A 72,089-nucleotide genomic window follows, 5' to 3' on the forward strand; every position below is an offset into this window, starting at 1 on the left:
TAACATGCCGATACCATTAATTCCAACGCTAATATAGGATTTTGGATGCACCATCTTGTGGCTTGCTCGTGCACAACATTCACTTATATATGTTCACTGCATGCCGATCTAAGATATCCTATTGGCCCTTCAATGCTCTGAACCAATGGCAGGACAGCTTTTTCATGTTGAAGAAAAACAATCGTAAGTATCGGTATGGTATCGGTATCGGCCGATACTGCAAAGCTGGGTATCGGTATCAAAAAAACGGTATCGGAACAACACTAGTTATCATGCCCCATATAATCAGCTAGTTGGTCCATCTGAGCGTCAGACAAGTTGAGAACGGTGGCTTGTATTACTGCACGCATCCGTAGCAACATGGATGTGAGCCTACCAGGATATTCAGCATGGCATAGATTAGCATGCTCACACAGTATTGGAGCCACGGATGTGCCTCAGTGACCCTTGCCTTGCAAAAAGGTACGTGTTTTGCGATAGTACGCCACAGGCTGTTCTTTGCTCAACCAGGAGCCGAAGAGAGTGCATCATATTCGGCTTTTTGAGCACCAGCACGGGACGCCCAAATTTCCCGCCGATAACAAATCTCTGCATGCGCTGTCATAAGTCTCTCTTGCCCTGGTTCAACGCCCACTCAAGGTTATCGTGGTAGTCCGTGGGGGCAAGGCTGGTGATCTTGGAGAGCGGCATTGAGGTGACCTCGCCCGTTGTTAAAAGCGATGCAGTCACTGAGGCATACAGTACCTTGAAGAGTTTGTATCAAACTATGGATGTTGCGCGGCATGCCAGTGACTCATATAAGACGTCATGGGTTTCTGCCAGGAAGTAGTGAAGCTTTTTGATGTCGTTGTCGTGCGGTAGCGCAGTGACCTTCTTCCACCGGGTTTCTCTTAAATTCCTGCGGACGGTAGAAGTGAGTCACTTGTGCGACAACGCACTATGTGCCTCAGTTGAATACCTTCGCCCGCCGGCCGACTGCTTTGTCATGGCCCATGAGTGCCCACGTGCCTGACTTGCTTTGGACAAAATGTGCCCGAGCTTGGACACCAGCGCCGGGGACGAGAACGGGATTTAAGCGGCTGGTAGCCACAGGTAACCTGGAAATTGCCAGATTGATAATTGTGATTCACTCAAGGGAGTTCTCCACAATGTCAGTCTGGGACCACTCCAATGTGATCTTCTTCAACAAAGCAGGACATTCAATATAATCTCAGCATGACGTTACGCCACTGACATGAAGTTCTATTTTGAGAGACAGGCACCAATTCGCTTGATGTAAAAACCCTTATAGCGACTGAGAAACATAAATATATAAGAGCTTTACCAGATCTCTTGTCAACCTCAAAAGGAGACTAAATTGAAATTAAGTGCATATTAGCAGTACCAGGAGCAATACACCTTTGTCTCAGTTTGGTATCACACAAATCTCAGTTACCTAAGAGAAGTAAATTAGATGTTTAAGGTCTCCTTTTCACATTTCCTTTCCTCTGGGACGTGGTGTTGTCCCTGCGGATGGCGACGATGCACCAGACTAAAGAATCTCTTCATCCGTGGCAAATTGAAACAAACTAAGCTGTTGTATTCAGCAGAGGTCAGACACAAAGGCACACAGCAACGTTCAGTGGTTGTGGTCATCGTTCGCTTAATGTTCAGCTTTGTCATTTTTCTTCTGGAGCGTGCCATATAGCGTTGACTATCTGATAAAGAGAAAGATTTAACCTGAATGCAATGGGGACTGTGTGGACTGAAAGTACTTGGACTGGATGAAAAGTCCCAACTCTTCTGTGGCATAAGCCTCATTGTGCATGATGAGGTTTTTGAGTGATTTAAAGCATATTTCTACCGATAACTAAAATGGAATTCCAGATATTATGGTCTTTCTTGGCTAGTGGTTGTTTGCAAACTTAACATCTTACATATCGATTGGAGGCAATTCTTTTGAATCTTTTTTTTTTTCTCCACAGTATTTCGCACAAAAATAATTTGAGAAAAATGAGGAAACATTTTGTAAATCACAACTTCTGGTGATTGTTCAGCATCGAGATCCCAAGGTCAACAATGATTGAATTGATGAGCGAGCTTCACTTTGAACACCACAAAAACAAAATCACAAATCCTCTGCAATCATGCACTTTTCCAGTAATGAAAACATTTTACATGCGTGGCTGCGTGCGTATGTGCAATGTTTGTATGCTGGGTTGGTGGTGGTCTATGAAGCCTGCTGTAACACAACAAAGACACATAGCTTGAGCTCGACGAGCCTATTATGCTGTAGGCTCAATAGAATGTGACTGTGTGTCTGGTTTGAACTGGATTATATTGATCTAAGAATGGTTCCTGTGGAACATAGACGGTGGATGGCTCTATTGACGTTCACTGGGGTTCTCATTTCAAGCTCATTTCACCATGCTTCTTTGTTTGTGTGTGTATGCGCAATTGTGTGTGTCAGGCAGTAGTAGAGCCAGAGGCGACTCAAGTGTGAAATTGTGTGATGGTTTGTCCATTGCGCTTCATTTAGCCACACATCACCCATCTCTCATTCCTGACAAGTTTCTTAACTGCTCCAAAACACGCCTCGGGGTGGGGTGGCAATGAACCCCTGACAGTATACAATGAGGAGCGTGTGTTTGGGAGGGCTAAAAGTGAGAGTAATAAAGCCAGCTGCTGCCATGGAAACCAGGGCAGAGGCTACCTCCTCACACTATGTGTCTATAGGGAGCCATCAGGATTTCAACCATGGTACAAACATGTGTATACACAAGCAAACCCACAATTACAGTCCAGAAGCATGGCAAGCGACTCTTATAGTGGAAGGTCTCCAGCACACACTATCAACATGCATGCAAACAGAAAATGAAGTTCAATGAAATACGCTATGGTACCATGAAAAACATACGTCCGTTAAAGAAAGCCATACACGGTATCTTAAAACACACAAGAACGCATGCTCGCGCACACGCAGTTTGACAGTTTGGTTGACTGTGTGAAATTTGAAACTCAACTTCAGCCAATTACTAAATTAATTAACAAATTACTTTTGGCCAGTTTTATCATTTTACTGTACATCTGTTCCTCATACATTCCTGTAGCCAAGTTTGGATGTACACGTACCTTCTAATAAAGGTTAGTGATGACATGTAACCATTGAAGTTTGACTTTTTGCACCATTAGAATACTTTCAGCAACTACCAGCAGTGATCATATCAATATCATCCATGAAACAGACGTTAATGCTCAGTTGCACACATGGCTCATTGATGTATTTGTGTTGTAGGCCTATTTTAACATTTTCACTGGGCATATGCAGCTGAAATCGATAGCCGTCAACGTAAAATTTGAATATCACATTTTAATCTCAATCCTTTAATTCTTTTTTCCCTTTAATTCTATTTTTCTCTTTCTTTTTTCACAATAGGCTCCTGTGATGTGCCCCAAGCTTTTGGCCTTATACTGTACTTACGTCAAAACATGTTAAGAACCCAAAAAGGGTTCCCCTATGAGGACAAGCTGGGGAACCTAAAAAGGTTCTAACAAACACTTTTACTTCTAAGAGTGTAAGTAAATCCTTATGTTGCCATCAAAAACACATTTTGATTGTTTTTGTTCATGTTTTATGGAAGGCAAGGACTGTTGAGATATTTGAGATGTCAGTAAACCGAAACAATATTAGTGTCAAAGTCACTGTTGTGCAGAAAATGCATCATTTCACAAAAAGCTTCATTTCTTCTTATTTTGCCTGATATTGTTGCTTTATGTCCAACCGAGCCATTTTCAAATGATTACTACAGAATAAGGTAGAAACATACTTTCCATCCATCCATCCATCCATCCATCCATCCATCCATCCATCCATCCATCCATCCATCCATTTTCTTGACCGCTTATTTCTCACATGGGTCGCGGGGGTGCTGGAGCCTATCTCAGACGGCTTTGCGCAGTAGGCGGGGGACACCCTGGACCGGTTGAGAATCATACGTTTTTTTTTTTCTAATGAAAGAGCAGAACCCTATCTTTCAAATGGTACCCAAAATGTTATTTGAGTCATAACACACAATGTTCTAGTCAGCCTTGAAAATGAGTGAAAATGTTCGAAATCGATGGGATTCTAGGGGTTATGTTTTTAGAAAATGTGTGGTATTTAAAGAGTTAAGAAGAACATGTTTGGCTTGACTTCCCACTTCAATTATTATTATTACTATTATTATTATTGTTATTATTATTGTGATTATTAATTTCATTTAAAGTTGCATTACTTTTAGTTTTATAATTTATACATTAAGTATTTTTTTTAAATCATACTTAAGTAAAAATCTTGAGTTGATACTTCAACTTCTACTTTTGATTTTTAAAATTCCCAATACTGTACTTCTTCTTGCATAATGAATTTAAATGCTTTTGACACCTCTGTGAATGGCAAAGCAGGTTTGGACATTCCTGTACTAAATAATACACGCTAGTGCCAACGCATCAATAATCCATTTCTTATTAAAACCCCTTGCTCACCCTCTCTCTCCATTAAGCATTTGTATTCTCATCCGAAAGAGAAGAATGGAGGGTTAAAGCACAGAGGATGAAAGAATCAGGGATGCAAGGACGCATGGCAGAGAGAATACTAAATACCAATGGGTGTTAAAAACAATAAAGACACTATAAAGCTGTGCTCGCACAGGCACCAATGGACACACATGCACACTTCACGCGCAAACACCGTGTTGTGGTTTAGTGGACCCTTTGGAACAGTTTGAATAGAATATATTTGTACCCTAGGCCTAAACAGTGAACATTATGGGGCTACGAGGGGAATGTTAAAGCCTGGAGGGAGGCCATTAACCTTGGAGAAAGACTTTAAGAGTTGGTACATCATTCAAAAGTTTTGTTGTACCCGTAGAATGCAGCAGTTGATGCTTTTAGCATTTGGTTTACATAAGTAGTACCAGTAGCATGTCAAAAATTACGATTAACATATCGCCTTAAAATGTCTGGCATGCTCTGGGATACATTTTAATATGTTATTAAACAATACTACCCCTAGCAAAAGGTTTGAAATCACCAGTCTTGGACGAGCACTCACTCAGACGTTATTCTATAGATCAAACTCAGATAAAAAGCATGAAACAGTTGTAAGGTCATTCCAAAGTGCAACGTCTTGGCTTTCAGAAACACTAAAAGAAATAAAGAAAAACCTTGTACTGGTCAGTAAATGTTACTTTTATAGATCAAGTGCAGGGAAATAAATATGGAATCACTCCATTCTGAGGAAACAAATATGGAATCACTCCATTTTGAGCAGAATATAAGGATATACCCAGTCAATTTCCTTTCCTTACATTCTTAGAAGTAAGGGTTCCAAAAGGGTTCTTCATGAAGGGCAGAGGTTCTATCCAGAACTATGGGCTTCCAGGGAACCCGTTTTTGGAAAATAAATAAAGCTTCAAGGGTTCTTTTGAGGCTCTGGGTTCCTGTAAGAACTGTTTCAAGAGTTACCCCGGGTTTTCACCGGTTGCGGTTGCGGTGCGGTTGCGGTGCGGTCCGGCGACGCAAGCAATTAGATTCCATTCATTCGAATGGTGCAGTTTACACCGCTTGCGGGTGCGTTGCGTGTCGACTGCGGAAGGCCTGCGGCGTGCCGCAAGCCTTCCGCAAGGATAGACCTATTTTCTATTTTTGCCGGACGCCGCAGCGGTAGGCCTCCGGCAAATGGCAAGCTAGCACAAAACACATCGAGCGGGACAGGAAGACCGAGGCAGTTTCAAAATAAATTTCCGGTTACCTTTCAGAATAAAACACTCGCCAGCTCCTATTTCGCAAGTTTTTCAGCAAAACGTGACGTGGGCGTCGCCGGGCCATGTGCTCATTCACGGTTTAGACACCAGCGAACATGGACGAGGAGAGGTTTATATTGGAGGTGGAAAACCACAAAATAATATATGACACGGCACATCCTTTTTATAAGGACTGTAATGTATTGTGAGTTTGATGTTCACGATTGCTTGTTGTGCCCGTCTCGCTTGCCGTACTGAGCGGCAGCCGGACGGGGAAGACAGAAATAAAGAGTGGACCCGCACTGACCCGACTCTCGTTATTAATATACTTTACAAGGACAACCAAAAAAAGGATGCTGCATGGAATCTCATAGCAGAAGAAGAAGAAAAAGTTAAATCAAAAGAAGTCCACCTCTCGTTGTGAAATTCCACATGATTTTTTTTTGTCAGTGCACTATGCGACTGAGCCTGGGATTTAAGAGGCATTTGTCTACAGAACAACTTTTTTGTATGAAAATGTCCAATTTGTGATGTACAACACTTAACCTAAGAATACAATACAAATATATAATATTTGTATATTTTGTTCCTGCGGGTTTATTCACTTTTGAAAATTGGTGGGTTTACCTTTCTGGTTATTTGTGAATGGTGGCTGTTGCTCAGGGGGTAGAGATGTTTGAGCAGTAACCAGAAGGTCAGCTGTTCAAATCCCACTCTCTCCAATTTGTGCCATTGAGTCCTTGGGCAAGGCAATTTACACACATTGCCTCCAGTTCCGCTCACACTGGTGTATGGATGGTGGTGGTCATGTTACTCAGGGATAAAGCTGGATTTTAGTGTATGTGTCCTGGAAGCTGGCTGACATGATGGTTGGGCTGGGTGATGAACGACGATTTTGCTACAGATTACAGGCTCCGCCCTCTTCAAAACAGGTGTGACATATCAGTGGTGATTACTATTTAATCGCGTGATCACATTTGTATGAATTTGTATGACAAGCTTGATTGAAGTGAAACATCACGCAATCGGAAACCTCAAATAATCAAGGTAAGTTAAATCTACTATATTATTTCAGCAAGTGTGACTCTAGGACCCTTATGGAGAATGGTAGACTTTTTTTTTTTTTTCCCACAAATTTGTTTCTCTTTTGTAGACATGAGAGAGTTTGGACCAAAAAAAAAAAAGTGTGCCACTGCCTTCAACAAGTGGATTAAGGGTGACTATTGAACCTCCTTTTCCAGTAATTTATTTTACTGAAAAGTATTTGAACTTCATTAAAAGTAATTAATATGAAAACCTTGTGGGGTTCCTTCCACTTTCACCTGATTTTGTGCCAGTGGAGGCTCATGTTAGAGGAGCCAGGCTTTTCCAGTCTGTCCCACTGTCACCATTATGATGTGCTGATAAATGAATTAAATAAATGACTGCATATTCGGACTGCTCTCATTTGACCATGCATGGTTTTACTTTACTTTTTATGAATGGCTTCATCTGGTGCAGTATTTATACTGTATTGGTGCTACTAACTGTCTTTTTTTTTTTTTTTGTCCTCCCTGTCCATGTCACGATTGCTGGAGATGATATGAATCCACCTGCTGGGGACAGCCATGGTGTGCATGGCTTGCGTGCATCTCGCTGTCATGTTGCTTATTCCATTGGACCTGTGTTCGCTTCTGTCCTGCCCTCCCTCCAGGAGCTACATAATAGAGAGTCTGCTTGTTCTTATCCATCATTGTTTGAAGATTTTTCAATAATAAAAACAAAATCCTCATTTAAAAATGGTTTGAATGTTTTTCGGTATCAACAATAATGACCATAAACAATATTTTTGATCTGTTGAGTAGTGTGGTTCTTAATAAAAAACCCATATTAAAAAAAAAAAGAAGTCCTTGTGCAGGTTCTAGATAAAACCCTTGAAATATAAAAGGGTTCTCAGTATAACTTACTGTGTTAGTTCTAGATGAAACCCTTGTAATATAAAAGGGTACTCAGTGGAACGTTTTATGAAGGTTCAGGATGAAACCTTGCAATATAAAAGAGTTCTCAGTGGAACTTTCTTTGAAGGTTCTAGATGAAACCCTTGAAATACAAAATGGTTATCAGTGGAACTCGCTGTTCAGGTTCTGGATGAAACTCTTGAAACAACACAGGGTTCTCAGTAGAACTCCCAGAACTTACCTTTTTTGGGGGGGGCACACTTCATCAACCTAAATCTAATGTTCATCAGGTTGAACAGCGGCATTGTGACAACTGCAAAAGTGCTCAGAAATATTTTCTGTCACTTAAAAGCGGAAATTTGACATCTAAAAGACAAACTGAAAAAAATGTGTAGTTAATTTGGCATTTATTCAACTCAAAAGTTCATTTGAAACAAATCCACTCTTCACTTCAATAAACAACTATGTCCGAATGAATGACTGCAACCCAGCCCCTTCTATCTGGAATTGGATGGAAAGTTGCCTTCATTTGCATGTTGGAATAGGGCTGTACGATATGGATATCATTTTTGCCAGACATCTCTATTCTTTGATCTTTGACTCAGCATGAGACTTCACATCATTTTATTTTTTTTATGGTGCCTTCTGTATTTTGTGTTATTTTATTTCTATACTTATACAGATTTCTTTTTTAGTATTAATTTTATTTGCGTGTATACTTATCTACTTATATTTACTCTAATTAATTTTATTTTGTGTTATTTTATTTCACTTGTGTCTACTAAAAGACTAATTTCTATTCCATGCACAGCACTTTGTATGCAGCAATTGATGTTTTAAAGTGATTTAGAAATTAGTTGAGTTATGTCGATGATATACAGAAGCAACATATGGGTTCAGTAAAAAAACTATATCAATATCAATCCAAAAGGATGTGTAAAGTGCTGTTTTTTTTTAAATTAGAACTTAGTGACAGTCATCAACATGAACAAACTTGGCAATAAAAAAAGAGAATTCAACTCACATTGTACTGCAACTGCTTTAGTGATAAATAATTTTATGCTCCTTAGTTGTTGTTGTGTATGTGTGACTGCTTGGGTCTGTTAACCGCATACTGTGTATTGCTACAATTCATCCGTGCTGTGTGGCTTGACTAATTCAAATAAAAGTTTGACACTCACTTGTAAACGTAACCAGTGGACTCAGGATTCCCAATGATGTCAACTGTGTCATCATGGATCAAGGTTTGGCGTTTGGTGGCTCCCATTAAAGCCGAACGACGTGCTCACTGCTCAGTCTTTATGCCAGCGCCAGCCGGCAAATGCACACTATCTACCCGGAAGTAGATTTGGCTAAGGCACGTCTGCAGAGCGCGCGTCATCGCCTCCCCCACCCCACCCCAGCCCTCGTGATCCGGATTGTAATTGGCTAGCCTTAGTTGTCAATCAAAGCCAAACTTGAAAGGAGGTATGTGGTTGGCTGGCACGCCATGCTTTACTTGAACCAGAAGGCGCAAGTTTACGTGACTGATAGGACGAATAGTTGGTGAGTCATCTTGCTAGGGCGGGCACGGCTGACTGACAGGGCGGGCACGGACCCCCAAGGCCCGCCCATGGCGACGGGACCGCCTAGCCCCTTGCCCTAAAGCTCCTATGCCACTGAGTTGCAAAGGTTGCCGACTGTTGAGAACGTTAGATTTCGCCAGAGTTTGGAATTGGTCGGAATATGTCTTATTTGTGTGTGTAATTATTCGCAGTTGTGCAAATCCATTGTTTTGCCAACATGCGCATTTGCTTGTAGTCCCTTCGTAATTCATCGTAATTTGTCGATGGGAGAATCTGCCCAGCCAAGAGTCAGAGCGAAGGCGACTCCTTGGCGTTATATGTCACGCACCCACAGAGTAAAAAAGGGAGTGTGCCAGTGAGCTGTCATGGCTTGTCAAAGCCACAAAAATATAAAAAAAAAATTACGAGGTCGTTTCATCATGTTTTCACCAAAGCAACTGAATCATAATTATTTGTACTTGTACGCTTTCTTAAAAATGCTTTTAGGGTGATTTTGAATCATGTCCTTTTCACTTTAAAATGATGTGGTCGTGAATAATTAAATGGGCCCTGTTGTCATCTTGGCATGAGTATTAAGGCTTTGTTTTCACAATGTCTGCAACTTTTAAATAGGTGCTTTGGTAATATGGTGCAGTCTGACACGTCCTTTTTAAAAATCTCTGTTTAAATGTGCAGGCGTGCTAGCCAGAGAGAGAGAGAGAGAGAGAGAGAGAGAGAGAGAGAGAGAGAGAGAGAGAGAGAGAGAGAGAGAGAGAGAGAGAGAGAGAGAGAGAATGCTTGAGACAGAATGTTGGCACATCTAGGTAATAACCTGAGATTAGAAGTGTCAGGTCATTTCTACAAGTGTTAAAGAAACCTGCTAGAAGAGGGAGAGACAATTTGATGTGAGTGGTTTTGTCCCAGGAGAAAAAGTGGGGATGGTGAGGTAGGACATAGTGATTGCACATGGACAAAGATAATTATATAAATAGATAAAACAGAATTGTCAAAAATAGATCAAGAAAGTAAAACAATGATATAATAATAATAATAATAATAATAATAATAATAATAATAATAATAGTATGTTTAAAAAAAAAAAAAAAAAGACGTGATTTTTCTTTCGAGGATAAGAAGTTTGGAAGAACAGTACGCACATGCCCAATCTGGAAGTAGTTGTTCTTTAAATGTTCTTTAAATAAATAATTTTACCTGGTCTTCAATCAATCAATCAATCAATCAATCAATCAATCAATCAATCAATCAATCAATTTGTACATACTATTTTATGGGTCTCGATTATACAAGGATTTTTGCTATTTGCAGGCTGCCCCTAGTCGCTATCTCCTGCAAATAGCGGGCATCCACTGTATAGCAATACAGTGGAACCTCTACTTACGAACGTGTCTTCATACGAAATTTTCGAGTTACGAAACGCCTCAACGGGAAAATATTGCCTCTTGTTACGAAAGAAATTTCTAGATACGAAAGGTAATTACCGAACACAACATACTTTCGGCTATGGCTATTTCTTACCATAGGTACCTACGAGCGTAAATACTAGATCGGTGTTTGTGCATCGTTCTGGCATCCCATTGGCTAAGAGGAACCTCTACCATAGGTATGAGCGTATACTAGATCGGTGTTTGTGCATGTTTCTGGCATCCCATTGGCTAAGAGGAACCTCTACCATAGGTATGAGCGTATACTAGATCGGTGTCTATACAGCGTCCTCATCATTCATCCCGCGGCCCATGAGGTGTTCCGATAAATGTATGAACTAACGGCCAACGAATTTGTGCAAAAATTCAAACAATTGGTGATTGATGAAGGCACAGTAAGTTTTTAATTGCGACGAGACGGGCCATTTTTTGAAAAAGATGCCTCGCCATACCGGAAGTTTCCATGAAGTTTCAGAATTTCTTTAAAAGAATCACCCAGAAAAAGTGTTCACCAGTCGGGCGTTTGCTCACTAAGATGATGTTTGCCTTGGACATTTCCGAAGGATTGTTTAAAAAAAAATAAAAAATAAAAAATCCATGGATCAGTTCTTTACAAAACACCAGGCAAAAAAAAAAAAAAAAAAAAACTTCTGAGAGAGGAGAACATGAACCAAATGGCAAAAAACGATGAGGACAGCAGTTAAAAAGGTAAATGACAATCATTTTCATTCTTTACTCTATTCTTTGTTATTTACATTATGCACAACTCTCATTTATTGTGCAATAATCTAATTGTAACATGTATTTGTTACATGTTTTGATGCATTTTTATGCTTTATAAAACATTTATGTCTGAAATTTGGGAGGCTTGGAACGGATTAGGGCATTTACATGGAAAATGCGTCTCTACTTACAAAATTTTCTACTTAAGAACTTTCTTCCAGAACCAATTAATTTCGTAAGTAGAGGTACCACTGTATATATTGTAGTGATATTTTAAAATGATACGATTCGATTTTCGATTCAGTGGGATTACGATTCTATTGGGTTCGATTAGGTGTAGTGGTGCAACGTTTATTTGATTACTCAACAATTAGTCAATTGTCAAAATTAATTGGCAATTAATGTGTTACTGTCATGATTCTGCACTCAGTCTGTTTTTTTTTCCTTTCAGTGGCATGAGTGTTCCCTTTCTTAAATCCTTGTGTAATAAATTGGTGTTCTTACTTTTATCTCGGCCTGCATTTTTGGGATCCACCCCTCATCTGTGACAGTTACTCCATTCATGGTTTGAATATTTCCTTTAAAGCCCCAGTGTGTAGCTCACGACCGCCATCTATCGGTCAAACAAGATAATGCAATGATTTTAAGCACACGAACTACGGCGTCCCAGAGAGACCCTACTTCAACAGCCTACCACCAATTTCACCGGAACAGAACGCAAACAACTTCTGGTATCCCTCGAGTGATGACGTAAGTGAATTGCATTTGTTAGACATACTGTACAGATCCCTAATAATTGTGATTTAGTCATTTAATTTCAGAATTAATATTTTTGTCGGCATTGTTAGGAAATACTGTACGTCAGCTAATGATAATGGCTATCTATGTTCATATTTGTTAGTGCAACTAAACTATGCAACAGAGAACACACAGTTATGTTATATGTTTTATAGACATGTGGACCATCTCAAAGAGGGCGAGGAGGGGGCGAGAGAGACGACGAGGAAGAGAACGCGGAAGTGAACGCGGTGTCTCGTAACGTACAATTATGTCATCATGGAAAAATAATTCCATTCGAGCATGCATGTGAATGGCTCAAAACATACCTTTGCTTGGAATATGTGGTATTTAGATTACATCGTTTGCTGATATGTTTAGTATATCGTGCAAAAATAATGGTGTTAACTGAACTACACATCTGCAACTCAGACTCGTAATTCCCCCCGTGTCTTGTTGCTACTAACCACTCAGAAAAGTGCTGCTTACAAAAACATTTGAAACCCTTTACTCAGATATCGATTTGTCACCAGGTTGAACAATTTTACCTAATAAATATCACTAAGCAACTTAATTAGTTTTGATTGAAGATACAACAGCTTCCTTGTACTTCGATGTGCAGGAATTTACATGGCTTTCACAAATAGTCTTGCTCATATAATAATGTACTTCATTGGCTCAGTGACTTTCAGTTCATTGTTTGGTACCTCATCTGACATACAATTGTTACCTTCTTGCAGAGACTCGTACAGGAAATGGCCATGGAGGAACATGAAGATATCCAAGTCCAGCTGATAGACTGACACCAAGAAATACTTTTTGACACATTGCTGACACATCAGCACCACCATGATTTCCTGTACCTGGATCCCAGACTGCAGCACCTTGGTGGGCTTGTGGCAAATAAGTGACACTTTCCCAGATCCTCGAGGACAATACAAAGGTTTTTTACCTGGCATATAATTAGTCCATGTCTGACACTTGTTGTAGTTTGTATAACTTGTATATTGTTGTTGTGTGTTAATTTGTACATTTTGAATAACTAAAAAATACTATTTCCTTTGGCGTCAACATGCAGTGTTCATTCGACACCTAACCTAACACTATTTTACATGACTAGAAATGTAAAACATCAAAAGCCTGGAGAATTATTATAAATGCTTGCAATGACAAGGAATTCTTCATTGGCCAATGAATGTAAGGTACTGTACATGAAAATGAATAAATAAAATAAAGTAAAATAAAAGTCTACATGAAATGAACATATTAACTAAAAAAATAAAAATAAAAATGCTGTTAGAATATAATGAGCTACATGAATTGCAGTTGTTCCAGAAATTTACCAATACGCTGTGCATTTCAAAATATGGAAAATAGACATACAGGTTTGGGCCAAAGGTAGTGTTACAGAGCAAGTATGTGTTGTACACAGCTAAAATATCTGATTACCTCAATACCATGATGTTTTTTTTTTTTTTTTTTTGTGTGTGTGTGTGCTGACATTGTCCCCCATTAACATTGCAACATTCCTCAAACTCTCCCGAACACAGTATGATCTGTAACACTACTTTTCGCCTACTCTATGATGTTATTGGGGCAAAATTAAGGAAGGCTTGTCCATTGATTGTGTGAACAGACTGCAGTAAAAATGAAGTCACATCAATGTTTGCTGGTTTTATTAAGTTTGACATGCTCCTTGACTGCAAAAGTACATGTTATGGAGTGAGGGCACGTTCCCACCAACGATGATATGCTTGCTGAGGAAAGTGAGGGAGGAGTCACTCCATGGCTTCAGACACCTGGTCAGCAGGTCCTGTGTAAAACAAGTGGTGCTTGTACATGTGACCATTCCGTATTGCTTCACACAAAAAGTTCATGTAGTGTGTAATACCGTCCATATGTAAATGACATACCAAGACGTCGGCTGACTTCAGTTTGTTGCAGCTCAGATATGGTAGGTGGAGATACTGGTGGTACAACACCGAAGCCTTCTGGGGTCCTCCATTCAAGTGTCCTCATTCGGGGCATTCCAATATGGCTGCTGACTCTCCCCTTGATATTTTTTTTTCTTGCAGGTCGGTGATGTATTTAAACGGTGCATGAATGCTTGTATACATCAGAATATGGTTCTGGAAGCCGTCAAGTTTGGCTGTTGATCTAGTGTGACACAAACAAAAACAAAATTATAAAATAAAATAAAATAATTGATGATACTACTATATGTCACCAACTTTCCAACAAAGCCCCCAAAATAGAGGTAAGATCTTTAGTTTTTGGGCCCAAAACATTGTATTAGCTAGATAAAAGTAACTTGACTGCATAGAATATGCAAAGGCTGCTTGCTTGTCGAGTTTCCGTGGAAAACGTAGCAGCCTGTAAATTCTTGTGCACCCAATTACACAATGGACCAGTACACACTTGAGTGAGAGAGTTCAGACTCTAGCAGTGCTTACGGTACAGCCAGCATTTAAGTCCAGAAAGTTATTCCCTGCCGAAAATTAATTTCGAGAACACTATTTTCACCAACCACAACGAAAATAATTTTCAACTCCTCCACTAATACAGTATGCTTTAGATTCTCCATTGAAGTTATGGGCAAATATACCTCCGAAATCACAGTTACATTACATTACACAATAACTTGCGCATTTACTCTAAATATAACGTGCCAGCGGGAATCTTTTTTTTTTTTTTTCAAAGCAAGTAGCTTCATAACGAAATCGTTCGAGCGGAGTTGCTAATCAACAGATACAGTGATCGTAAAACAAAGGTACGAACATCGTATTAATTAGTACGATGTATACTTTTTCTCTCGCTCTCAAAACGTAAACACAAATGTACTCTTACTTACCGGTCAAGTAGAAAGCAGTCGAAGGCACCGGCACGTCCCAAACCTAGTCTGTTCCTCATTTCTCTCCATCTGGCAAATGCGGCTACAATATAAACTCTTGTTTTGTCGCGCTGAAATAAAATAAATTCCCAAAGCAATTGATAGCTTGATAATGCTCTCTTCGGGGACCGGAAACTCTTCTTCTTTGTGTACATGCGGTCGCCATACAAACCGGAAGTGCGTCTGCAAAGGCGTTCCAAAAACGCGTTAAGAAATGGAGCGCTGAAATTTGTCGTTGACGGCACCCGTAGCAGAAAGATGGCGGCGAAACATGGCGGACACTAGAAGCCGCGGCCCGGACATGTAAGATAATTTGCGATTTCTAGACTAACCGTTATATTTTAAAAAAAGTACGTTTATGCGATACAACATATCTTTTTACATACTACTAACACAAACAATTGTTTTTTTTTCCCGAATGATTTATTGTTTCACCACTAGATGCCACTGTATAATACTGAGTGTACCTTTAATTTAAAAAGAAAATCTTGTAATTTGCACATTTTCAAAAATCTGCTTTTATTTTGTAAATGCAATTTTTGCATCTGTAATGTTCCGACGTTACAGACTAAATTAGTAACTATCGGTCTTTTAAAATGCTTTTTCATGCATTTGTCTAAAAATACGACACAAGTTGTAAGTAGTAATGAATATTTTTTTCCACAGTGCCATCTTACTAAATGTAAACTAATTAACTTTAAACGATTACATCTCTATTATGTTTACTCTTGTGACAGTTCCTGTATAGGACCCATACATGCAGTCAATAAATTGATGTATGCTTAATGTTTATCAAGGTTCTTCTAGTGAAAAATTAGTTGAACTTGATCATCACGATCATGTCGCCTGTCACATTCAATTATCAGTAACAGAGGCTGGCACTCTATTGCTGTGTTCCGTTCAACACACGCTTATGTTTTTGCCTGTGTGCGACTCATTCAATACCCTGATTTTTAAAACAATTCACTGCGGCATGACAGGTGTCTAACATTTGTATCGGGGCCGCTAATGTTTGGATCATGTCACAACGCAGTTAAATCTTGAACAATAAACCGGGTTATTAAGGTTGTTATTATCTTTCCTATGGTCGAGTTGCGGATGTTTAAATTGAAAGAAGTCCTGTCCTGTCTGTCCGTGCACCGCGGATCCACCGCTCATCAAGCGTGTACGTGTCATAAGGTGTATATATATATATATATATATATATATATATATATGCGTGTGTGTGTGTGTGTGTCAGGTGACCAACCACAAAGCGCACACGTTTAACAAATGCTTCTATGCATGCATGTATCATTGTGTGTTCTCATTTGCTTGCAGTGACAGTCTTGTCTCCCGTCACTATTAGGAACTGGTTGCTGCTTAGCTTCCTAATTAAGATGTATGAGTCACAGTGGCCGTGGATGTGTGACTTGTCATCAAATTCCACCGCACATGAACACTTTTGTCTGCATGGTGTTTGGCTGGACAAAATTCTTTCAAAGGCAAATGGCCAATTTTAGATGTCACACATGCTTGGCAGCTAATGTAGGCTGCAGAAGTTTCTCAAATACTCAGTTGAGGCACTGGGGGGGGGGGGGGGGCTGAAGAAAATAGCAGGAATTAAAATATTGCTAATTTGATGCAAGCATATCCAACGCTATTTATTCACAATATGATTTTATCACAAAAACTCTAAATGTTTTGGAATCAAATTAACGCTATTTATTTGTATTGTGTTCATTTAAAACACCTTTCCCCCCAAGCAGGGGCCAAATGATCTCATTACCTAACAAACCCATCGTTCACGTATTAGCATCCACCTATCATTTGCGAATGCATACCAAGGAGGGTGCGGTTGGCCCTTCCCTCTTCGAATGCCAGATGAGGCCATTTGTCCCTGCACTTTTGAGCGAGTTGTTGTCCGATCACTTAGCCACCTATCATATGCAGCCACTACACAGCCATTATGCTGGAATGTGCCCCATTTGTCCCACACACCAATATTCAACTGAATCTGAGGCTAAATGGACCACCAATATTCAACTGAAAATATTCAACTGAATCTGAGGCCAAATGGACCACCAATATTCAACTGAAAATATTCAACTGAATCTGAGGCCAAATGGACCACCAATATTCAACTGAATCTATTCAACTGAATCTGAGGCCAAATGGACCCAGATGTCCCTGTGTTTCTTGTTGAGAACAGGCAAAGTTGAAAATTTGGTTGAGTAACTAGAATTAACCAGTTGTATTCTCGCAGTCAAACTGCAAGAAATATAAAATTTTATTGTCTGGAAAATTTGATGCTTGTCATTAATTCCTGCTAACTTGTTTGTTGAAAATAAGACATTCTCCTTCCTTTGTATGCAAACATTTGCTATAACATAAAATGAATGTATGTGTGACTTGTAGAAAATGTAGGACTGAATCTGTATCAAAAAAAAAAAAAAAAAAAAGGCATTGCAACTTGTCCATCCACACCCTTATCAGATCCTCAGGATCATCCCCTGAATAAAGGTGCAAATTAGGCAGGCCAAATGGACCCAGATGTCCCAGATTGTTCTTGTGGTACATTGAAAACAACAGTGCAACACCTCCTCTCATCTCCCCCAAACTGGGACTGACAAATTTGCCCTAATCTCCAATGTTTGGAGGTCCTTTCTGGTTCATTCTAGTTACTCAACCAAATTTTCAACTTTGCCTGTTCTCAACAAGAAACATCTGGGTCCATTTGGCCTCAGATTCAGTTGAATATTGGTGGTCCATTTGGCCTCAGATTCAGTTGAATAGATTCAGTTGAATTAGAGATAGACCGATATGCTTTTTTCAGGGCCGATACCGATTCCGATTATCGGTAGTCAAGGAGGCAGATAACCGATATTTGAAGCCGATATTCATTTGCAGTAAAAGTTAAAATGTTGGCACCAAATTTTTGAATAATGCAAACCCTAACCGTTCTTTACAATGGATTCTCACACTACACTTTTCATTTTACATCCTTCTATCTGCAATAAGACGTTGGTGGCGGGGGGAGTTAAATGTGGGGGCGAATGTGACATTACCTTTTATAGCATTTGGGATACTTGTAGTTTTATTCTATAAATGTTATATTTTTATATTTTGAAGTAATAGGAGGAACCCTGTCATTCAAAATGTGCATCAGCTGTGGCATTACTTATTACTACAGCAAAAAAAAATATAAAAAAAATTCCATGAGAAAAACTATTCATCCCTGAACACCATACAGTTCTTGTAGACCTTATTATAATTATTGTTATTGTTACCATATAGACAGTTTTGATAAGCTGAGGATCTTAAATCGAGAACAGCAATATCATGCTACTCCTCTCTACAAGAGAACTGTCAAAAGACACTTCATCATGTAGTTTACTGCCCCTTAGGATGCCCCAATCAACGCAGAAAAAGGTAGAGTAAAATAACTTGGTTATAATAATAGTAAGAATAACTTGGTTAAACAGACATTGTTGCGGTGGACCGCTGCCACTTTCTGCTGTTTAATGTGTTTTACACTTATAGACACGTGTGTGTATATGGGCACACTATTCTCTCACTACTGTACTGTACTGTATCACTTAATGGCACAGATGTACTTGTCTAAATAATAACTAGGCTGCAACATTGCTAATTCACATTAACAAGCACTATCTTAGCTGTCCACATGAATAGTTACTAACACACGAGAAAGTTATACAACACACCAAACATGAGCTCATTATTCAAAGTATGATGCACGTAACGAAATTACATCACTGAACATTAATTGCAGCCGACTACGGCCGTAGATGTTGCATATTAGTGGCATCGATTGAGAGGATAATGTCCCAACTGACGGCAGACATGACGTGAAAAGAGAGACAAAACGAGCAAATAAGCACACTATACTTTAGTGCACTTCTCTACTAATGCCAAACATACGGAAGAGAACACGTTCGTGTAGTTAAACGGTGTTTGAGACACTTAATTTGTTACGGAGCGGACTTTAACGAGGTGCACAACGAGCTGTCAATCAAATCGACGTCGAAGCTTAAGGCACACAATGGCAAACCAGTGCGACAAATAAACACAATATAAAGTAACTAAACGCTATTTAGTGTCACTGTGGCATCTCACTGCATAATAACCGCTATGCAACAAGTAGTGGACGTGACCCAGAATGCAATGTGTGCGTCACGAGAGGTAAATATAATGACATTACTCTACTCTTAACATGGAACTAGACAATATAATAATGACAACTGTTAATATTTGGAACCTTTCTAACAAACATTATTTACTTAATTAAGTGAAAATGTGTGTGATTCCCTCCCCGAGTAGTTCAAGTAGCGAATTAGCTACTGGGTGTTAGCCTACATGCTAAGCTGAACACACCACTGTTAGCTAGCGGGGATTCAATGCAAGGCAATGCAGCTCCATTCATATAGTGCATTTAATACACAACATAATTCATTGTGTTTAGCTTATCATGGTGAAACGATCGGCGGAGTCTCTTCTCTTTTAACTTACCTTCGAAGCATGTGTCTCTCGCGTTGTGTCCGTGGGTGCGTGTGTGACCGGCTACTGTGATACAGGCATACACTACTGATTGGTTCTGGCTCTTGCACGGCTAACCAATCAAATGCTGCTATGGGCGTTACATTGATGGAGTTGGACTCCATAACAGACAGAGACGCTCTGGGCTGCATTCGAAGCGAAAAGACGGAGTTTTAAATGGATCACTCATATCGTCCGTCAGATTAATAAAACAGACCGATACCGATATGTACCAATATGTCAAATATCGGCCCCGATTATCGGCCCGACCGATTATCGGTCTATCTCTAACTGTTGAATATTGGTGGTCCATTAGGCCTCAGATTCAGTTGAATATTTTCAGTTGAATATTGGTGGTCCATTTGGCCTCAGATTCAGTTGAATATTGGTGTGTGGGACAAATGGGGCACATTCCAGCATAATGGCTGTGTAGTGGCTGCATTTACATATGATAGGTGGCTAACTGATCGGACAACTCGTTCAAAAGTGCAGGGACAAATGGCCTCATCTGGTATTCAAAGAGGGAAGGGTCAACCACACCCTCCTTGGTCTGCATTCGCAAATGATAGGTGGATGCTAATACGTGAACGATTAAATTAATACAAATGTGCAGGGCCAAATGGCCCCAGTCCGGTACATGAAAGGGGGGGGAACATAATGGCATATTAAGTGTTAAAACACTGTAATTGGGATATTAAGTACTGTAATTGACCTTTCACAAAAGCCCCGCCCCCCTCAGTTGACTCTCCCCGGTCCAACATCTTTCTGGACACTTACTATGTAAATGAACATGCCAGAGCATGTCAGTGAGTGTTTTTGGAGCAACACACGCACAAAATCTTTCATAGGCAAAAGAGTCTACAATATATATATACAGAGGAAGGACAATAAATTGTGCAGAAAACCGGACTTTATCACTTGTGAGCCAACAGCGTCTTACTGTAGTGTCTGTAACAGAAAGATTGTTTCCTCGGAGGTTGCCACGGGCAACACAAAATGCTACGTGAACGATGAACACAAAATAAGTTCAAACTACCTGTTACAATGCTATGTTCACTTTGTGTAATTCAATAAAATATCTCAGAGTTCCCATTATTTTTTATTCACCCACTCAGACAAACACACACACACAAACAAACGTGGTCTCTCAGGCGGGGAAGCAAACCCACGGCAACCGGCACCGAAGGCAAGTGACGGTTCTACTCCTCCTCCCAGAACCCCAGAGTTCCCAGTATGTGACCCCAGCGCAAGCTATCTATAGGCGCTTTTCCACCAACAAGCCCAGGAACTTTGAGTTCTGGGTAAACGAGTTCTTGGTTGTAAAAGTTCAGCAGGGAATTTAGAATTGTGTTTCCACAGCTTCACAGCTGTCTTAGAGTTCTCTGTAATTCATTCAAATGAGTTTGATTGAACCCATCCGATGTAAAAACAACGCCCCCAAATTTGACCAATCAGCCGTGGCCATTGCAACCCACCCCTCAAAGTTCCTGCCTGGCTCAGCAAGACCCTGCTATTGAGACAGTACTAGGATGTACCCTGGGGAATTTAATTACCTTGGTAATTGTTGTTGGTGGAAAAACGCGAGAACTGAATTTTACCAAGGAAAACTGAAAAGTTTTCCAAAAGTTCCAGCGGTGGAAAAACGACTTATGACATCAAATTATCCAGCTCACATTAACTCATTTACTCCCAATAACGTATAAATATGTTTTTTTTAATGTTCTAAGTGTCCCAAAGACGTATTTATACGTTTTTTTTTTTGTTTTTATGTTTTATGCTAGAGGATACAGAAGGCTTTGATGCAGCCTCTCAACTGCAAAGAACGGTTGCAGAAATGGTAGTTATTACAAAAAAAGCCAGCAGGTGGCAGCAGAACAAAGGCGATCAACCAGGGCCATCTAGAAAAAAAAGCTAAATTACTTTGATTTTTAAATAGATTTGTGAAAACTGATGAAACTTAGCTCTCTTCTAATGCTAATTGCTGCAAAACGGAAACAGATAGAAACATACTTTTTTCCTGATGAAAGAAGAGACTTTAATCTTTCTTTTGGTAGGTTCCATGCTTTTATAGCAATTGAACACAATATTCTGTGGGCCTTGCAAAATCAGTCAAAATCCAGTAAAACAGCCGGGAGCGAACGGGACTGCTTCTGTGAAAATGGCTGGGAGTGAATGAGTTAATGAGTGGTCAAGATAAACTTTGCAACTTATGTATGACGCGAAGATTCGTAATCAGGTTTACGTCCATCAATCACCCCGATTGATGGTACAGATGGTCCAGATGGTGTAATTGTAAGAGACATCGCATCATTAAGAACTCGACGAAAATGTGGAAGATCTCGCCGATTTCGGTGATGACTGCCCGATGAAACAACGGCTTTTTGCCCACCTCTGGTGATCCTGTAATAATTTCCTGATAATATCCAATATTTAAAAAATAAATAAATATAACTTGCTCCGTGAGTCATCACCTTATCGTGGTGGAGGGGTTTGCGTGTTCCAATGATCCTAGGAGCTATGTTATCTGGAGCAGGGTCATCCATAGCAAACGGGTCCTAGGTGAGATTGATTGGAGCTGTGGCCGTAAGTTGGGCGGTGCCTGTCGTGGCAGCAATCCCGGAACCCAGGTAAGGGATGCCGTCAAGCTACAAGATTCTGTTCATAACCTTAATGGAAAGAATTTTTAGGTGAAACCAATGCGTTGAGGGTGTCCGGTTTGGTAACCTCAACCTTGCATCTCTGCTTTTTGCGGATGATGTTGTGCTGTTGGCTTCTTCAAGCCATGATATCAAACTCTTGCTGGAGCGATTCGCAGCCGAGTGTGAAGCGGTTGGGATGAAAATCAGCACCTCCAAATCCGAGACCATGGTCCTCAGTCGGAAAAGCTGGAGTGCTCTCTCCGGGCCGGGGATGAGATCCTGCCCCAAGTGGAGGAGTTCAAGTATCTTGGGGTCTTGTTCACGAGTGAGGGCAGGATGGAGTAGGAAATCGACAGATGGATCGATGCAGTGTCTGCAGTGGAGCGGACTGTGTGTATCGATCCGGTGTGGTGAAGAAAGACCTGAGCCAAAAGGCGAAGTTCTTGATTTACCGGTCGATCTACGTTCCTGCCGTCACCTATGGTCACAAGCTGTGGGTCGTGATTCAGAGAACAAGATCCCAGATACAAGCGACCAAAACGAGTTTCCTCCGCAGGGTGTCCGGGCTCTCCCTTAGAGATAGAGTGAGAAGCTTGGTCATTCGGGAAGCACTGACACTTGAGCCGTTGCTCCTCCGCATTGAGAGGAACCAGTTGAGGTGGCTCGGGCATCTGGTTCGGATGCCTCCTAGACGCCTCCATGGAGAGGTGTTCCGGGCATGTCCCACCAGCGGGAAAATTGTGTAAGGGGGCATTATTGTGGCACAAATGACTGTTGCCTCTATTTTCCTGTAGACTCAATAATGATGAGGGATTCGGGTACAAATCTGCCTGAAGGTGACGTCTGACACGTGCACACTCTTGCGGCAAGTGGCTCTTGCGATTGTTCACAGACAGCTAATTTAAGATGGATGTGAAGAGGCCTGCAGTTGATAATACCTCCCAAAAACCTGCAAACCCTCCACGCAAGACAAAGAAGAGAAAAGTCCTTTCTAGTGTGACAAAAAGGGCAAAATTGAAGTCGGACGAGTTTCACAGGAGGACGCGGATCAATATTGGAGCAGCGTTCAACAGGTTGGAGAGAACGAAGTGCTACCTTTGGGATGAAATGGGACCCACAGCTTGCTTTCTTCTTGCTGAAAAGTTTAAACCTAATCATGAAAATGCGAAAGGGTCTTTATGATGAGCAATGCAGAATATCACTACCATACACTGACTAACTAACGTCTCAGCACTCGGGTATTTTGCCTGTTGAATGCCTGAGTGCTGAGACGTTGCATGCTGTAAAACAACTGTAAGTGGCCAGCAAAGCCGACTTCTGTTTTGTAACAAAGTAACTTGCAGATTAATACGTTTCTTACCTCTGTAGACATTATTAAGCCTCTGAAAAAGGTGTTGCGCTCCATGCTAATGTTCATTTAATGTGTAGGTTTGCTCATACACTTTTTGCCAGAAAGGTCGACAAATCTGCAAGAACTTAGTAACTTTCAACTGCCCCTTTAATGTTGGGTAGGGGAAATTAAACCAATAAAACACTGGAATTTTTCTTTTTAAATAAAACACACTAAATAAAAAAAAGAAAAGAAATCTGTGTCGTGTCTGACAACTCTTGTTCATGCACTTAGTACTTCAATATTTCCTATGTGCTGTATTCAGCAGCATTTTACTGAGTTTATATAAATAAAAACCTGTTCTGTAAATAGTTTATTTAAAATTGTGATAAAAACAATGAATATAAATTTTCAGAATGTTCTGTACATGTTTATTCATACACTTAAAAAGATTCCTGTTCAGTTATTTACAAAAAAAGAACGTTCTGTAAATATTTCCAAAGAACATTCTGTAAATCGTTCCTTTACTATTGATAAAAAAAAACAAAAAAACACTGAATCTCAGTTCTCAGACTGTTCTGACAATATTTATTCATACAAATACATTTTCTGAACTTTTAAAAAACAATACCAAAAAATATTTCTTCTTTTATGATCAAAAGCATTGATTGGGCTGTTTCGTCTATCGATTTAATCAATTTTCTTGACCGCTTCCTTCTCACAAGGGTCACGGGGGTGCTGAAGCCAATCCCAGCCGGTTTCGGGCAGTAGGTGGGGTACACCCTGAACTGATTGCCAAAAATATAGTAACTTTTGATCAATCCATAATTTCAAACCATTGTCTTTTTTTGGGGGGGGTGTCAAAATGAAAGCATTAACGGTTGAGCTTAATTTATATTTCATTAAAGCGTTAAAAAAAAATGAACTCAGCTCAGTTTGCAACCAAACTTGGAGGAATCACTGGCGGGAACATGAATAGAGATGAACTTTAACTAGTTTTACTTTCTGATTTACTTGCTTGATGGTTGTTGGAGAACTCTAAAGTAATTTGCGCACTTTGCAGAGCCAAATTCAAATTGCATATTATTTGTAAAGGCGTATATGAGTGCAAAATTCCCTGCTCAAGTTCCCTCCACGGGGCCTTGCGAATCAACCCATCTGAAGTGTAATGCTTGTGGGCACAGCGAAACCTGGAGGTGAGAAGTTCTGAGAATTGTTTCTATGAGTCCATTTTGATCGTTTTAACAGTTGTATTTTACAGGAGAAGCATTCTATTCAAGGATCAAAGAAAGCTATTAGAACAGTCTCTGATTCTAAATATTCTATTTGATAAATTTACATTCATTTCAAGATTTTACACAAGTAAATATCTGCTACAAGCTCTGAAGAAAAAAGTTGAAGCCGAAGTACAGAAATGTGATTAACTCAATGTTGCATTAACAAGTAACCACCTCAATATTGTTATTAGAGATTGTACAGGTTTATGCATTGCTGTGATGTACAAAAGCAATGTACAATATTGCAACCTTTTTGTATCGCCAACCTCCCCACAATATCGTGATAATTATCGTATCGTGAAATTCATATTGTGATAATATTGTATCGTGATGTTTGGATATCGTTACATCCCTAACAGCTGGGAAACACAGCAGGCAGAGGGCACTAATTAGCAACACATATGGGGAGGGGAGAGACACACAGGTGGATGAGGTTAACTATGACGAGACCAGGGGAAACAAAACCAGACAAAAGACAACATAAACACCCCAAACTAAACCAAAACCCAACCCACCAAAACCGAAACATGACAAGCTTGACTCATCACAAGCATACCAGCAGGTTGAGATGGTTGACAATTCAAAACAGTACATGAGAATCAGCACACACAAAGAGTTATACCAAGTAAACAGACTTCCCTATGGTGTAGCGACTAGCGAGTGCTCTCGCCATATTCCAAAAGTTCTGCAGGGCCTATGGGTGGTCATCTGCTACTTGGGTGATGTTTTGTTTTCTGGACGGGACACTGAGGCACACATGACAAAATTGGAAGATATGTTAAAAAGGTTGGAAGTACTTATACGGGTCAAAAGAGAGAAGCTTTCTTTCAGCATAGTGTGTCTACTTATGCCGATGTCAGACTACGGGATTTTTTTGTTTTACACGACAGTTGCGCTGTCACATTACCCGACAAATTCGCTCCGTGTTGTGGATGGGACGTGTACTCACACTATACGTCTAAACGCGACAAGACACCAGCCGATCATCGCGTGTGTTATTGAAAGCACTACTGGATCTTGCACGTCGGAGGAGGCTGTGGATGACTTGGATGACGATGACTGGGAGGTGGAAGAAGATGATGGCGGAGGTGAGAGCGAGGACGAGGAAGGGGGTGCAGATGGAGGTGAGAGCGAGGACGAGGAAGGGGGTGCAGATGAACGTGACTGTGAGGATGAAAATACCGAGTGGCTCTCCAAAAATAAACAAATAATGTGGTCTTCCACACATGAGGTGGCCGGCCATTATGTCCCCTCCCCCATTCCGACTCCAGGGCCAACATTGTATGCAACAGCCAGGATCAGCAGCCCTGAATCTGCATTAGATTTGTTTTTCACCGAGGCCATCCTGCAACGGATTTTGCAGATGACTAACCTCCAAGGACGCAGGTCAGTCACTGCTTGGAGGGTGCTGACTGTTGAGGAGCTACGTGCATATTTGGGGCTGGTGATCCTGGCTGGGGTGTACAAATCACAACATGAGTCAACGAAGAGCTTGTGGAAAAATGATACTGGACGCCCCATATTTTCCAAAGCGATGGCACATGGGCGTTTCTGCCAAATAAATAGGGCACTTAGATTTGATGATAGGCTCCTCAGGCCACACCGTCGCCATCTAGATAAACTGTCACCTATCAGTGACATTTGGAGTATGTGGCTTGAGCTCCTTCCCAAAATGTTCAATCTTGGGAGGGATATATGCATCGACGAACAGCTCGTCTCGTTTTCGGGCCGATGCTCATTTAGGCAGTACATGCCATCAAAACCCGCAAAATATGGACTCAAAATATGGACACTCTGCGATGTATCTACTGCTTACGCCTGGAGCATGCAGTTGTACACCGGAAAGCCGACTGGAGGCCAGCGAGAAAAAAAACAGGCGATGAGGGTCGTTTTGGACCTATGCTCCGAATTGGAAGGCCACTCACTGACTGTTGACAATTTTTTTACATCTTTCCCCCTGGCGGCTGCACTAAAAAAAAAAAAAATGGCATTGACAGGAACAGTCAGAAAAAACAAGGCTGAGCTTCCTCCACGGCTCCGGGACATGAATGGCCGAGAAGTCTTTTCCAGCCTTTTTGCTTTCACAAAAGATCATACTCTGGTCTCTTACATTGCAAAGAAGAGGAAAAACGTCCTCATCCTGAGCACGCGGCACCGAGAACCGGAGGTGATAGAGATGGGGAAAAAAAAGCCCGTGGTCATTGAAAAATACATGTGCAAAGGTGCTGGACCAGGTAAGCACATGTTTTGCATATCAAGGTTTGTCTTTGTAAAAGCTGTCCATAAAAGCTGTTTTGCCATCTGATGATTTTGTATGTGTGTGTGTTTTCCAGGCCTGTGCCACATACTCCTTTTTTTTTTTTTTTTTTTTTTTTTTTTTTGAAGAGCTCAGAATTGTTCATTCGGTAGTCTTACCGATTCAACGTCTTGTCATCATTGCTCTTTTTTTTTTTTTTTTTTTTTTTTTTTTTTGTGTGTGTATGTGTGCGTGCGTTTGCGTGCGTTTGCGTGCGTGCGTTTGCGTGTGTGCGTTTGCGTGCGTTTGCGTGCGTGCGTGCAAATACGTATAAATTTATACTCATTCATTCACCTAAAACCTTATAAATATCCCATTACCCTTCGCCTTAACCAGGTACTTCAGAATCTTGCCAGAGTCGTGAGATTTAAATGGTCAGGAGACCAGAGAAAAGGTCAGAAAAAAAAGAAATAAAGAGAAAAGAAAGGTAAATCAAAGTGACATCCAGCACCGACCAAACACTTCCTGCCTTCCCCATGATTACAAAATCAAAGTCTTACGCCAACCCCGGAAGCCTCTAAATTCCAGCAAATTTAGCGAGATCTCAAGAGCCCAGAGGAAAAACTAAAGAGAGGAAGGAGGGAAGGATCGATAAGGCAGAGTGAGATCAATAGAAGCCAGTACATCCAATCCATCAAAGTGAAGTCCAGCACCAACAAGACCCCTCCTGCGTGGTTACAAAACCAGAGTCTTATGCCAACCCCAGAAACCTCATACTTCTAATAAATTAAGATCTCAAGTGACCAGAGGAAAAACTAAAGAGAGGAAGGAGGGAAGGATAGATAAAGCAAAGTGAGAACCACAGACACCAGCACCAACTGATTCAAGGGGCTGTGGGAGGGAGAGGGTACTTCTGTTGAGTTTCAGTAGATGCTGGTGCGACGGATCTGGCATGCATAAGGACCACCACCAAAGAAAGAAGCCGTCAACTGCGGTCCAGCAAAGCGAGCACCCCCCCCCCGGAATCCCCAGGCCGCGGCAGCACCAAGGCCACCCCCAAGCCACCCGAGCGGACACCGGTCGGCGAGCCGACCCAGACACCCGGAACACCCCCGCCCCAGCCCCGGCCCACACCCCCGAGCCCAAGGCCGCAGAACGAGGCCCAGCGGGCCCCCACAGCGCCCCACCGGTCCCCAGCCCCCATCCCCCCACGACCCCCCCGCACCCCACCCAAACCCGCCATCCACCACGACCCAGGCCCCACCACCCCCGACCCCCAAACCCCCGAACACACCCCGACCCCCAGCACCCAACCCCCCACCCACCCATACCTCCACCCCCCCCCCAAACAAGCCGCCCCCCCCCCCCCCGACGGCCGCCACCCCCCCCCGCGAACCCGGCCCCCCGCGAGAACCCCCCCCGGAAACCGGCACCGGGCAGCAGCGCAGAGAGGGAAGATGTGCCCACCCCACCTCCAGCCGCGCGAGATTTGCACAGCGGCGGGAGGGGGGAAGCAGAGGAGGAAGCACCAGGGGAGAAGGCGGAACACCAGAACACCGAGCCCGGTGGGGAGAGGCCCCGGTCGTCACGCCAGAGTACTAGTGACACCTAACCCTGTTACTGAGTCCGCCAGCTCGCCGACTGGCGAGCTCTACCCTTACACCGTGAATGTGGCCCCACCCAGTGTATATACAAGTGTGTGCGTGTGGTGCATTAAAATTGGGAGCAGGTGAGTCGGAGCAGAGGGAAAAAATTTCCCCTACTCCGACACACCCGTATCCCCCCCCCCACATACTCCTGCCGCCGGCGGGCACAGAGGTGGCCCATGTGTGTTTTCCATCACATGTTGGACATTTCGTGCTTCAACGCGTTTGTGCTCTTCACCACCATATACCCGGAATGGAACAAGAAGAAAAGCTACAAGCGGCGGCTCTTCCTCGAGGAGGTCGGCAAGGCTCTAATTGGGCCTGAAATGTTGAGACGGGAACCACTGGATTTTGCCGAAGGTTTGGTGGAGGAGTCAGATCAACAAGCTGGACCCTCGGCCAAGCGTAAGCAATGTGGACTTTGCACAAAGCCACTTCGTGCTTCGAATGTTTGTGCAAAGTGTGGTACTTACATCTGTAAAAAACATATCAAGACCCATTGTCTGAATTGTTGAATGAAAAAAAAGGTACCACTGGTGTTCAGTTAGTTTAGTTAGTTGGTGTTTTGTTGTGCTGTTTTTTGTGTTCATGAATTCTATTTGTTCGTTCATATTTGTTATAAAGTGTTATTCATAAATTCTGTTATCAAAATCAGTTATTGTGACTTTTTGACCCTCTTGTTCCCAAAAAAGTTTACTGTTAACATAATACTTCTATTATTGTCCATAGGGGGCATTGAAAATAAATAAATAAATAAATAAATAAACTATATATGTTTAGATAGGTCTAGTGCCACTGAACATTTTGAGTGGTTGAAATTGAAAAAATATTCATAAATGACTGAGTTATGACACTTCAAAGGAAAAGCCATTTTTTTGGACAAAATAACAAGAGTTTAGTTTTTTTGAGAAAACTACCATCGTGTAAAAACTGGGCATGCAAAATAAATTCTGTTTTCATGACTTCTAATCTTATTCAAGCCTCTAACTATGTCATATGAAATATTCAAATGAGACTTTTATTTTCTATATATGTACAGCATAATTAGTCTTGCTATTAGAATAGCACTGCTATTATTGTCCACAGGGGGCATTGAAAATAAATACATAAATACAAAACTATATATGTATAGATAGGTCTGGTGCCACTGAACATTTTGAGTGGTTGGAATTGAAAAAATATTCATAAATGACTTAGTTATGACACTTCAAAGGAAAAGACATTTTTTGGACAAAATAACAAGAGTTTAGTTTTTTTTAGAAAACTACCATTGTGTAAAAACTGGGCATTCAAAATAAATTCTGTTTTCATGACTTATGATCTTATTCAAGCCTCTAACTATGCCATATTAAATATTCAAATTAGACTTTTATTTTATACATATATGTACAACATGGTTAGTCTTGCTATTAGAATAACACTGCTATTATTGTCCATAGGAGCATTAAAAATAAATAAATAAATACAAAACTATATATGTATAGATAGGTCTGGTGCCACTGAACATTTTGAGTGGTTGGAATTGAAAAAATATTCATAAATGACTTAGTTATGACACTTCAAAGTAAAAGCCATTTTTTGGACAAAATAACAAGAGTTTAGATAAGATTTCATTTGGCCCGAGGGGATATATATATATATATATATATATATATATATATATATATATATATATATATATATATATATATATATATATATATATAAATATTATATTATTATATAATATATAGATTGACATCACCGTTGCCTGACGGGTTGCACGGATGCGTGCGCGCTCCATGCAGCCGCAGCACTGCACGGGGTGCTTTTTGGGTTTTTTTTTCCCCCTCGAGATGCACCTGTCTGACCCCATCCCATAAAATATCCAGGGGATAAATAAATAAATAAATACATAAACGAATAAATAAACAAATGTATACAGAAATAAAAAGAGCTATAAAGTGCTGTTCAGTGTGTGATTGACGTTTCGCTCCCTCTTGCTATTGGTCAATGCTGTGGAACCAAACGGACGACGACGTAGGTATGTCACATGATGCGTCAAGACGAGCAAAAATTCTAACATGCTAGACTTTCGTCGTGAACCGTCCCGGACAACAGGCGCCCAGTCGCTGAACGTGTCACACTACACGGGCGACGCTACGTCAAGACAACCCGAAATCGTTTACGACATGCCCCGTTTGTCCACGACACGTCGGTCGGGCTAAAATCGGGCTGTTTTGTGTAGTCTGACATCGGCAGTAAAGCATGTTATTGACACAATGGGTATTCAACCCATACAGGAAAAACGTGAGGGAATAGCCAAAGCCGCGGTTCCTTCTACGACGATTGTCGATTGTTGTTTTTGTTATTATTAAGTTACTATGGCGAATTCATTCCAAATCCTTCAACATTGATTCTCCCTATGACAGGACTCCTTCAAAAAGAAGTCAAGTGGGAGTGGTCTGCATCGAGTCAAAATGTGTTTGGGGAAGCTAAAAAGCAACTCCTTTCCAGCCAAGTCCTTGTTCACCACAATCCAGACTTTCTCCTCATACTAGCATGTGACGCATCACCTGTAGGAATAGGTGCAGTGATTTCAGTGAACTGCCTGATATTCTAATTTTTTGACAGGCACCTGTAAAAAAACCTGCTGCACCTGCTGCCTTCCCCATCTTCCTTGATGTAACCTTTACCTGGATGGACTTGCTTCCCCTTTCAGGGCTGATACCGATGAGGTGCCTAAAAAGAAATAATAGAGAAAGAATACAAGATATTAGCTGAGGTACGCAAAAATAATTTATTTGCATTTGATGTGAAATCTAATTGCATTAATTGAATAAAAAATTAAGATGAGGTGAAGTCAGCTTCCCGAGACATTAGCACACCCAGTCAAAGTGGGCAGCACTCACAAACAGCAATAGCCTGATTCCATATGAGACAGATGGCAGTATAAAGCAGATAAAGAGAGATATGCCTTTACTTCATTTCTCTTCGTTTTTTCTTTCCTTCTTTTACTAGCTAGTCACTGCTTGCTTTGCTTGGCCTGACCGCATACCACTGCTTTGATGTGCATAGAGATACACAGTAGACGCAACTGTAATTTTACGTTAATATACAGACCTGGCTTATAATAAATTACAATTAAATATTCTTGACCAAAGCTAGGAAAGGGACAACATGCTCAATATTACTGACAAAACATTTACTTTTGAACAAACTCGAGCATCCTTTCAGCTTCTTCCTGGTATTGCAGGTTGAACACAGAATGTAGCAAAAAGTGCAGCAAGCCCTGTGTTGAAGATTTTTTTTGGTATACAGTGGTACCTCTACTTCCGAAATTAATTGGTTCTGGAAGAAAGTTCTTAAGTAGAAAATTTTGTAAGTAGAGACGCATTTTCCATGCAAATGCCCTAATCCGTTCCAAGCCTCCCAAAATTCAGACATAAATGTTTTATAAAGCATAAAAATCCATTAAAACATGTAAAAAATACATGTTACAATTAGATTATTGCACAATAAATGAGAGTTGTGCATAATGTAAAAAACAAAGAATAGAGTAAAGAATAAAAATTATGGTCATTTACCTTTTTAACTGCTGTCCTATCGTTTTTTGCCCTCTTTGGTTCATGTTCTCCTCTCTCAGAAGTGTTTTTTTTTTTTTTGCCTGGTGTTTTGTAAAGAACTGATCCATTGATGTTTGCATTTTTTTTTTTTAAACAGTCCTTCGGAAATGTCAAAGGCAAACATCATCTTAGTGAGCAAACGCCCGACTGGTGAACACTTTTTCTGGGCGATTCTTTTAAACTAATTCTGAAACTTCCGGTATGGTGAGGCATCTTATTTTTTTATTATTATTATTATTTTATTTTTTTTAAAGGCCCGTCTCGTCGCAATTAAAATCTTACTGTGCCTTCATCAATCACCAGTTTGAATTTTTGCACAAATTTGTTGGCCGTTAGTTCATACATTTACAAAAAACACCTCATGGGCCGCGGGATGAATGATAAGGACGCTGTATAGACACCGATCTAGTATACGCTCATAAGGCGCTTTCACACCGCAGGAACTTATGATGGAACTTCCATATGTTCCGGGGGAGTTTGTCCAAAGTTTGCGTTCACACACAAAACCAGTTCCGGGTCTGGGGGGGTCGGAACGGTACTACCTAAGTTCCTAGGCATGAGGAGGGTATTTGGGTGTACCCTGAACGACACAAGGTGGGGGCGTGTTGTCTAGTGTGTTATGATTGGTTGACTGGATGAGGAGGTGTGTCGTTTTGGTTAGATGATTTTTTTTTTTTCCCGCGGTAAAACCGCCATTTCTTCTTTACTATACTCTATCGGGCGCGACGACTTTTTCTTCAAACGTTTCGGCAATGGAAGGATTAAAAAAACCGAGAGGTGGACGGACGAGGAAGTACAGGCTCTCCTGAGCAAACATGGGACGAGGAGACCCAACGGCACTTCGAAAGTCCAACAAGAAACGATAATAACCGCGAAGCTAGCAGAGTTAACATTACACACACAAAAGCAGGTGAGGGAAAAACTAAAGAAACTCAGACAGGACTAAAGGAAACTCAAGGACCACAACAACCACAGTGGAAATGACCGCAAAATTAATAAATGTATGAAAGACTGGACGACATTCTCGGCCACCGGATGGGTTGTACCACCAATAGTACAAAGGAGGACTCTGCAATCACCATACTGGAAGCAATGTGCAAGGACACGGCAGTGTGCGAGGATTCATTGCCAACAGCCTTGCTAACACACGAAGGTAAGACAGAATTGCCTCATGCACATCTTTGTATATATATTTATTTAGGTCGATGCTTGGTCGCAACGTGGCTTTTACACCGCGCTAGCATTAAACTGTTAGCGTAGCATGTTAGCTTAAGCTTGGCAAAGTCACGCATCCAGGGCAACTCCGAGCCCATGTAATGTGAAATCATTCCTAAATCAATTAACCTAGTAAACGAAAGGTATTGTAGGCAGCTAACGCCGAAATAGCCCTGCTTTCAGTGACGAAATTGAAAAGCTTCGTGAAAAGGACGTGTGGAAGCTAGGCATACTATTCACTGTTAAAAGCAAAACAACCACTTCGTTTTTTTTTTGTTTTTTTTTCCCCTTAATACAAAGCTCTGCATTCAACGTAACTAAAACGTTTTAACTTGTTAGCCTCATCACCTAACAACTCATAAAAAAAAACAAAAAAACAAAAAAAACAACTCATAAACAGTTCTAGGGAAACTGAAACGTAAGAAAAATAATGTTATGTACTGTGACTTACAGCTGGACCTTCTCTGTGCTCTCCTTTACGTTATGATGCCTCACTGAACAGTCCTGGTATGTTTCATTTCATTTTATATAACTTCAAAAGCTTCATTTAAAACTTTTAAAGCAACACCCCACTCACAATTAATTTTGCTTCGTTGAATAAGGCAGTGTGTTTGTTTGTTTATTGGACATTATAAACAAATGAGTAGCAGTTAACATTTTAAAAGAAAGAAGAAACTTATTGCAATCATTCATAATAGTTTACATGTTCAAAGGAGTAGAAAGAAGTTAAAAACTTGTCTAGTCCTACCCATTCTTTATATCTACTGACTCATTTCATAAAAAAAAAAAAAAAAAAAAGTACATTACTGGAATGTATTAATTTACTACACATTTTCTTTTACTGGAATGTACTAAAAGAAAATGTGTAATCCTGCTTGTGTAAACAATTGCACATTAACACATGCGTGCATTTGTCATTAACGTATGTACATGAAATTCATAGGCATACACAATAATAAATCCTCATACTCACATATACAATTTTCATTTCACTCATAATGGTGCATTGAGAAAGGGAAAAAAAAAAAGTTACATTCCTGCAATTTTACTAGTGTGTATTGCCTAAAAAAGCTTCAAGTGCATGCCGCCATATTTGGCAATGTAGTGTGGCATATTCTGTTCTGTAACTATGAAAAATGAAAGTTAATTAACGTGAGTGCCGTGTTTTACCCCTACCTAAATCATTGTACTGTACTCTTACTCATTGCACGAATCTGTTGAAACCGTTTAAGTCGATGCGTTAGGAAGGTACAAGCGAGGATGGTCCGTCCACAAGCAGAAACTGCGCCACTCGAACAGAGTTTCCTGCCCCTTTGTCAAGTTCCAATAAGTTCAAAGGCATGTAACTGGAAGCTCATCAAAAGTATTTACTGTCACTCATTGTACATTTACATCCCTATAGGTTAGCGGACACGGGACCGAGACCACCTATTTTTGGAATACCTGCACCAATTTGATGAAAAGAAGGGGGAGTCCACGAGTGCAATGTTCTTAGAAGAAATGCAGTTGCACAAGGAGGACCTTGAACTCAGACGCGAGCAGCACAAGGAGGAAGTTGACCTCAGATGCGAGGAGCGCAAGGAAGATCGACACGTGGCACATGAGCTGGTTGAACAAAGGCACAACGGAGAGTTCCAAATGGGCTTCCTGGCAGTCCAAAACAGACTTGTGGACACAAATAAGCCAAATGCATAAGTAATAAATGCTTTTGTTTTCATATCACTTTTGTGGTTCTGTTTTTTTTTCCACACGAATAAAAACTTATGCTCAATGAATTCTTTTTAATGTTTTTATTTTTGACAAACAGTAATGCAAACATAATTACAGCGTCCCACCATTCAGAGGTCCTGATGTTCTTCCACTCCCTGCGCGGAACACACCCAGATTGGTAGAAGTGGCAAATCTGAAACAGAAACACAACAAATTAATAAATGTTAATATCTACATTAATTACTTTTGTGCAACAGCCTTGTGATTTACATGACAGAATACCTTAAAATAGCGGAATATGCACCAATTTATGGCCCTATGATAAACCACTGGCTTGAGGTGGCAATCTGACACTTCCAAAATCAGCACTTTTCCCAAAATCCCGGCACCTTTGTTCTAACATTCGTGCATCGTCAAAGAAAGAAAGCCATTTCAAAACTTTGGATCGGTCAATCATGTGTTTAACAGAAAAAACAAAAAAAACAAAAAACATGCGGACAGACTAACAATACATCCAGGTCCAACGGTATTATGAAATACGCAGCGTACATGTAGCGTGAACAGCAACTCACCATCAAGCCCTATTTTGCCGTGAATTGCACGAGAACTAGGCAGGAAACACCAGTTTCCAGCGATTGCCCTTTTCATGGCAGAAAGTACGACAAAATATCCACAAACGACCGACGCGTGGGGACACACGCAAGTAGACGTGCAACTGAACGCGCCAGTCATACGTTGTGTTTAAGGCACTAATACACTCTGTAACTTCATTTTTTTTTTTCGTGTTCTCCACCTTGCAAGGGGAGCTCCGTTACATGTTACAGCTTAATTCCGATGTGAAATAAATTTCGTATAATTGTGTGTTTAAACCTTACCAGTGCACGTCTTCGTGCTTGCAGGTTTGACTGTCTTTCCAAGTGAGCAAGTCCTGCCCATTTCTCATCTTGATGTGGTAATACGGCGGGTCCCAATGGTTCTCATCAACCTTTCCCGTGAAGTTCTAATTGCTGCAAACACAACTCTGTACAACATGACAGGGAAAACGAAAAGATGATATGCCTTGTATCATAACAAATGGCGATGGAGGGTCAAAGGTCGCGTTTTTCAACGTCACACTGGTTGTTTGTCATTCAGTTTTACCGGTACCGCCACTTGCTGGACAGGCGGGGTAGTGCTGTTTTTTTTCCTCCCCTGACATACGTCATCAGTCTCATTTGAATAAACTACCCTGCCTGCTTTCATGCCGTGTGAACGCAAACTCGTGGGCCGCTCACAAGTTCTTCGGACCCGGAACTGACTCTACCATGAACTCAAAGTTCCTGGGCTTTTTGGTGTGAAAGCGCCTTATATAGATACCTATGGTAGAGGTTCCTATTATCCTATCCAATGGGATGCCAGAAAGATGCACAAACACCGATCTAGTATTTACGCTCATAGGTACCTATGGTAGGAAATAGCCATAGCCGAAAGTATGCTGCTGTAGCGAGTAGTGACGGAAGTCGGAGGCGGAGTGTTGAAGCCCGGAGCCAAAGACTGGCGTTTTATTGACATCAGCTTCTCAGCTTCCCTTCATCCTAACTTCCCGTGGGTGAATTATGTTCCCATCACTACACTGCGTTCGGTAATGTATTTTTACCTTTCGTATCTAGAAATTTCTTTCGTAACAAGAGGCAATATTTTCCCGTTGAGGTGTTTCGTAACTCGAAAATTTCGTATGAAGAGACGTTCGTAAGTAGAGGTTCCACTGTATTCACACGACATGTCCTTCGATGCTGATCATCCAATGGTCCAATGTGACTCCATCACCAGCAACTGATGCAGACAATTTGGGAAACAAATATGGCTATGAGGACTCATATGAGGATATAACGTAATGCTTTTATGAAACTTACCCAGTAGGATGAGCCGTGGAGTGGCTGGGAGGGTCAGGATGCGCTCAACATCAGTTGCGGTGGAGGACATCTGCAGAACGTAGACAACAGTGTCCAAATTAAGAATAGAATTGCATGTACAGTCATTGTACACAAAAAAACAATGCTGAATCAAACTTACATCAGTAAAGAGTATCAGTACCTCTGTTCTCTCATCAAACTAGACCATCAACATCTGGATGATGCGGGGTCAGTTCCCCATCTTGCGACTGTACATCCTTGTTCTTCAGTTTTGTCTGTACGGTAAATACTTCTCTATTCCTTGCCCACATTATTCAATGGATAGCTCCAATGCACGTAAAACACTGATGTCAGTTAGTGACTCAAAGGGACAGTACATACCCCTCACGGTAAAAAGATTGGGCAACTGGATTCTTCAATCTTCAGTTGAAGGTGATGCAGTATGATTGATATGGTTACACTGAAGACAGAATGTTCTTTTCATGAGGTTTATCACTTCTGCCCTCTCATTATGTTCGATTCCTTCCACGTTTGTAGATATTTACCAATTGCTTCTGCTCCAATGTCTCATTGGTTTCTTCAGTTTGAAGATTTGGCTGAAACTGTTGCAACCGTAACAATCAGTTGGCCTCTGCAGTTGTTAAAACTGTCTTGATGTCCGATGTCGTTTGAATGTCCCTGCCCGTTTGGCGCTCTCAATTCGGTTTTCCACTAAAATTAGGAGTGAGGTATAACATCCAAGCAATGATGTCACCTCCTGCTTTCATGTCAGCAAAACTAATACTGCTTAACCATGTTTCGGCAGATGAAAAGACATCCGCTATGTGTAGGGTTAATCACGTACTTACTCATTTCATCAACAAGAATTCCTATCAACTGACGTTGCTTGTCAGAAGCAGTTTGCTTGCTTTTGACAATGGCTGACTGCACTTCCTTCGGCATTTTATCCCATGGGACTTTAAAGGTTTCTAGGGATGTCACCATAAGGGCAACATTGTGATATTAAAACTGCCACAATATCGTCGTCGTCATGTTCACAATATTTAAAGGGAGGATATCTGTTAAAAAAGTCAGGTTGATTTCCATTTGTGCAGTTCTAGCACCCTCTAGTGGCTAGTTTATTAGTGCAATTAAATTTTCAATATGGATGTTTTGGCCTTCTATGTTTGAAATCTATGCTAATTGTCAGATGAAGGGGAACCTAATTTGATTGTGAAGTGATCAATGTGTGCTTGCATTACCAAGTAAGTGCCTTAATATTGTTATTAGAGATTGTAGGTGGTTTATATGCATTGCTGTTATGCACGAAGGCACAATTTTTTTTTTTTACAATATTGTGATCTTTTTTAAATATCGCCAACGCCCCCACAATATTGTGATAATTATCGTATCGTGACCTTCATATCGTGATTATCGTATCGTATTGTGATGTTTGGATATCGTTACATCCCTAAAGGTTTCCATCCATCCATCCATCCATCCATTTTCTTGACCGCTATTTCCTCACAAGGGTCGCTGGGGCTGCTGGCGCCTATCTCAGCTGGCTCTGGGCAGTAGGCGGGGGACACCCTGGACTGGTTGCCAACCAATCGCAGGGCACACAGAGACGAACAACCATCCACACTCACACGCACACCTAGGGACAATTCGGAGCGCCCAATTAACCTGCCATGCATGTCTTTGGAATGTGTCCTCCCGTGACGCTGGTCTGAAAGTTTTTTACTTCTCTTTGTCTTCCGTGGTATCTCCACAAGGGATTGAGACGTATCGGGTACAGGTCTCTTTAAATCCAGTTTGAATTAGCTGTCCTGTCCGTGAAGTGCAATCGTGAGAGCTAACAGGGACAATAGCGTGCACGCGCATGACGTCATGCTCAGAGCCAAAGTTAAAGATTCCGGCCCGAAAGCTCCAACATTTTTTCCTTTTGCAGAAAAGTAGGGCAACAGTCATTGTACCACAGTCGTGCCTCCTGTCCATAATACAATTCTTAAAACATGTGCGGGTGAAAAATATGGTTATTTTAACACTCAAATTTGAGTCTAATCTTGCAATCGTGCACCTTTAACACCTTCAAATAAGTTTAATTAACATTAACAAGTCAAATTAGAGTTACAGTGAAGGTCATGTAGCCTGGATGTGATAAAATTACATTGCATAATGAGTAGGTGAAACATTAACTGACAAAATGGAAATTAAGCATGATTCCTTTGTATTCCTTTGTTTTATAATCAATAGTTAAGTGCTACAATTGGCTGGCAACCAGTTGAGGTTGTAACCCGCCTACTGCCCGAAGCTAGCTGGAATAGGCTCCAGCACCCCCACAACCTTTGTGAGGAGTAAGCAGTTAAGAAAATGGATGGATGGATGGATGGATGGATGGATAGTTAAGGGAATAGAAGAGGGCAAAATTACATGTTGATCACATTTCAATCGTGCACACATGTTCAAATTAAGAACATTCAAAGGACCCCCACCCCCCATGTGAGGAGCAGGTAGCAAATGACAGCCCAGGGAACATGCACACACATACTCAACTCTCAGTGGCTTCAGTAATTAATTAAAACTTCTTGATGGATAGCCAGTAAGGGGGAGGTGTCATTTGGGACATACAAATGTCAACCAACCAACTATCAAAACAGCATACCATTTTCAATCATCACAATCATCATTAATCATCACATTACAGACATAACGCTCGAGTTTGGCAGCGGCCTGTTATACGTGTTATTCTTCCCGACATTTGTGGTTTGAAGTCTGTTCTAGACAAAACATATTTCAGAGCTAAAAGAGGAAAAATGTCATGCCTTAATTAATTTTCCCTAATTAAAATTGCAAGGACCAAAAGTGGTCCCATCCTGAAAGGCCAAATGTATCACTCACCTAGAAAATGTCACTGCCAACAGAGTATTACAAGAGGAAGCAGATAAGGATTTTCACAGCTACATTTCATCACCTTAGACAGTAACATCCTCACATAAAGTACAGTGCAAAGGTTTGCAGCCACTGCTACTTTTGTTTATTTCCACAAAACAAATATAGTAGTTCCACTGTAAATCATGGTGGGGTTTTATGTTCCAGACCACCCCCACGACAGACGAAATCTATGAAGTAGTGGCTGTGGCATTTGCGCACGCTCGGTGAATCGACGCTACGGTGAAATAAATGATGGACAACCAGTGGCTCAACTAAATCAAAACTTTATAGAAACACTATAACTGTTACAACACTTCATGTGATATATCCCCTTCGAAACAAAAGGGTTCCTAACAAACCTAAACTTTCCAAAATAAAAGAAAAATTTTAAAATTTTTAATTTGATTAATCACACATTCAGGTTAGCTCACATGGTTAAGTGCTTGAGCCAGGTGCATTGCAAAGACAATCACACTTTTTAATTTTGATTAACTCTTTCAATACCAGCCATTTTCACTGGAGCAACACCCCTCAATACCAGCCGTTTTCCTGGATTTTGACTGATCTTGCAAGGACCAGAATATTGAGTTCTATTGCTATTTACACGTTATTCATTCATTCATTCATTTATTTATTTATTTATTTACTTATTTATTTATTTATTTCAAATCCGACCTGGGTCGCTTTCATATATGGTCCTAGATCATTTACATATCCGAGTTTTTGCAATGTGACCTCAGTCTGAACGACCAGGCCACATACTGTATATCAGCGGGGAGTAATCCAACGGTTGTGACGTTATATTTGGTTTTAATTAGGGCCCGACCGATTAATCGGCCTTCAATTATAATCAGCCGATTATAACGCTTTCAAAATAATCAACAATCGACCCTAATTTTGCCGATTATTGGACTGTGCTTACCCGGGATTTACACCGGATGTGGTTGCGGTGCGTTCCGGCGACGCAAGCAATTAGATTACATTCATTCGAATGGTGCCGTTTACACCGCTTGCGTGTGCGTTGGGTGTCGACTGCGTCTCAGCTGCGGCGTGCCACAGCCCTTCCGCAAGGATAGACCTATTTTCTATTTTTGCCGGACACCGCAGCGGTTGGCCTCCGGCAAATGGCAAGCTAGCACAAAACACATCGAGCGGGACAGGAAGACCGACGCAGTTTCAAAATAAATTTCCGGTTACCTTTCAAGATAAAACACTCGGCAGCTCTTATTTCGCAAGCATGTTAGCAAAATGTGATGTGGGCGTAGACGGGCCTGGAGTTAACGTGCGAGGTGCTCATTCACGGTTTAGACACCAGCGAACATGGACGAGGAGAGGTTTATATTGGAGGTAGAAAGCCACAAAATAATAAAAGTCCACCTCTATTTCTGCTTCTCTGTTGAGCACAGACTTTCTGTGTGTTTGTCGTTGTTTTTAATGCCACATGATCGCGCGCGGTCACGCGAGACACGGCGGGAAGTGGTCGGCGACGGAGCTGCCGGACCGCAGCTGTGCGGAGCCGGTGTGGATTGGCCCAAAAATTGACGTGTCCAGAGCACGCAGTCAAGACGCACCGCAGCCGCACCGCACACGCAACCGGTGTAAATCCCGGGTTAGTTTTGCACAATGCAATGATGTCCTTCCACTGTTTGTTCACTTAAGTGGAGTTGTGACTTCATTCAATCCTTGAGTCTTCTCTGTCATCTCTAACAGAGTCAACACTGCCAGGCCTGTTTTACTGGAGTGGTCAGAGTGGAGCATTCCAACAAGTTTGTAAAGCGTTTTGAAATTAACAGTGGCTGAACATGTCTTCTGTAAGTAGAACTTGCTTTGTCATGTGAACACGTGCTTTTGTGCACCTGTCTAGTTTTTCGTTTAACGACGCATTGCTAATAAGCAGTGTTGTCACTAACGCATTACTAATTAAAGGTATTAGAGAGGATTTTACTACAAATGAATTTGTCTGATTCACTTAAAAATCGCTTTATCAACCTGTAACAGACTTGTACTTATGGTTAAATTTTTTTTTTTTTAAATCATAAACTCTGGACACCTACAGGTAAGCAGACAGCCAGCAGTTCTACCACGCAAACAGATGAAGTTGGATTTTTAGTAAAAAAGCAGCAGTAAGTGGGAGTGAGCTGAAGAAGTTGTTCGGCGATATGTTGGAGAGGAAATGTCTCTATTGAGTACTGTTGAATTGGCCTCTTTCCGTGCAATAACAGAAAAGATCTCTACTAGCAATAATGCTGAGCTACCCCACAGAATGTCTTTCTCGTCATACCTCGAGAAAGAGTAGCGGTATGCCAAGATGGAGAAAAACCTCAAGGCTGCGCTCAGCAAGGTTGATTTCCTGTCAACCACAAAGGATATTTGTACTGCACATAAGAGTTACATGGGTGTAACATGCCACTGGATTGGCACAAAAACATTACAGCGCAACAAAGCCGCATTAGCATGACGGCATATCTGTGGTAGGCACACCTATGATGTTTTTGGCGCAGAGCTTGAAAACATTCGTGCATCATATGGACTTACAAATAAAGTTGTGGCCACAGTAACAAGATAATGAGTCCAACTTTGTTAAGGCTTTCAGGGTTTATCAGCCTCTAGAATCCATTCACTTACCTTACCTGTTTTGTGTTAATGAAGTTCTTCACATTGCCCATTCTGCCTGTCTCTTATAGAGTACCAAATGTGCCAACATTAAATAAATAAATACACCATTAAATAATTAAATAAAAGTGTCATTAATTAATTAAATTCACTATGCTTTATATATATATATATATATATATATATATATATATATATATATATATATATATATATTGTACTGCCTTCTGGTGAAGGGGACAAAGCATGTTGTTTAATATTAATATTTATATATTAATATATTAATATATTAATCTATATTGTTTCAAACTTTATATAACGTGATTGTAATGCACTTTTATTTTTTGTATGTTGTAGTTTTACAGTTTCATCCAGTAAATTGCCAAAACAGCAAGAGGCTTCTTGGTCTTTATTGGAAAAGCTGTTCGCTATCTGTAGAGCTAGTTCTTAAACACTAGTAAAGACAGAATAGTAAAAAGACATGATCAAAAACCAGCCAAAAGATGACACTGAGGACAACACTGCTGTCTCCCACCACCAAAGTACACCTACAGTCAGCAACTTGGGTGAACTGTGGGAAACAAGATCGAACTGTTCCAACATCTCGCGTGCCAGTCAGCGGTCCACAGCAAGTATGTTGGCAGCCAAAGCACGTGCTAAAGCAGCAGCCGCTCAAGCACAAGCATCTTATGGGGAAAAAGAAGCGGAGATGTTAAAAGCACAAGCCAACATCGAAGCCGAAGCTACGATGAAATAAATGCAGGTTGGCGCTGAGCTCCGCTTTCCTTTAACCTGCTTAAACTGCGTCTTCAGAGTGCAGCCGCCGCAGCCACTGCTGAAACGGAGGTACTGGAGGCAGCAGCCGAGGAGGAAGTTGGAAGCACTTGCTTCCCAAGTGGCAACAAGGAAGTCGTCCAGCATTATTCAATTCCCCCTCCGCCAGTCACCACCACATCAGTAACTGACGCAACTCAGCAAATAGAAAGCAAAGGTGAGTTCGTCCAGAGCAATGTTGATGAACACAGCACACAGTACAGCAAGGACAGTGACTTTGAGTTCCAAGCGGTACCAGTGGCATCATCACCAAAGTACAATGCCACCAGTGCAGCAAACAGTGCCAATGCCCAAAACCCATTCAGAAATACCACCTTTACATCTTATGACCAGCGTCAAACCCCAATGACTACTGATCAAAGATTTCAGCCACACTTTAGGAGTCACTCGCCGAATTTCCATCCCAGACAATCACCGAATTCACAGCCCAGGCAACCACCTTCACGCCCTGTAGTTAGTGCTAATGAGTCAGATTGCACCGCAACAACAGACTTGGTCAAATATCTTGTCCGCAGGGAACTGGTTAGTTCAGGGCTCTTAACATTTGATGATAAACCTGAGAATTACTGGGCCTGGAAAGCATCCTTTCTCAATACAGTAATGGGACTCCATCTATCCCTAAGAGAGGAGTTAGACCTCCTTTGTAAATGGCAAGGCCGCAAATCATCAGAGCAAGCGCAACGAATAGGGGCTGTACACATCTATGATGCAGAAGCTGGCGTTAAAATGGTGTGGCGAAGACTGCAAGACAGCTATGGGTCTCCTGAAGCTATAGAGAATGCTCTACTGAAAAAGCTGGAAGACTTTCCTAAAATAGCAAACAAAGAGAATCACAAGTTGAGGGAGCTAGGTGATCTTCTCACAGAGCTTGATGCAGCCCGCGTAGATGGTTTCTTACCTGGTCTCAGCTACCTAGATACGTCCAGGGGCGTCACTCCTATCATTCAAAAACTCCCATTCCACCTCCAAGAGAAATGGGTCACATCAGCATCCTGTTACAAAGAGCAGTATCATGCGTCTTACCCAACATTCACGGTGTTTGTGAAGTTTGTGTGCGACAAAGCTAAAACTCTTAACGACCCAAGTTTTGCTCCTTTGCTCGCTCCGAATAATTCAATTTTTTTCCAAATTTGATAGATTGAATAAGCCCACATCTAAGACTGCAGTATCTGTCCGAAAAACTGAAACAACTGACACTAATGATAAGAAGGTGCTTGACCCTGACAAACATTGTCCACTTCATAACAAATCACATTCCCTTCGTAAATGTCGTGGCTTCAGAGCAAAGACGCTGGATGACAGGAAAGCATTTCTTAAAGAAAACAGCATTTGTTACAAGTGCTGTTCCTCTGTCAACCACATGGCAAAAAACTGACACACCAGTGTACACTGCAATGAATGTAAGAGCAACAAACATGTTACCGCTCTTCATCCTGGACCAGCACCATGGAAAATTCAAGCTCCAGAATCAGCAACTCCATACGAGCATGGCGGGGAGCAAGCAGAAAGCACCGACTCAGCCATCGTATCAAAATGCACTGAGATCTATGGAAAAGGTAACAGTTCACGCTCTTGCTCCAAAATCTGTCTAGTAAAGATCTATCCTGCAGGCCAGAAAGAGAAAGCAGTGAAAGCCTACGTTGTGTTAGACAAACAAAGTAATAGGTCTTTGGCAAGAACAGAATTCTTTGAGATCTTCAACGTTAACACAGGCACAAAGGTCTACACATTAAAAACCTGCTCAGGCGTAGGTGAAACGAGGGCACGACAAGCAAATGGCTTCATCATAGAGTCTCTCGATAGCAACACTAGTGTTCAGCTTCCCACCTTAATCGAGTGTGACATGCTCCCAGATGATCGATCTGAGATTCCGACGCCAGAGATTGCAGAGCATCACGCTCACCTCAAGCATTTGGCAGACAAGATCCCGGAAATTGATCCAAATGTTTCTATACTGGTTCTTCTCGGCCGTGACATACCCAGAGTGCACAAGGTCAGAGAACACTTCAACGGCCCTCACGATGCCCCGTATGCCCAACGCCTCGACCTCGGCTGGGTCATCATAGGTGAAGTCTGCCTAGGGAGTGCTCACGTGCCGAGCCAGGTCAGTGTTTACCGCACTACAGTGTTGAATAATGGTCGAGCATCTCTCTTGGACTCTTGCCCAAACTCATTCCACATAAAAGAAAAGATTCTTAAAACTGAATACCTTTTTGATTCATTGAACATGGCCAGCTTGAGTGATTTAGTTGAAAATGAGTCTCAGCAAAGAACTGTTCATGAGAACCCCGCGTGATGACAAACCTGCCATGTCAGTGAATGATGAACTGTTCCTAGAGATAATGGATGAGCAAATGTTTAAGGACGAGTCCAACAGCTGGGTGGCACCACTACCCTTCAAACCAAATAGGCGCAGCCTACCCAACAATCGAGGTCAAGCAGTTAAACGTCTCTCTTCACTTTATCGCATGCTTGATAAAAAGCCCCACATGAAAGAACATTTCTTCAACTTCATGCAGAAAATGTTTGAATCAGGACATGCTGAACCATCACCACCACTTGACAATGACCATGAGTGTTGGTACTTACCGCTTTTTGGCGTGCACCACCCTCGCAAACCAAACCAAATACGGGTAGTATTTGACTCTAGTGCCACATATGAAGACACCTCGTTGAACAATGTCCTGTTGAGTGGCCCTGACATAAATAACATGCTTATCGGGGTCCTGCTCCGGTTTCGCAAAGAAGCTGTGGCAGTTTCTGCAGACATAGAGCAAATGTTCTATTGTTTTGTCATTCGTGAAGACCACCGTGACTTTGTCCGTTTCCTGTGGTATGAAGGTAATGACCCAACCAAGCCAATCAGAGAGTACAGGATGACTGTACATGTGTTTGGAAATAGTCCTGCTCCTGCCATCGCGATATATGGCCTTCGGAGGGCTGTGCAGACCACAGAAGAGGAGTACAATGAAAAGGCCAAACAGTTCGTCCTAAAAAATTTCTATGTTAACGACGGGCTGGCTTCCTTTCCCTCACACATTAACGCCATCCAGACTCTGAAAAGCACGAAAGAAATGCTTTCTGACTCAAACATCCGCCTGCACAAGATTCCAACAGTCCTGTTGTAATGGAAGCATTTCCATCTGAAGAACGTGCAAAAGAGCTGAAAAATCTTGACCTTGGTGCAGAGCGCCTGCCACTTCAGAGAAGTTTAGGACTTAACTGGGACTTACAAAATGACTGTTCCACCTTTCTCATGTCACAAGAAGACAAGCCATTCACAAGAAGGGGCCTTCTCTCAACTGTTAACAGCTTATATGACCCCCTTGGTTTTGCAGCCCCCATCGTTATGGAAGGTAAGGCTCTCATCCGGGAACTGTGCACCGAGAATTGTGAATGGGACAGTCCACTGCCAGCAGATTAAGACGCACAGTGGAAATCGTGGAAAAACTCACTCATTGAACTTGAGAAACTATAAATTCCCAGACAGTACGTGAACACATCATTGCATTCTACCTGTCAAAGAGAGCTGTGTGTCTTTGCAGACGCTTCCACATTGGCTATATCAGCAGTCGCGTACCTCCGAGCTGTAGACAACAACGGTCATGTTCACGTGGGCTTCTGCATGGGAATGTCGAAATTAGCTCCCAGGCAAATTCACACAATACCTCGTTTGGAGTATGTGCTTGTGTTCTGGCAGCAGAGTTGGCTGACATGCTATTGGAGGAATTGGACATTGAAATACACAAAGTGAAATACTACACTGACAGTAGAGTTGTTTTAGGCTACATCAACAACACAAGCCGAAGATTTTATGTTTATGTCGCTAATCGGGTTGCTCGCATCAGAAAGTCATCGGATCCCAGTCAATGGCACTTTGTAAGCACCGAAAGCAATCGTGCTGATCATGGAACACATAAAATACCAGCTTCTCTACTAAGCCTTACGAACTGGTTTACCGGACCCGACTTCCTAAAGAAAAGTGATGGAGAGCACCTTGAGCAACCAGACAACTTTGAGCTTGTTGAGCCTATCAAAGATGCTGAAGTTCGGCCACAAGTTTCTGCTTTTGCCACCACAACTGCGAAAAACTTGCTTGGCTCACTAAGGTTTGAATGCTTTTCCAGCTGGAAACGTCTTACACACGCTATTGCCACACTCATTCAAAAGATCAGGTCCATCAAAAACATTCCTGAGTCAAATGAACAAAAGTTGGATGTTCTCAACCAAGCCAAGTTAATCATCGTGAAAACAGTACAACATGAAAGCATTTGAAAAGGAAATCAACTCTTTAAGCAAAAGAGAGGACATAACAAAACACAATCTATTGAAAAACCTCAATGTGATTCTGGACAGAGAAGGACTTCTGAGAGTGGGAGGACTGTGTGTCTTCTGCGGAAATACCTCAAGAACAGAGCCAACCCATAATAATCCCCAAAAAGCATCACATTGCCACCTTACTAGTTCAGTTCTACTATGAACAGGTCTCACACAAAGGCAGACACATCACAGAAGGTGCCATCAGGTCTGCTGGACTGTGGATTCTCGGTGGAAAAAAGATTGGTCTCAAACATTCTTAACAAATGCACAATCTGTCGCAGGCTGAGAGGAAACGTGCAACAACAAAAGATGGCAGACATGCCACCCGATCGTCTCGCGCAAGCACCCCCTTTTACACATGTCGGAGTAGATGTGTTTGGACCATGATACATCAGCGTCCGTCGTACAAGAGGTGGAGTGCTGGAGAACAAACGCTGGGCAGTTATGTTCACATGCCTAGTCACACGAGCAGTACATATTGAGCTAATTGAGTCCCTTTCAACTTCGAGTTTCATAAATGCTCTCAGAAGATTCCTGGTCATCAGAGGCCCAACCAAGCTCTTCCGATCAGATTGTGGAACAAATTTCGTTGGAGCGTATAAAGAGCTTCAGATAAATTCTGAAGATCCAGAGCTCCAGTCCTACCTCAGAAAAGAGACATGCACTTGGAAGTTCAATCCTCCGCACTCCTCTCATATGGGAGGGGTGTGGGAGAGAATGATTGGTGTGGCGCGGCGTATTTTGGACGCTATGCTACTGAAAGTCTACTCTCCAAACCTCACTCATGAAGTGCTTGCAACACTCATGGCAGAGGTAGCAGCCATAATGAACAGTCGTCCATTAGTGCCCGTGTCATCCGACCCTCAACAACCCGACCTGTTAACACCAGGCGCTCTTCTCACACAGAAAATTAACTCCGTCCCTGCTCCACCTGGGGACTTTGATCCAAAAGACTTGTACCGCAAACAGTGGAAGCAGGGGCAAAGTCTTGCCAACTCATTCTGGAAACGGTGGTGAGAGGAATATCTTGCTACGCTTCAACCACGAAGAAAATGGCAAGCAGATCGTCCAAATCTCGCTGTTGGAGATGTTGTCCTCCTGAAGGACGCTCAAGTCAAAAGAAACGAATGGACAACTGGACTTGTCGTGAACACTTATCTAGGTTGAAATGAAAGAGTGCGTAAAGTAGATGTGCGCATAATTAAAGAAGGCACCCCTAAGGTGTACACTCGACCTATTTCAGAAATGGTCTTGTTAGTTAAAGGTTAATAGTGGTATAGCAGTATACCAGGCGGGGAGTGTACTGCCTTCTGGTGAAGGGGACAAAGCATGTTGATTAATATTAATAGTTAGTTTGACGACATGTGATGCACATTTATGATACAGACGTAATCATTGATTTTGAATAGTGATAGTACTTGTACTACCCTTTGGTGGAGAAAGTGATGTTTGCGCCTTTGTTTGTTTTTGACCCTCGAGTGCTGCCGTAGTGCAGTACATTCTACTACAAACATAGCTCCTACACGGCTACACAACTAATCCAGTGTTGAAGCTTAGAGAGTTTAATTTTGGCTCCACAAATATCTGTCTGTAAGTATATTCTTCTGAGGAGTGTTGGCCTGTAATGTGTTATTGAGTTGGACGTTTAAATTATTTTTATTTTTATTTCAATGTGACATAAGTTACTAGGCGCTAGTTAGCATAGCATTTCGATGGTAGCACCCATGTAAAGTAGCATCATGCTAACAGCTATTAACGATCCCGTTTTGTAGGATTTGCAGCTATATTTAGCAAATGATGTGAATCTATATTGTTTCAAACTTTATATAACGTGATTGTAATGCACTTTTATTTTTTGTATGTTGTAGTTTTACAGTTTCATCCAGTAAATTGCCAAAACAGCAAGAGGCTTCCTGGTCTTTATTAAGCTGTTCGCTATCTGTAGAGCTAGTTCTTAAACACTAGTGAAGACAGAATGTCTTAAATGTATCAAGTCTGAAACACGCAAACAATTTATTCTCATGACATTACATGATGCGACCGCCTACATGAACTTCGAGATCTCGCGAGAGTTGAGGCGGGACATTACGAGAACTACGCCTCAGAAGCAAATTATTATTCAATGGAAATGCCTACAAGGCAAAATTGTACTTTATCGAAATAGAAGAAATATCGCTTTTATTTTGATGTTGGTTTTGCACAACAACAAGCCTCGATCACTCTATATCAGCAAAAAATCCATCACCATAGCCGCCATGTTTCTAACTCCTCTAGGACGAAGCAGTCAATGAGACAAGATTTGAGTGAATCAGGCTTGAGCACCCGCCCACTAACTGACGGGCGAATTTGACAGATAAAATTAATTCACGAAACACCGCAACACAGTGACCATGAAATAATTAAATAGAGAAATGAATAAATAAGTAAATAAATAAATAAATAATCATAGTGAATTTAATTAATGACACATTTAATTAATAAATGACACAATTAATTAAAGCGCTGGAAGGCTCGATGTGTCCCGCCCTTTACATCGCTAATAAGGCCTCGTCCACTGCTGCCTGCTTCCTGCTTGTCCAGAGGAAGATGCCAGGATCTTATCCTAATGGGCAGCGCCTCTCCCGTTTCAACGTGGCTCTCTGTACCGCCCACATCTTACTCCGACAGCAAAAACACTTAAACTCAAGTACAAGAAATGTAATGTTATGAGTCATTACAAGGAAAAAACACAAGGTTCATAACTAACAGGTAAATCTAGTACTGATAAGCTTGGTAGTCACTAATTACCCATATAACAAACAAACCTTATCAAAACAAGTCATTTTCAAGACATCAGAACAGCATTAATATTGTTGGACTCAGTCATAGGTGCACGTCAACATTGATTATTATTGGATATTTTTATTTTATCTTCAGAGTGACCACTGGAGGGCACGCTTGCTCCATCCCCAAGTTCTTGTGAGTTCAGGATAATCCATTATCCATCATCTACCACTTATCCGGGGTTGGGTCATGGGGGCAGCAGCTTTAGGAGGGAAGGCCAGACCTCCCTCTCCCCAGCCACTTCAACCAGCTCCTCCGGCGGTATCCCAAGGCTTTCCCAGGCCAACCTGGAGACATAGTCTCTCCAGCGGGTCCTGGGTCATCCCCGGGGCCTTCCGCCTGTGGGACATGCCCGGAACACTTCTCCAGGGAAGCGTCCAGGAGGCATCTGAACCGGATGTCCGAGCCACCTCAACTGGTTCCTCTCAACGCGGAGGAGTAGCGGCTCGACACTTAAGTTCCTCACGGATGACCGAGCTTCTCAACCTATCTCTAAGGGAGAGCCCGGACACCCTGCGGAGGAAACTCATTTTGGCCGCTTGTATCCAGGGATCTTGTTTTTTAGGTCACTACCCACAGCTCGTGACCATAGGTGAGGGTAGGAACGTAGATCAACCGGTAAATCGAGAGCTTCGCTTTCATGACTCGGGTCATGCAGGAGTAATATTTGGGTCTTGTCTCATGCCTGGGGTCACGCCTGGGTTAAGTTTGAGTTGATTTCATGACCTGTTGGGTGTGAGGTCAAGTGTCCGTTTTGTACTGATGTAACCATCATCAGGTTTCAACTAGTTTTAGGCTATGTGATGCTAAGAATCTTTTTATGTGATGTTATGTGATAACAAGAATCTTTAATGTTATGTGATGGTATGTGGTGTCAAGAACTATCTGTAATGCTAAAGGATGTTATGTGATGTCAAGGATCTTTTATCGCGTTACCAAGTCAACAGCCAATCAGTCCCAGGTCAGTGCTGGTGCCCACATGTTTTGCCACAACCAATGAGATCGCTTTACTGTCTATATAAGCCGTCTGAGAAATGTGTGTGGTTGCCGGATTATTACTTCCCGTCCCTCTGTGCTTCTCCGCAGCCCAAGGGGGCTTGGCGTCTTGTGATTCTCGATGCATTCTCGTTGTTTTTCGTTTGGTCAAGTTATGTGCGGTCAAGTTATGTGCATAAATAGTTAAACCCTTATTTGTGTCTGCGCACTGGGATTCAACCCTTCAGCACACGACATTCGCCTGCCGGGGGTGTAGAGATGGTCCACTGTTCCACGGTCGGGACGAAAACCACAGTCATTGGATACATGCTGGGCTTCTTCCCGCTGATTGGACACTCTTTATGGAAGAGTGGGCCCAGACGTTCAGCTACTGCGTGATGATTGGATGATCTGTCTGAGGTGTAAAAAATGAGCTTCCCCCATTTGAATGACCAGCAGCCGCCACTGCATCTATCATCCGGTTTTGGTAAGCCTTGGCATAATTTAGTCCTCTCAGGATAAACAGAACTTCTTGAAGAGGAGAAATCATGACTGAGGAGGTCAGGAAGGTGATAGTCTGGCTTGGCTGAGCATCTTTCCTCCATTATCAGCAAGCTTCACTGAAGGGAAAAAGTTAAGGATGGCTCCGAGCTGTTTCGTCAACAAAAAACGGGGGTGAGAATGAATTAGGTGCCCTGGGGTTACCTACAGTTTTTAGGTTCATCCATCCATCCATCTTCTTGAATGCTTATTTCTCACAAGGGTCGCGGGGGGTCCTGGACCCTATCTCAGCTGGCTCTGGGCAGTATCTTTCATAAGAGGTGATGAAAACTGCATACTTCCAGATAATCGGCTGCTAGACTGGCATTGGTTAGTGGTGATCAGTGTTGCCGGTAACATTGTTTAGTGGTGATCAGTGTTGCCGGTAACATGTTACTTTATTCTACAAAGTAGTCTGATTAAAGTTACTGTCCAGAGATTCAATGCATTACTCCACATTTTCATGAAGAAGGCAAAATATTTCACTGTTGTAACAGTCACAAACAACTGCCGTTAACTACGAAGATGAGGCGGAAGTCATTGATCACCACACTGAATTCAGCCATGGTCTGGTCGTGAATGGTTTGCACATTCAAAACAAAAGTGATGATACTTTTACTAAAGCATTATGGGATGAGGTCGTCTCCGCCCTCTCGCCAGGGGTAGTGACGTCAGACAAGTCACGTCATGCACGAGTCGACTCAAGTGTACACACTGGAATAGCGGAACAAACAATAGAGGAACTAAGTGGATTTTCATTTTCAACCTGGATAGATTTTTATTTTTTGTTTTATAAAAAGCATTTATGTTACAAGAAGTCAAGAGAGACTGCCTATTTTGTTTTTCATAAAAAAAATATTTTCATGTTAAAAATGCACTTTCAATAAAGTATTTGGAACTCCGTTTCTACCGCATTATTTTTATGTTGAGATGGTGTTATCGGCAGCTGCTGAAAGTAACTAAAAAAGTAACTTTTAATCTAACTAAGTTACTTTTAAAATGAAGTAATCAGTAACGCAATTTAGTTACTTTTAAAAACAAGTAATCAGTAAAGTAACTAAGTTACTTTTTCAAGGTAACTGTGGTGGTGATTTCTTCTGATGCGAATTTGCAGCATGGTCCAGGTACGCATCCATTAACTCCTGTCTTTCATGTCATTTTCCACGGTTTACATTTGTTACTCATGGACGTTTAGGCTCCTTATGAGCAGTGTTACTCATGGACGTTTAGGCTCCTTATGAGCAGTTTAGGCTCCTTATGAGCAGTGTTGCCGTTTAGGCTCCTTATGAGCAGCGTTGTTTAGGCTCCTTATGAGCAGTTTAGGCTCCTTATGAGCAGTGTTGCCGGTAACTCCTTATGAGCAGCGTTGTTTAGGCTCCTTATGAGCAGTTTAGGCTCCTTATGAGCAGTGTTGCCGGTAACGCGCTTTACTCAAAAAATTTGTTTTCCAAATTAACAATTTTCCAAAGTAACTAGTAGTCGAAAACATTACTTTATTCTACAAAGTAGTCTGATTAAAGTTACTGTCCAGAGATTCAATGCGTTACTCCACATTTTCATGAAGAAGGCAAACGATCTCACTGTTGTAACACTCACAAACAACTACCGCAAGCTACGAAGATGAGGCGGAAGTCATTGATCACCACACTGAATTCAACCATGGTCTGGTCGTGAATGGTTTGCACATTCAAAACAAAAGTGATGATACTTTTACTACTAATTTTATTAACCAACAGGCACACAACGCAACAAAAAAGTGTACATTATGGACCATAAAAGTGGTAAAAAAAAAAAAAAAAAAATTCCATCCTCAACTGGTCCGTGAAGCATTATGGGATGAGGTCGTCTCCGCCCTCTTGCCAGGGGGAGTGACGTCTGTCATGACCTGTTGGACCTGCCTAGTTTGTGTTGCTTTGGCGCCCTCTACAGGCGTTTTCGCGTAATTGTTTTTCAGTTGATTTCAGCCGCGTTCCGGTAGGTGATCACATGACATCTTTAGTTAGGTCGCTTGCACATGTCGTCACTTCCGCCTCGGATTTCTCGTAGTCGCCATGTTGGGTGGCCTCCATTTACGTAGCGATTCGGTCTAACACGTATCTATCACGTTTGTTTTCTGCGTTTAAAATGGTACATTGTTGCTGCATCGTTGGCTGTTCGAACAAAGCCAAGGGGGAAAATGGTCGGTCTTTTTTCCGAATTCCGAAAATAATTAGGAACCAGGGCCTGGAGACAGAGGAGTGCGGACTCCGGAGGGAAGTCGTTACTTTGGGCTCGTGTGTGCAGCGATCACTTTGTGAGCGGTAAGCTTGTTTACCTTTATTTAATGCATGAGGATTAATAACGTTTCGACCGCCCATATATGGGCAAGTTGCTTATGTTTTGGATTCATGAGCAAGCAAGTTCGGTAGTACAAGCTGGCTAGCGGACGTTAGCCGAAAGCTAACATCGAACATTTTCACCCAAGTAGTGCCAGTGCAAAGTGTTTACTGCTGAAATTAGTCTTGGGCTTTTAATGCCGATAACATGTTTTTTGGTGGCAAAATGTAAACTTGGAAAAAAAAGAGACAGAAGGGGCTGATGCAAGAAAACAGACCCCCGGGGGTGATGCAAGAAAACAGACCCCCGGTAGCCTACACATCATGCTAAAGAACTTATTCACGGCCACCCTACTGCGGTAAAATAACCAGTCTTTCCATATTTTATTTGTTTATATATTTGTTTATTTTAACAGGTCGCCCTGCGCCCGTTTTTCTGTCCAATCATCCCGACTGGGCTCCAACATTAAAGTTGGGTCCCAAGTTACAACATCTATGTCTCAGCCCAGTCGGTGCCAAGATATGAACGTGCACAGGAGAGACAAGCAAAGAAAAGACGACTCGAAGTGGCAGAGATTGTTGCAGTTATGCAGCCAGATGGCTCCAGTAACCTGTACCCTCAAGTACTGCTGACATCATTGACTCTGGTATGCCACTCAGAATTCATTACATGATATATTGTATGCATGAGTGAATGTATGTGTTTGTTTGTGTGTGTACACGCACCTTATATTTTAGAGACATTTGGAAGTGTTTATAGAAATAAGTATTTGCCTGTAGCAATGTTCATACATTAAAAAATGCAACAAAATGTGTACATTTCTTTTACACTGACAAAAAAAACTATACTACTTTACTATATTAAACCTATTACTGGTACCGTATTTTTTTGTGATTTTTAATTTATTTTTTTCTTTAGGGATCTCATGCCACACCGACTTGATTGCCAATGACATGATGGAAACGAAGGCGAGCATCAAAGCATTGGAGGAGGACAACATGCGACTGTTTGTTTGGCGCTAATAAAGGCAGCGATTATACAAATTCTATTGTTGGGTTTGTTTACCAAGCTATACATAAGACAAATGACAGGATTTGACTCAATGTGCAATATGGTCCCTCTTAAAGTAATGGCATAAATCTCTATTATTTCTAAAAGCACAAAAAATGAAGTGAATAATGATTAGATGTAGTAATTTCAGGGATAAAATTGAACTGTTAATTAATGTATTTATTTTAGCACAGGTGCCTACCATCCTGATGACGGTATGATGTAATGTTGAGGGGGTACGCAATGACTTTCATTATGCTATGTACAGAGGAAAAAGTTGCTCTCTTTTAAATTTGTTTAATGTAAGACAAGTACCAGTACTGTGTTACAGTTTTCCCAATAATCCTTGTTTCACACTTGTCACAAAACCACTGTCCTTTTGGCAGTCTAGATTGGCACACTTCAAGTGATATCATTTGATTTTACAATCTGCTGCAGCACAAAAAACTACTTTATTCCGCATCTTTGAAGTACATGAGCAAGTGGTAGGTGACAGCGGCTGAGCAGGAACACTGGAAGTCCACTGCTGATCTAGTAAATGCTCTCCCGAGCAGTTCAGGTAAGGAGGGGACTTTGGGGGGGAAAAAAAACTCTGGCTTTTCCAACTGGCCAAAACGAGCGATCTGGGTGGACTCGCTCAATCACACTTTGTCCACACCACAAAGTCGCAGAAGTCCGTCCAGTTAAACTCATCTGTGCCTGAATCTGAAAATATTACAAACATTGTAATGAAAATATGAAACATAGAATTAAATAAGAAACTACAAAAAGTAAAGCCATACATACCTGGTAATAATATTGGTGTTGTCGTGACAAGTGATGGGAATTGTTGCCATCCGGCACCAGACAGAAATTGGGTGTTGTGACAGCCTCCTTAACCGTGAGATCATAAGAAAAGCTGTCAGTATGCTCAGTAGTTACCATGAACACGTTTTATTGTACTGGAAACTGAAACTAAAAATACGTCCTCTGAGAGTGGTTAACCTTAACCATTTAGAATAAGTTGATTAAGTAACATGTAACTAGTGAAAGGGTAGCATTAAATTTAATTAAGCCACGGGGAGGCTGTGCATAGTTACTTTTTATTCTTATACGCTCTGCCATATTTGCCTGTTATAAAATGATTAGAAAAACCACATCAGGTAAAGCCAGCTGTGCATGTAAACACAATGATAACAGGAAGCCTGAGAACAAATCAACATTTTTGTGTGCAGAATTACCAACACTATGTGGTTTACTTACGTGCAACAGCAACCGTTTCTTCTGATGCGATGTTAAAGTTTACACTCTGTATCCACCCGCTTACAAAATAATTGTAAGCCTCCAGTGATTTGTTGGCGTGTTATGGAGCATGTTGTCAACACGAGGTAGGGAAAGATGTCCAGAGATGTCACATTTGGCCAGCAAGCTTTCTCCGTCAAAAAAAAAAATCACCCTTGGTCAGGACGTAATTAGGATCAATCCCGCCACACAGAGACACCTTCTGCCTGTATCGTTGTTTTTGATCTTCCGGTAAATCGTGAAAATACTGCGAAAATTACATCAGGTTGATAAGCTCTACCGTGTAACTCGCGAGTGTACCTTGTGAACCGGCGGACACCCAATATGGCGCCCGAAGGAAAAACTCCCATGATGCATTACGATGTGCAAGCGACCTATAGTGGGCCGTGTGCAAATCACTCGCTAGCTTGCTTACTGGCGACATTTCTCACGACTTCCTATGTTGCTTGTGCCACAGAAAAGCATCGCTTGTGAGTTTCCTTTTCCTTTAATGCTGCTTTCATTTATAAAAGGCAGTTGATTGTTTGTTTGCATAACTAATACCAGTTATGTTGCAGTTTATGCACAGCTATTTGTATTATCATTATTGTTTGTGCATGTATACTTGAGTGACATAACATTGTATTGTATGTTCATATTGTTTCAGTTTTACAGAAGATAAAGTAGAAAGATTGAAGACAACAGTAAAAACGAAAACTTTACTCCAGCCTCTTCATTTTTCCACTTTGACTGTTCGCTATCTGTCAATTTGTGTTGGACACACACATTGAGGACAGAATAACGTCAGACAAGTCACGTTCAGCATGCATGAGTCGACTCAAGTGTACACACTGGAATAGCGGAACAAACAATAGAGGAATTAAGGGGATTTTCATTTTCAACCTGGATAGATTTTTATTTTTTGTTTTAGAAAAAGTATTTACGTTACAAGAAGTCAAGAGAGACTGCCTATTTTGTTTTTCATTAAAAAAAAAAAAACAACCTTTATTTTCATGTTAAAAATGCACTTTCAATAAAGTATTTGGAACTCCGTTTCTACCGCATTATTTTTATGTTGAGATGGTGTTATCGGCAGCTGCTGAAAGTAACTAAAAAAGTAACTTTTAATCTAACTTAGTTACTTTTAAAATGAAGTAATCAGTAACGCAATTTAGTTACTTTTAAAACCAAGTAATCAGTAAAGTAACTAAGTTACTTTTTCAAGGTAACTGTGGCAACACTGGTGGTGATTTCTTCTGATGCGAGTTTGCAGCATGGTCCAGGTACGCATCCATTAACTCCTGTCTTTCATGTCATTTTCCACGGTTTACATTTGTTATGCATGGACATTTAGGCTCCTTATGAGCAGTGTTACTCATGGCCGTTTAGGCTCCTTATGAGCAGTGAGCAGTTTAAGCTCCTTATGAGCAGTGTTGCCGTAGTTTAAGCTCCTTTAGTTTAAGCTCCTTATGAGCAGTGTTGCCAGTAGTTTAAGCTCCTTTAGTTTAAGCTCCTTATGAGCAGTGTTGCCAGTAACGCGCTTTACTCAAAAAATTTGTTTTCCAAAGTAACTACTAGTCTAACACGTTACTTTATTCTACAAACTAGTCTGATTAAAGTTACTGTCCAGAGATTCAATGCGTTACTCCACATTTTCATGAAGAAGGCAAACGATCTCACTGTTGTAACACTCACAAACAACTGCCGCAAGCTATGAAGATGAGGCGGAAGTCAGTGATCACCACACTGAATTCAGCCATGGTCTGGTCGTGAATGGTTTGCACATTCAAAACAAAAGTGATACTTTTACTACTAGTTTTATTAACCAACAGGCACACAACGCAACAAAAAAGTGTACATTATGGACCATAAAAGTGGTAAAAAAAAATTTTTTTATTTCCATCCTCAACTGGTCCGTGAAGCATTATGGGATGAGGTCGTCTCCGCCCTCTCGCCAGGGGGAGTGACGTCTGTCATGACCTGTTGGACCTGCCTAGTTTGTGTTGCTTTGGCGCCCGCTACAGGCGTTTTCGCGTAATTGTTTTTCAGTTGATTTCAGCCGCGTTCCGGTAGGTGATCACATGACATCTTTAGTTAATAGTGGGCCGTGTGCAAATCACTCGCTAGCTTGCATACTGGCGACATTTCTCACGACTTCCTATGTTGCTTGTGCCACAGAAAAGCATCGCTTGTGAGCAGGGCCGGGCTAGCTATTTTGGTGCCCTGAGCATAAATCTTTTGTGGTGCCCCCCCAACACTCCGCCCGCACACCCCATCACCCCTCCCCTGGTGGAAATGAACTGATCTGAGTATTTGTCAGTTTTGCTTTATTAAACAAAATAACTTGTAAGTAGGGCTGGGTTTGAAATATCGATATATCTCTATCATATCGATACACCTTTTCATATCCCAATATCGATACATAAAACCATGTATCAATATATCGACCCCCCCATTTTTGTCAATTTATTTACACAGCCTGTGCTGTGGTTGTAATTTATTTAAATTATTATTTATTGTTTTTATCAGGCCATGTGTAATGAAACAGATTAATGTAACTGCAATGGATTCAATTCCTCATGTAAATATTCATATTCTTACTAATGCATTAAATTAGAGCAAGAAGTTTCTACTCTTTGCAGCATTGGTACTTTTGACTGTCTAAAATATGTGCTGCATGAATTCCTCAATTGAATCGAAAATAGTTGTGAATCATGAATTGAATCGGGCCCTTGTGAATCGAATTAAATCGATTCTGGAAATCTGAATAGATACCCAGCCCTACTTGTAAGTGTCAATATTGAAGTTTTAAAAATGTTCACAAAAATAAGTGATAAATAATAAGTCTTTCTAAAACTAACAATGACACCAAATACTCAAATAAATAAAGCTAAATTAATTAAAATAAAACTCAATGCCACTACTATTAACAAATAAACATCTGGAAATAAACAAAGTGCAAGCAAGTTAGTACAGAGGCACATGTCTACATTTCTGGGCTGCAAAATCGGCTATCAGGTCATCATATGACAGCTTTTGTGCAATTTCCGCATTCATGTTAGGGTATGAAATGCTCCTTGAAGCATTGAACCTGTATTCAGAAATACAAGACAATATTCAGGGATTCTACAATGAAATATGGTTTTGAACCAACCATGGTACAAACATTTTCTAAATTGATTAGGATTATGGTATTGTGCAGGCCTATATTTAAAACACAGGTACATGAAAATTGTCATAATCTACCTTTTTAGAGAAGGACTGATAGAGCACTATGTAAAAATTCTGGACATAATGTTAAAACTATGAATATGAAATGAGGAAATCTACTTAGCCTTAAGATGATTATTATTATTATTTTCAAATTACACTTTCACCAGTACATGCCGCTCTTGGCCGTTCCATATGAAACAATATTGTCTCCTCACATTCCATTTAACATACCGTATAATGAACGTGCTGGTCACAACCATTCCACTGCGGCGGTTTGGAGTGTTTTTTGTTTTGTTTTTTGCTAACTGTGGTCATGTAAACGTAGCTGCTACAAAATAAACAAATTGTCATACCTGCAAGTGACGCGCGAGCATCATCTCATTGTTTTTTCTTTTCCTATTTTCTTCTCCCAATTCGTGATGCCTTTTTGATGACATGTCCAGATATCCAAGAATAAACTTCTGCCAAATTTGCGATTGAAGCATAAAGTGCACCCCACCCCCCCTCCCCCTTTCCCGAGTAGTTTGCTTCGTTGGAGCAAAAGTGCACCCCGCCCCCCTCCCCCTTTCCCTAATACGTAGGAACAAACTACTAGTTGCTTTCATTTATAAAAGGCAATTGATTGTTTGTTTGCATAACTAATACCAGTTATGTTGCAGTTTATGCACAGCTATTTGTATTATCATTATTGTTTGTGCATGTATATTTGAGTGACATAACATTGTATTGTATGTTCATATTGTTTCAGTTTTACAGAAGATAAAATAGAAAGATTGAAGACAACAGTAAAAACGAAAACTTTACTCCAGCCTCTTCATTTTTCCACTTTGACTGTTCGCTATCTGTCAATTTGTGTTGGACACACACATTGAGGACAGAATAACGTCAGACAAGTCACGTTCAGCATGCACGAGTCGACTCAAGTGTACACACTGGAATAGCGGAACAAACAATAGAGGAATTAAGGGGATTTTCATTTTCAACCTGGATAGATTTTTGTTTTAGAAAAAGTATTTACGTTACAAGAAGTCAAGAGAGACTGCCTATTTTGTTTTTCATTAAAAAAAAAAAACAACCTTTATTTTCATGTTAAAAATGCACTTTCAATAAAGTATTTACTTTTAAAATCAAGTAATCAGTAATGCAATTTAGTTACTTTTAAAACCAAGTAATCAGTAAAGTAACTAAGTTACTTTTTCAAGGTAACTGTGGCAACACTGCTTATGAGGGAATACATTAGGCAATGTATTTGGTATTAACCATCTTTTGTCGCCAGACGCACTAGCGAGCTCTCGTATGCTCTCGTATGAGCTGAGGGTGGTGAAAGTCCTTGAATGCCTCGACTTGAAAAAATGAAAGGAGTTGATGGATCTAATGGCATCAGGCAAACTATTCCGGTCAAATGGAGCTTTGTAACTGAAGGCATGTGGTCCAGTTTCCTTCTCTGGTGTAGAGACATCAGAGAAAAGGATTGTGTTGTTTCTTCAACGATACTTTGTACTATGAGGATGTAAGTATTATTTCAGAAGGTAAATTAAAGAAAATACATTTAAAGATAAACTGCAACCTTCAATATTTTGATGTGAACCCATCAAGTGATTCATACATAATACAATGATGTGTTAAGGATACCTAGACATTTTGTTAACACACTCACCTCAGACAACAATATATAGTTGGTTATTTTCTATGCTTTCATATGACCTTGAAATCATGGCTATTTATATGTTTTGGTGTCACTTATGACATGTCAAATCTTAGAGAATCCATAAAACATTGCTTTGGGAATGTCCAAACTCTATGTATAGAATTAAGGTAAGATCATGATTTCAAACAAGCAGATGAAGAGTCAAGGGAATAACCATTATCATTGGAACCATTTTTAAAAAATGCAATTCTTAAAAAATAAATAAATAAATAAATAAATAAATAATCTCTGGGTCTGTGCAACCTTTTAACGGAATCCACTTTCCATATTAAAAACAGCTTTCATTTTTACCTATTTTCTTTCGTTCACTTGAATTTTCTTCTCTTACAAAGACTTCACACAAGAGTGAACATTGAGCTGCATGCATGTTCTCATTCTAATCCTTAGACTGAATTACTGACACTGAATTTGAGTCCCAATATATATTTATATGAATTACTGTTTAATATACTGGAAATGTATACATTTGCAATGATTTACTTAAGTAGCCTTTTGCACAAGTCCTCAACTGTGCATTGTCTTTGTTTTGTGTATATCATGAGTGCTCTCTAGTGGAATTACAGCAGTATCACATGTGCCTCAGCTACTACCCATATTCTATAACAAAATAATATTAATAGGTACGTGTATTTATTGTTGTTGTAGTTTATTGTTGTTGAAATTAGTATGTTTCTTGAAGTGCTTCTTTTGAGCTCGTGACTTATGTTGATTTTGATTGATTTTTTGATTTATTGAACATATAACAAGCAAAATAGCAGAAAAAACGGAAATCAAAAGAAAAGAAAATCCCAATAAAATAATCAATCATTCATAATTTACATGTTCAAAAGGGAGTAGGAAGAAGTTAGAAACTTATCTAGTCCTACCCCTTTTACTTTATATATTTAAACTTATTTCATTATTAATATAATACTAATTTACTATTTTTTAAAATAAAATATATAATAAAATATAATAATAAATAATAAAATATATAAACCTGGTTATATATACAAGTGCACTTAAACATGATTGATTACATTTGCCAAAAACATATATACATGAATTTACTAAACATATACCATAATACCTATCTAAATCATATACACATACTCACATATACAATTTTCATACTCTGGTCTGACAGAGGTAATTTTTTTGAACTTTACTTTTAAACATTTTTTTTAAACTCCAGAAGTGAGTCACATTTTTTCAGATCAATACCCAAATTATTCCACAAATTAACACCTTTTACAGATACACACCTTTGCTTAATATTTGTTCTTGTTTTAGTTTTTTTTTATAGACACTTGTACCCCTTATATCACAAGGTCTGTGTCTAATTTCAAACGACTTCTGTGTACTGTGGCAGAGTAAATTATTATAAACTTTACACATTATTTGTGCTATTTTAAACTCAACCAAGTCATAAAATTTCATTGCATTTAATTTAAAAAATACTGGATGTGTTGGTTCTGTATATTTTGATCAATTTATAATTCTTATAGCTCTCTTTTGCAATTTGAAACTGGAGTTGGTATTTGTTTTCTATGCATTTCCCCAGATTTCCACACAATATGTCAGATATGGTAGTAATAATGAACTGTATAATGTGTATTTATGCGCTTTCACACCGCAGGAACTTTATGAAGGAACTTCCCTATGTTCCGGGGGAGTGTGTCCAAAGTTTGCGTTCACACACAAAACCAGTTCCGGGTCTGGGGGGGTCGAAACGGTACTACCAAAGTTCCTTGGCCTGAGGAGGGTATTTGGGTGTACCCTGAACTACACAAGGTGGGGGCGTGTTGTGAAGTGTGTCATGATTGGTTGATGGACGAGGAGGTGTGTTGTTTTGGATAGGTGAGTTTTTCGCGGTAAAGCCGCCATTTCTTTTTACTATCCACTGCTATAGAGCGCAACGATTTTTCCCCCCAAACGTTTTGGCAATGGAAGGATTTAAAAAAAACGATAGGTGGACGGATCAAGAAGTGCAGGCTCTCCTGAGCATTTACGGGGACGAGGAGACCCAACGACACTTTGAAAGTGCCACAAGAAACGATAAAGTCTATCAATTGATAACCGCGAAGCTAGCAGAGCTTAGCATTTTCCACACACAAAAGCAGGTAAGGGAAAAACTCAAGAAACTCAAACAGGACTACAAAAAACTCCAGGACCACAACAACCGAAGCGGAAATGACCGCAAAATTAATAAATGGTACGAAAGACTGGACGTCATTCTCGGCCACCGGATGGGGTGTACAACCGGTAAAACTAAGAACTCTGCAATTGCAATGCTGGAAGCCATGTGCGAGGACACGGCAGTGGGCGAGGATTCGTCACCAACAGACTCGCTAACACACCAAGGTAAGACAGAATTGCCTCATGAACACTTTGTATTTATATATTCGTTTAGGTCGCTGCGCGGTCGCAACGTTGCTTTTACACCGCGCTAGCACTAAGCTGTTAGCGTAGCATGGCTTAAGCTTGGCTAAGTCACGCATCCACCTCCGAACCTATGTAATGTTGTGAAATCATTCCTAAATCAATTAACCTAGTAAATGAAGAGTATTGTAGGCAGCTAATGCCGAAATAGCCCTGCTTTCAGTGATGACGAAATTGAAAATCTTCGTGCAAAGGACGTGTGGAAACCAGGCATGATATGCACGGTTAAAAGCAAAACAACCACTTCGGGGTTTTTTTCCCCCTTAAGCCAAGGCTCTGTATACAACGCGACTAAAGTGTTTTAACTTGTTAGTCTCGTCACCTAACAGCTCGTATATAGAAGAATGACTCGAAATGGATATTTTGCCGTGACCTTCACCTCGATACCAGCGCTACTTTGCCATGAATCGCGCGAGAATCTCGCTGGCAGGGGAGTTGACGGTCACGGTGAAATATCCGTTGCTATAAAGATTACATGAAAATGCATTCATTGCATGTTTATTAAAAGTGGAGGCTACAGCATGTAAAGACTTTTCAGAGTAAAATCCCAATGTATATATATATTTTTTGCCTCTTAAAAGGTATGTCGTCTAACAGTGTAAACTGACCTTTTGTTGTGATGTACTCTGACTTACAGCGGGACCTTCTCTGAGCTCTTCATTACCTTCTGATGTCTCCCTGAGCAGTCCTGGTATGTTTCATTTCATTTCATGTAACTTCAAAAGCTCCCTATAAAACTAATAAAGCAACACACCACTCACAATTAATTTTACTTCGTTGTATTGCTGCCTAAAAAAGCTTGTACATGACGCCATATTTGGCAATGTAGTGTGGCATATAGTGTTCTGTGGCAATGAAAAATGGAAGGATATAATGTGAGTGCCGTGTTTTACCCTCACCTAAATCATTGCACTGTGCCCTTACTCATGGCATGACTCTGTTGAGACAGTTTCAGTCGAGGCGTTGGAAGGGATAAGCGAGGATGGTCCATCCACAAGCGGAAACTGCGCCCCTCTGTCAACTTCCAGTAAGTTCAAAGTCATGTAACTTGAAGCTCATCGAAATTATTTACTGTTACTCATTGGATGTACATGATGTTGATACAGCTTCAAATGATGAAGTAAGTGAACATTCGCGGCCTCCGAGCAGAATCAGCAGAGCTGTTCCTGAGTCTTCTGCCTTGCTCCCCCGTCCAGGTAAATGTCCAGTAAAATCACACACTTTAAATATAGCACTTCTGTTAAGGCTGGGTTTTACACACAAAAAAAAACCCAAAAAAAAAAAACGTTTTCCTTTTCGGAGAATGATAGATTCATAAAGGCATTATTTTAACATATATTTTCCCCAGAAAGTCATGACATAATTTAAATGCCTAAATGTACTTTGTGTGTACAGTATACATTTTTGGATATTGGTGTTTTTGTGAAAGTCACTGTTCACAGAAGTTTCAAATTTCTTACCTTCACAAAATGGACGGCCCGCCTCCTCCGTGGCATTTTTCCCAGTTACAATTATTGAATAACAAATTGTTATGCTTGCTAATGATTATAGTCACACTACAGCCATGAACAAAAGTCACCTCAAATCATGTCAGCAGATACTGCCTCTGCATAATTTAATTTGGAATTTAATGATTGTGGCCTTTTTGACCAGGTCCTTCATATTTGAGAAATGATGGTTGATGTATATTAATCTATTGAATTGAATCAAAAATATTGGAATCAATTTGGAATTTAGCTCTTGTGAATCAAAGTCACATTGATTTAGCCTGGTGGGCATCTCTGGCACAGTTTTTAACTGGTTTTATTCCTGTCTCACACACTGATATTTCTTTGTAAGTATGGATACATGTTCCTCTGAAACCCATGAAATTAAATGTGGGGTTCCCCAAGGCTCAATCTTAGGCCCATTACTTTTTAATCTTTATATGCTTCCCCTTGGGGAAGTCATCAGGAGACACGGCGTCAACTTCCACAGTTACGCTGACGATACACAGCTGTATATCGCCGTGTCACCTGATGACATGGGGCCTATTGATACCCTTTTAAATTGTATTTTAGACATTAAGTCATGGATGGCAGAAAATTTCCTGCAGCTCAACCAGGACAAAGCAGAGGTTTTAGTCATCGGTCCTGAAGGTCAGAGAGAGAAACTTTTACCTAAACTACAAGATTTTAAACCCACACAATGTGTAAAGAATTTGGGCGTTATTTTTGACTCTGAGCTTACTTTTAATCCTCATATTAAAAATGTAGCCAAGATCGGTTTTTACCATCTTAAGAATATTGCCAGAGTCCGCCCGTTTCTCTCACAGGCCAACACGGAGGTGCTGATGCATGCTTTTATTTCTTGTCGTTTAGATTATTGTAATTCCCTGCTCTCTGGTCTTCCCAAAAAGAATATTTCAGTCCTACAGCTCCTTCAGAACTCAGCTGCACGTGTGCTGACGGGGACCGGAGGGCAGGAGCACATTACACCAGTTTTAAAATCGCTGCATTGGCTCCCCGTGCGTTTCAGGAATGATTTTAAGGTGCTTTTATTAGTTTTTAAATGTCTTAACGGTCTTGGCCCATCTTATTTATCTGACTTGCTTTTACCCTATTACCCCTCACGGCTTCTGAGGTCTTCTGGCAGTGGCCTTTTAACTATTCCAAAGGTGAGGACCAAGACACATGGTGAAGCTGCCTTTATCCACTAGGGTCCTCACCTATGGAATGGCCTGCCGGAGAGCATCAGGTCTGCAGAGAATATTTATATTTTTAAGAGGAGGCTTAAGACTTACTTTTTTAGTTTGGCATTTGATTGATCTTTTTATTATTATTAATATTATTATTTTTATTTTTTATTTTTTTTTATCCCCTTATATTTATTTAGCTATTTTAATCTATATTGTCTTGTAGCTTTGTTTTTATTTATTTAATTTTTCTATCGTGTTTAACTGTTTTCTTTTAGTGTTTAAATGTTTTTATTTGGTAGTTATTAAATTTTTAGCTCCAGTGTTTTCTCATGGGGGAGCCTCCACAGTGAGAGGGATGCTTGGTCTTCATCCATCTCATTGTGGATGAATTCCTCCTGGGTGCCTTTCCTTACAGGGTACTTCTGTGCCCCGCCATGTTGTGGTTTTCATGTGTTTGTTGGGTTTTGGGTGTGTCTGTGGGTACGATCATGGGGATGGGGGGGGGGTTTCTTTCTTTTATTTTATTGTATTATGAATGTCCAGCATTTTGAGTTGCATTTTAAATGTATGAAAGGTGCTATATAAATAAAGATTGATTGATTGATTGATTGATTGATTAGTATTATACCCAGCCCTTCTATTATTGCAATGGTTCAAATCCAATTATACGTTAAACCTATATTCACATAATTTATAATAAATAATAATTTAAGGGCACCTTCTTTTTTTTTTGTCACTCACTCATTGTACATTTACACCCCTACAGGTAAGCGCAAACGGGACCGAGACCACCTGTTTTTGGATTACCTGCGCGAATTTGACAAAAAGAACAGGGAGGCCACGAGAGCGATGTTACTCGAAGAAGTGAGGTTGCACAAGGAGGACCTTGAGCTCAGACGCCAGGGGCGCAAGGAGGACCTTGAGCTCAGACGCCAGGAGCGCAAGGAGGACCTTGAACTCAGACGGCAGGAACGCACGGAAGATCAACAGCTGGCACGTGAGCTGATTGAACAAAACCAGAGGCATGACAAAGACTTCCAAATGGGCTTCCTGGCAGTCTTAAACAGATTTGTTCACACAATTAGGCCTATTTACTGTTACTCATTGGATGTACATGATGTTGATACAGCTTCAAATGATGAAGTAAGTGAACATTCGCGGCCTCCGAGCAGAATCAGCAGAGCTGTTCCTGAGTCTTCTGCCTTGCTCCCCCGTCCAGGTAAATGTCCAGTAAAATCACACACTTTAAAATATAGCACTTCTGTTAAGGCTGGGTTTTACACAAAAAAAAAAAATGGTTTTCCTTTTCGGAGACTGATAGATTCATAAAGGCATTATTTTAACATATATTTTCCCCAGAAAGTCATGACATAATTTAAATGCCTAAATGTTCTTTGTGTGTACAGTATACATTTTTGGATATTGGTGTTTTTGTGAAAGTCACTGTTCACAGAAGTTTCAAATTTCTTACCTTCACAAAATGGACGGCCCGCCTCCTCCGTGGCATTTTTCCCAGTTACAATTATTGAATAACAAATTGTTATGCTTGCTAATGATTATAGTCACACTACAGCCATGAACAAAAGTCAACTCAAAACATGTCAGCAGATACTGCCTCTGCATAATTTAATTTGGAATTTAATGATTGTGGCCTTTTTGATCAGGTCCTTCATATTTGAGAAATGATGGTTGATGTATATTAATCTATTGAATTGAATCAATTTGGAATTTAGCTCTTGTGAATCAAAGTCACATTGATTTAGGACATTAGTATTATACCCAGCCCTTCTATTATTGCAATGGTTCAAATCCAATTATACGTTAAACCTATATTCACATAATTTATAATAAATAATAATTTAAGGGCACCTTTTTTTTTTTTGTCACTCACTCATTGTACATCTACATCCCTACAGGTAAACGCAAACGGGACCGAGACCACCTGTTTTTGGATTACCTGCACGAATTTGACGAAAAGAACGGGGAGGCCACGAGAGCGATGTTACTCAAAGAAGTGAGGTTGCACAAGGAGGACCTTGAGCTCAGACGCCAGGAGCGCAAGGAGGACCTTGAGCTCAGACGCCAGGAGCGCAAGGAGGACCTTGAGCTCAGACGCCAGGAGCGCAAGGAGGACCTTGAACTCAGACGGCAGGAACGCACGGAAGATCAACAGCTGGCACGTGAGCTGATTGAACAAAACCAGAGGCATGACAGAGACTTCCAAATGGGCTTCCTGCCAGTCTTAAACAGATTTGTTGACACAATGAGCCAAATGCCAAAGTAATAAATACTTTCGATTTCATAGCACAGTTTTTGTTCTGTTTTTTTCACACAAAAACTTACGCTCAATGAATTCTTTTTAATGTTTTTTATTTAAAAAAAAAATGTAATGAAAACACACAATTCCTTTACAATGATGTATTAAAAAACTTCAGAATTGCTGCATGGGCATGCACCCCCTCAGTTTCCACTATTGCAGACTCAGTACCATCAGGCTGCTGCGGGACAATAGCACTGTCCTCCCATTCTCCCAAAAAATCATCCCCGTTCTGTTCATACAAATTGTGTAAAACACAACAAGTTATGACCATAGACTTTACTTTGTCCAGTTGACAGTCATTGCGATTTAACAAACATCTCCACCTGCCCTTTAATCTACCAAATGCGTGTTCCACGGTGATTTGGGCTCTGCTTGTCTTGTTGTAAATTAACTGCTGCATGGTCAGCCTGCCGTTGTCGTTGAACGGCTTCAGCAGCCAGCTCTTAAGTGGATAGGCAGCATCACCGAGCAGGTAATACCCAACGTTGTGTCCATGTATGTTTTTTGTTTCTTGAGGGTGTAGCAAACCTCTGTCCACCAGATCCTATAGCCCAGACAAGCGGAGCACTCTAGCATCATGCACGCTCCAAGCAGCACCAACAAAAACATTCCAAAAGAGCCCCTTTGCATCCACCACAGCCTGCAGGATGATGGAGTGCCAGCCTTTGCGGTTAAAGTATTCAGTGTGGTACTCTTCTGGTCGAATAATGGGAATGTGGGATCCATCTATCGCACCCACACACTGTGGCAGCCCCCATTTTGTCTGAAAATGTGCTGCCATGTCTTCTAATTTGTTTTTGCAGGGCAACCGTATGACCTCTGCCAAAAGCACCTTCTCGACCGCAGTGCAGAAGTTATGCACACAATGGCACACTGTAGGAATGCCAATGCCAAACAAATGTGAGATGCTCCTATACTCATTATTGGTGGCAAGTTTCCACAGAGCTACAGCAACTCTCCTTCGCAGTGGAACACAAAGACGATAGTTGGTGTCACTCTTCTCCAGCTCGGGTCCAAGACGGTAACAGAGGTACTCGAATGTGTCCTTGGAAACACGAAAGTCTTTCATCCATTTGCCATCATCGTAGGTTGAAACTACAGCGTCCCACCAGTCAGAGGTTCTGATGTTCTTCCACACCTGGCGCGGAACACACCCCGACCGGTAGAAGTGGCCAATCTGGAACAGAAACACAACAAATTAATGAATGCTAAATTAATCTCTACATTAATTACTTTTGTGCAACAACCTCATGATTGACATGATACCAGAATATCTTAAAATAGCGGAATATGCACCTATATGTGTGACACTATAATAAACCACTAGCTTGAGGTGGCAATCTAACACTTCCCAAATTAATGACTTTTCCCTAAATCCCGGCACGTCTGTCCTATCATTTGTGCATTGTCAAAGAAAGCAAGCCATTTCAACACTTTTTTTTTTTTTTTTTTTTAAAGCAAAAAGCAACACGTGGACAGACTAACAATACATCCAGCTCCAACGATATTATGAATTACGAAGCGTACATTTAGCGTGAACAGCAAATCGCCATCAAGCACTATTTTACCGTGAATTGCACGATAACTAGGCTGGAAACACCAGTTTCCAGCGATTGCCGAGTTCATGAAAGCGCGCGTCACGGCAAGATATCCACAAACAAGACCGACGCGCGCGGAAACACGCTTCACTTTAATCACATTATGTTACAAGTTACCAATGTGAAATAAATTCCATATAATTGTGTGTTTAAGCCTTACCAGTGCACGTCTTCGTGCTTGCAGGAGTTTTCGCGCTTGCAGGAGTAAGCGTCTTCGTGTTTGCAGGTTTGACCGTCTTTCCACGAGGCGTGAGCGAGTTCTGCCCATCCATTTCTCGTCTTGCTGAGGTACGGCAGGTCCTAATGGTTGTCATCAACCTTTCCCTTGACGTTATAATAGTTGCAACTACAACTTTGTACAACATGACAAGGAAGAGAAAAAGATGATAATGCGCCTTGTATCACAACAAATGGCGATGGAGGGTCAAAGGTCGCGTTTTTCAACGTCACCCTGATTGTTTGTCATTCAGTTTTACCGGTACCGCCACTTGCTGGACAGGCGGGGTAGTGCTGTTTTTTTCCTTCCCCTGACATACGTCATCAGTCTCATTTGAATAAGCTGCCTTGCCCGCTTTCATGCTGTGTGAACGCAAACTCGTGGGCCGCTCACAAGTACTTCGGACCCGGAACTGACTCTACCATGAACTCAAAGTTCATGGGCTTTTTGGTGTGAAAGCGCCGATTTCATGTTCAGGATATCCTTAGTTTTATAGAGTATCCCTATAATCTTTTACATTTTCCTTTTAACATTTTAACACACGGAGAGGCAGGAGATCAGAGACCACCAAAACATAGAAAAGGACAATGGCTAAGTAAAAATACATTATATTTTGTTGTCAACATGTTTGTCAAGAAGTATGATATTAGAGATTCCCGAATTATGATGGTTTCAAGGTGTGTTGTTGAAATGGACCCTCTCGCCACCAGTCAGTTACAGTTAATAAGTGGCCCTGTGATTGCTGACACGTCACTGCAGTGTAGTGCCATTGTAATGTTTGTCATTTATATGGACTATTGTGAGGTTTCCACAGCTCAGGGCCTTGCAAAAACTCTGGAGATGAGTGATTTTTAAAAAAAAATCTGAATCCTGTGGCTTTTACAATTGTATTAATTCCATGCTTACTTTGTAAAAGCATGCAACGGCAGGAAACTGTACTTTCAGATACCGTACAAGCAGTCATAGATTGCAGGCCTCTTTATTATCAAAACTAACAAAACCTCAAAGAATAGAAGGTATTCGCAGTGCTTACCCCCCCCCCACACACACACACACACACAAAATGACTACTGTGTACATGCAAATCAAAACTAGATAAATGTTTAAAGCTATCTGAAGGTGCTCCAGGG

The 72,089-nt window shown here is 40.9% G+C and overlaps 3 protein-coding genes and 1 long non-coding RNA gene across 4 annotated transcripts in view; 3 read left to right on the forward strand and 1 right to left on the reverse strand.

Moving 5' to 3' along the window:
- The first annotated feature begins 24,681 nt into the window (after positions 1 to 24,681).
- On the forward strand, positions 24,682 to 46,649 carry LOC144023587 (uncharacterized). Its single transcript, XM_077529222.1, has 7 exons — positions 24,682 to 24,776; positions 25,863 to 27,085; positions 28,857 to 29,204; positions 43,303 to 43,319; positions 43,501 to 43,678; positions 45,375 to 45,587; positions 46,363 to 46,649. Exons 1-7 carry the CDS (start codon positions 24,682 to 24,684, stop codon positions 46,647 to 46,649), a joined length of 2,361 nt encoding a protein of 786 aa, XP_077385348.1.
- A 7,640-nt stretch (positions 46,650 to 54,289) lies between these two features.
- On the forward strand, positions 54,290 to 55,533 carry LOC144024314 (uncharacterized). Its single transcript, XR_013284731.1, has 3 exons — positions 54,290 to 54,479; positions 54,911 to 55,141; positions 55,414 to 55,533. It is a non-coding gene; the product is annotated as an uncharacterized LOC144024314 (long non-coding RNA).
- An 8,091-nt stretch (positions 55,534 to 63,624) lies between these two features.
- On the forward strand, positions 63,625 to 69,088 carry LOC144024204 (uncharacterized). Its single transcript, XM_077530347.1, has 5 exons — positions 63,625 to 64,069; positions 64,785 to 64,838; positions 65,097 to 65,174; positions 65,254 to 65,343; positions 67,591 to 69,088. The coding sequence occupies exons 1-5, from the start codon at positions 63,652 to 63,654 to the stop codon at positions 68,151 to 68,153; spliced, it is 1,203 nt and encodes a 400-aa protein (XP_077386473.1). The 5' UTR covers positions 63,625 to 63,651; the 3' UTR covers positions 68,154 to 69,088.
- A 350-nt stretch (positions 69,089 to 69,438) lies between these two features.
- The window catches only part of LOC144023470 (dihydropyridine-sensitive L-type skeletal muscle calcium channel subunit alpha-1-like), a 93,067-nt gene continuing 90,416 nt past the window's right edge, over positions 69,439 to 72,089 (reverse strand). The window contains exons 42-43 of the mRNA XM_077528986.1: positions 70,903 to 71,094; positions 69,439 to 70,321 (exon numbers count right to left, since the gene is read on the reverse strand). Of these exons, the coding sequence (XP_077385112.1) occupies positions 70,257 to 70,321; positions 70,903 to 71,094 (257 nt within the window). The 3' untranslated portion in view covers positions 69,439 to 70,256. The remainder of the gene's footprint in view (positions 70,322 to 70,902; positions 71,095 to 72,089) is intronic.

Source organism: Festucalex cinctus, chromosome 8 (genome assembly GCF_051991245.1).
Source record: "Festucalex cinctus isolate MCC-2025b chromosome 8, RoL_Fcin_1.0, whole genome shotgun sequence".
NCBI lineage: Eukaryota > Metazoa > Chordata > Actinopteri > Syngnathiformes > Syngnathidae > Festucalex > Festucalex cinctus.

Coding starts and splice junctions, on each gene's coding strand:
- LOC144024204 (XM_077530347.1), top strand. CDS start 63,652: ATGGAAGGATTTAAAAAAAACGATAGGTGGACGGATCAAGAAGTGCAG. Junction 64,070..64,784: donor AGACTCGCTAACACACCAAG/GTAAGACAGAAT, acceptor TCTGACTTACAG/CGGGACCTTCTCTGAGCTCT. Junction 65,344..67,590: donor TGCCTTGCTCCCCCGTCCAG/GTAAATGTCCAG, acceptor ACACCCCTACAG/GTAAGCGCAAACGGGACCGA.
- LOC144023587 (XM_077529222.1), top strand. CDS start 24,682: ATGAGTGCAAAATTCCCTGCTCAAGTTCCCTCCACGGGGCCTTGCGAA. Junction 27,086..28,856: donor ATACATGTGCAAAGGTGCTG/GACCAGGTAAGC, acceptor AATTTCCCCTAC/TCCGACACACCCGTATCCCC. Junction 45,588..46,362: donor CCTCGGCTGGGTCATCATAG/GTGAAGTCTGCC, acceptor TGTGGTATGAAG/GTAATGACCCAACCAAGCCA.